Here is a 72,089-nt window from a genome sequence, read left to right as displayed (position 1 = left end):
TATTAACGTGTGGTAAATAGTGATAAATCTACCACACTAATGTAGGATGTTAATAATAGGGCAAAACTGGTTGTGGAGAAATGGGAACTTGACTCACTACACAATTTTTTCTGTAAATCTGAAACTATTCTAAAATTAAAATTTTCTTTAAAAGCAACAGCAACAAAAGGGAACTACAGAGAAGTGGCCTGTCTTATTACTTCTCTAACAGAACTCAGCAAGTAAAATAATAAGGTAGAGCCTTGACATTCACAAATTTAATATTTCATTACATGCCTTGATTAATAAATTAGTGCAGTATAGAATTTTGAATGAGAGATCATTTTCCATTATAGTTTTGAAGACATTTCTCTATTATCTTCTAGCTTCTAGCATTGCTGTTGTAATATTGATGTCATTCTAATTTTTAAAACTTTTTTATTTCTGTCTAAAAATTAGTAGAGTGCTCTTATTGTCTCTGAGGTTTCATAATGGCGTGCCATTTTGCTGGGAACTTTATGGGTCCTTCAAATGAAAAATTCATGCCCTTCCATTCTAGATAATCTTTGTATATTATTTTGTTGCTTTCCTTCCCCCCCCCCCCCCCATTTTCTTTGTTCTCTCTACTGAGAACTATTATTTTGGATTCTGAATTTTCTGATCTGTTACCCTAATTTTATTTTTTTTCTCTCATTTTTCATCCTGTTTTCTCCACTTTCTGAGAAATTTCTCCAGCTGATATTTTACCATTCTTTCGAGTTTTCCCAAAAACTCTTTTTGTTCTGTTTGATTTTGTTTTTATTGTTTCTTTATTTAAAAGTAATTATCTTATTCTTGCTTTTTGTGTGGTATCTTCTATTCTCTGACATTTTAACTGATATATTTTGTAAAGTTATCTTATCCTTGAATAGTCTGGTGTTATATGTCTATTTGTGTCTCTGTCTTTCATGCAAGAGGTTCTGCTCTAGTGCCTGGTAATTGCATATCATTACCTGCACATTTTTAAGAGTGGAGTGTTACAAGTTGATTAGAAGCTAAAATATTATTCCAACTTAAAAAAGGAAATCTTGTCACATGTTACAACATAGATGATAGTTGAAGACATTATGATTAAGTGAAATATACCAGTCACAAAGACAAATGCTGTATGATTCCACTTATATGAAGTATCTAAAGTAGTCAAACTCATAGAAACAGAAGACTGATGGTTATGGGGGGACGGATTGTTGTTCAATGGACATAGAGTTTCGGTTTTGCAAGATGAAAAGTTCTAGAGAACTATTGTACAACAATATAAATATACTTAATGCTACCAAGCTATACAGTTAAAAATGGTTAAGATGGTAAATTTTATGTTAAGTTTTCTTAAAAATAATTCTTTTAAATGTTGATTAAAAGCTCTGAGCACAAAGATGGTTCTGGTTTGACTTGGGCTTCAACTCCAAGTAATGAGGCAAGTTACTTCAATGAAGAATTTCTGGTGTAAATGTCATCTGATCTGTTCTCTTGGAGAACCATTGGCTGCTCAGATTCTCCAAGAATGACCGCCCATATCCTCTCCTACAGGTTATGGGCCAGGCTGCCAGCTTTCTTGGAGGTGCGTAGGGAAAGACAGCCAGTGATTTTGGCAGTGAGTATACAGCTTCAACTCTTTCCCTCCGCTTTCATTATGGTCCACTGTCCTTCACTGTGTTAGGGATCCTCCAGTGACTTCCTGCATTACCACCTCCAGAAAATATATCTTCAATCTTCCAGGATGTGAGAGGAGAGAGCCATCATATACCTCTGAGAAGCTGAATCTGGGGAACTTAACTGCTTCAAAATCAGACTGCTTTCCTTGCACTTACACAGGTATTAGCTCTAATTCTTGAGCCTTGGAGATTCAACAGTGTAAATCAACGTGTTACTCTACTTTCTCCATTGTTAACATAGGATTCAGTTACCTCTGGTCTGCTTAGTCAGTTAGCACTTTTCTTTTCTATATACTTATCAATTTACCAATTTTGTTGTTCATTTTCTCTCTTTTTCTCTTGTCCTCACATATTTTTGCCTTTAAAAAAAAGTTGCTGTTGTTTTAAAGAGGGGTTTGGGATTTGACAAGAGAGTGGTAGCTATTGTATATTTTCAATCCACCATTTTCACCCAGAAAAAAGTGGCTTGTTTTCTCTAGTTTTATATTTAATTTTCTATGTTGGAGATGATGTAGTGGAAAGAGGAGATATAGATTAACCTGAGCCAGATTTGGGATCTGACGCTTTCTTGTTGTGTCACTGTAAGTTAACTAACTTTTCTTATTTTGTTTTTCTGTTTGTAAAATGAAGGTACTAAAACATGGGCTTATTTTGAGAATGACGTGGGGGGGGGGAATGAAAAGCATATATACAATAATTTATGTAAAGCTTATGTAAAACATAAGACTTGTTTAATAAATATTAATTCCCCTTCCTCATCTAAGATTAGTTGTTCAGTTCATCTTCCACTAGCAACTGTGACATTCTGGTAATAACCTAATTCTGATTTTAGTTTCCATAGTGATGTCTCAAGTCACATACTAGCCATTCTCTCTTAGCTGTCCTTGCCTCCCCCTGATTATGACATCCAGTGTCAGTCAGCTGCTATGTCATTTAGTTGGAATAAGTGCAAATTTTAAATTTTTACATTTTTTAATAAAAATTAATACTATTTTTAAAGTTCTTTTTAAAAATCTGCTTTTACCTTATGACATTAGTATTTTCAAAATTTCCTTTACGGTGTAAAATGTACTTTGGGTAGATATCAAGATCTGGAAGACCATGTAGAACTTTAACCATCTGAGCCCATAGTTTTGTTCATTTCCTTGGAGGTGGAGAGCAGCTGGTTACTGCTTTCCACATAATTACAGTTTCTCCCAACCCACTCAGTGATAACATACCAAAACCATCTGCAGCAAAACCATGCCAGGGTTTTACAATGAACTGGGACTATGCATTGCTCCAATCAAGAGAGTCGAAAAACAGTGGCTTACAAATCTTATTAATTAAATTCACAAATATTTATTGAGCACCTGCTATATTTCAGAAATCATCCTAAATACTTGGAATATAGGGTGCAATGGAATAGATTTATATAAGGAATCCTTAAGGATATATAGAAAGGAAATCTTTGTACACTGTTGGTGAGACTGTAAAATGGTGCAGCCACTATGGAAAAAAATAAGGAGGTTCCTCAAAAAAATTAACAATAGGCTTCAGTCAAGATGGTGGTGTAGGGAAACTCAGTACTTGGAACCTAGAGGGTAAATAATCCCCCAAAGTAGAAAATTTCTAGAGAAAGGAAGAATCTTCAAAAGGCAATTAGCTACATACTGTATGATTTGAGCTGTATAACATCGTGGAAAAGGCAAAACTATGGGCACAGTGAAAGATCAAAGGGTTGCCAGAGATTGGTGGGAGGAGGGGAGAAGAGATGAGTAAGAGAAGCAAGTAGAATTTTTCTGGTAGTGAAACTACTCTGCATGATAAATAACCGTAGATACATGTCCTCATACATTTTCCCACACTCAGAGAGTGCACAACAAGAGTGAATCCTAATGTAAACTGCAGACTTTGGATGATTATGATGTGTCGGTGTAGGTTCATCAGTTATAGCAATGTACCACCCCCGGTGGAGAATGTTGATAATGCCAGAGGCTATGTGCGTGTTAATTCTGCTATGAACCTAAAACTGCTCTAAAAAAAAATAGTTTTGTTTTTTTTTTAATATGTCTTTGATTGATTTCAGAGAGAAGAAGGGAGAGGGAGAGAGAGGTAGAAGCATCAATGATGAGAGTCATTGATTGGCTGCCTCCTGCGCGCCCCCTGCTGGGGACCGAGCCCGAAACCTGGTCTGGGAATCGAACCTCGATCTCCTGGATCACAGGTCGATGCTCATCCACTGAGCCACGCAGGCCACGCAAAAAAAATAGTCTTAATTTTAAAAATAAAGGAAATGAATATATTTAAGCCAAAATAAGGGACATGGGTGATAGACAACGAAAACACAAAATATGTCGACTACCAGAATTTCTTCTACGTAGAAGGCATTTAGAGGTAGCAATCTGGCTGAAAGGAGGCAATAGGGTATTTTTCTTAATGCTGTGTTTTTATAGCAATTACAGTCTTTTGACTTGGATTGTGTCTTTATTTGTGCTGTTTTGAAAGGTTGCTGGAGATTATTGGCTATATTAAACCTCTCCAAGCCATCCCTTACCACTCTACTGACCACAGTCCCAAAGACACCCTGATTTCTATTGCAGTTTGCTTCCCCTTATTCTGAAACCCCCAACAGGATCAGCCTAGAGAGGCTGCCACATGGAGTCATTTCACTATAATGAACTTTAGAAATAAACCACAAAGTATATCCTAGACTGAAATAAACAATCATCAGCCATTTGCCTTACTCTTTATTTATTTTTGATTATACAGGGAGGAAAATTTCAGAACTTAATAAAAAGGGATTCTGAACTATGGAAGTAGCAACATAGATCTGAACCACACCACACCCCAGTCCCCACATGAAAACAGACAAAACAACTACATAACAATATTCAAAAAGTCACAGACAATATATATAGCAAAACTAAGTGTTTTCAGTGATCATACTGGCAGTGGTTGGATTATTATTATTCTGAGATGATTCTGTGTATAATAGAAGATAAAACAAGCCAGTAATGATAGGATATTATAATTTTTTTCATCTCTCCTGTACTTGACAACCATGTTCCCCAATGCCAAAGAAGATACAGATTTTACTTACGAGAACGTAAGTAAACACCTTGTATTCCCAAATTTGAATTGGAAGTATCAGTACAAACTCATGGAGGTTTTAGCTCCAAGTTTTCTTAGGAAAATAGCTGATATCAGATTAGAAGCAGGAAATGTACCAGGTGAGAATGAAAGAGTTGTCAGCCCAGAGAATAAGGAAGCTGTCAATGACTCCTAGGATCATGTCGAAAGAGGCTGGAAGGCAACTTGAAGGAGCCCCTGCTAGCAAAAAGGAGAACGCTATATAAGTATTGAATAACTAAATGCACCAAGTTTCCATATTTATATATATGTATTTCTGGGCTTTTAATTTTGTTCTAAAGGTCTGTCTCTTCCTGCACCAACAGTACTTTGTTTTAATTAGTATTCTTAATAGTATATTTAAAGCAACTAACTCTTAATATCTAGTAACAGGACTGCTGTCCTTGTTCTTCTTCAAAATGTTCTTAGTTCAGAATCCCAAGTTTCATGCCTCTATTGATATTTTCATTTCAATGCCGCTGTTTATAAATTAATTTAAGAATAGTTGCCATGTGGTATTGATGGTATTGAGTAACCTTATCCATGAACACAGAGTGCTTCTCATTTATTTAGATTTTCTTTCATATTTTCAATAAAGTTTAATAATTTTAGAAAAAATGTCTTGCATATTTTTGTTAAATTTATTCCTAGCCCAGCTGGCATGGCTCAGCGGTTGATCATTGACCTAGGATCCAGGAGACTGCGGTTCAGTTCTAGGTCAGGACACATGCCAGGGTTGCGGGCTCGATCTCCAGTTGGGGGGCCTGCAGGAGGCAGCCGATCGATGACTCTTTTATCATTGATGTTTCTATCTCTTTCTCCCCCTCTCCCTTCATCTCTCTGAAATCAATAAAGATATATTAAAATATATACATATTCCTAGATTCCTTATCACTTTTGCTGTCATTGTATATAGGATCTCTACTCTAATTACATTTTCTAATTGCTTTTTGTCTCTGAATAAAATGCCATTAACTGTCTTATAATTTTATTGCATCTAGAAACTTGTTATTGGTCGTAATTTTCTTGGATTGTCTATATAAACAATCATATGTGAACACCAACCACTTTGTTGCTTTCCAATCCTTATACCTGTTCTATTTCTATCTTATGGTGTGCAAGAGCATGAGTCTCGGTATAACGTTCATAGCAGTCATTGTTATCTTATTATATAAGTTAATGGCAATACCTCTTTCATGGATTTTTTCATGACTTTGTATTTTATTTACATATGGATAAGATCTTGTATGAAACGTATATATAATCAGATTTAAGGATGAGCTTAAGTTGGAATACTCTAAAATATAAGCAGCCTGTCTTTGTCTAAATGTCAAAACCAAACATCCAGCACTGATATCTGGAAGTGCTTGAATGAACTGTTTGACACCTAGTAATAAACTATTTGTACATCACAGTTCTTCTGACATGAACTGCAATTTATCACTTAGTATAAAAGTTTTTAAATATATAGCTCTTTGAGATACAAAAAAGAACATTCCCCAACCATCCTAAATAAACCCCAAATAAATACGTCTGCTAAGCAGAGTGCAGTCTGTTTTCTTTTCAAATATATCACCACTAAGCGTGATGCTTGCTGTGAGTTTGACATGTACATTTTTTCAGCTTTGAAAGAGCTCATTTGCAATTACATTTTATCCAGTGTTAACGTATTTTATTCCTGTAGTAAAATCAACTTAGACATGATACATTTGATCAGGATAAGCACTTACAAATTTTGTTTGCTGATATTTTATTTGCATATTTATATCTATGTTCATAATTTCCCTAGTACAGGTTTGGTATTGTGGCTACCTGAACTCAGTAAGGCCAGTCACGATTTTGCCAGTGCTTCAGAAGGACCAAATGGTCAAAACATTCAGTCACACAGTGAATTTTTTTAAGAGATTAGGCAGTAACTCATATATCCTCTCAACTCTCACAGAAGTCAAGAATAGAGAATATGCTTGGGTTATCCAGGATATATCTGCAGAGGGGATTCTTGTTTAGTGGAATAAATCTCTGTGACACACATAGGAGATCCACAAAGTTCTTGACAATATTAAAGCAACAGAAGCACTGCCAGCTTGGACTAAGGGGACAGAGAATGAAATGAAAGTTTTCAGATTCCTAAAATTCTACAGGTCAAGAAATAGGCTTATAAAAATTACTCACCTGCAAACACATATTATCCTTCATGAAAAAGAAAGAATGACTTCAAGGGCAGAGCCCAGAGAGTGGAGCTGCAAACCACAGAGCATTGCTCCCAGGGTTTGGAACCTAGTGTTTGCCCAGCTTGGATTTCAAAGCTGCTTGGGACTGGTGACTCCTTTAGTATTTCCATCTTCTCCCCCTTTAAACTGGAGTATCTACATCTGTTATCCTATGTCTATCCCACCAGTTGGGAAACAGGTAAATCATTTCTTGAGTTTCACAGGTTCACAGATAGAAATTAACTGTGCCTAAGGATTAGCCAAAGCTTCACCCATACCTGATGAGATTTGGGACTTTTGAGCTGATAAGCTTTTAGACTTTGAGTTGATGCTATAATAGGTTGACACTTTTAGAGATGTTGGGATGAGGGTGAATGTATTTTACATATGGGAGAGAAGTAAGTTTTGGGGAGACAAAATGTAGACTGTGGTAGGTAGAATAACAACCCCCAATAATGTCTACATCCTAATCCCCAAAACTTGTGAATATGTTATTTTATATAGCAAAAGTGACTTTGCAGATATGACTACATTAAGAACCTTGAGATGTAGGAATTATCTTGATGGACCTATTAAAAGGGTCACAGCAGCAATAAAAACAAATACAAGTAACCACCAAGAACACTTTTTTAAAAATACCCTGGTTCTCCCAGCCGGGCGTAGCTGAACAGTTGAGCATCAACCTAGGATCCAGGAGATCACGGTTTGATTCCCAGTCAGGGCACATGCCCTGGTTGCAGGCTCGATCCCCAGGAAGGGCCCTGAAAGAGGCAGCCGACCAATGACAACCTTTCATCACTGATGTTTTTCTCTCTCTCTCTCTCTCTCTCCCTCTTCCTCTCCCTTCCTCTCTCTGAAATCAATAAAGATATATTTTTAAAAAAAGAAGAAGAAGAACCTAAAGTCCTACTGAAAGAACTCAACTTAAAAAAAAAAAAAATACCCTGGTTCTGAGAATGTTGTGTTAAATAGTAGTGTGAGGTCAATTAATTTCTGAGTGAGTCACATTTTTTCATAGAACTAACGTTAAACAGTAAAGCATTAAAATTTAATGTAACACAAAGGAAACACAAGATTAATTAATAGATTTACCTGGATAGAAAGCCCATATATATATGTATGAGACTGCACTTTCTTGCTCCAAGCCAATTCTTGACGAAAGCTAAGTACAAAGCTAGACATCTGTACAAAGGGGTTGAAATTCAATGTCCAATGGCAAAGAGGAATCAGAAACCAGTTCCACATGGAATCACTGTCAAGGCCTCCCAGGAGAACAAAGCAGCAATTTATCTTTGCTCCCATCCAGAATACCAAAGCCATCAAATGAGGGGTGAACAGAGGGAGAGATAAAAAAAAAAAAAAAAGAGTAAAATAACTACTTTTTCTTACAGTGCAGGAAAGAAACATGGCATTTGTTTAGATTTTCTTTCACTCTGAGCAGAAGGTCTTGGCAATAAACATCTGGAAGCCTGTCCTCTATAAATTGTTTGGTTTCTTCCTTTTTGCTTCATGAGGCCATAGTGATATTATAATGTTGGAATTCCTCCTTTCATCTGCTTCCTTTTCACTGACAGTTCATGAAGGATGGGCCACACTGGGTATGTAAGCTAAGCAGTTATTTCTTAACATACCAGAAGAATTAGGTTCTGCATACCTAGCCGAAGATACTAGAGAGAGAATTTTTTTTCCTAGGTTGTAGTAGTCTGTTTCCTGGGGATACACCCAAGTTCACTTATGGTCCTATAAGACCTGATATAATAACTTGTAAAGTCCTAGAGAAAAGGTCCGGTAACCAGATGTAAAAATTGCATATAGGTCCTTTTTTGCTTTTGTTATTCTTTTTTTTTAAGATTTTTTATTGCATTTTAGAGAGAGGGAAAAGGAGAGGGAGAGAGAGAGAGAGAAATATCAATGGGAGAATGAAACATGAATCAGCTGCCTCCTGCACACACCCTACCAGGGATGGGATCGAGCCCAAAACCCAGGTGCATGTCCTGACCAAGGATGGAACCAGCGCCCAACCAAGCCACACCAACCAGGGTTCTTTTGTTACTCTTAATAAAAATAGTTGTCGCCTGGCCAGGCATGGCTCAGCGGTTGAGCATCAACCTGGGATCCAGGCGATCAGGGTTCGATTCCCGGTCAGGGCACATGCCTAGTTTGCGGGCTCGATCAATGACTCTCTCGTCATTGATGTTTCTATCTCTCTCTCCCTCTCCTTTCCTCTCTCTGAAATCAATAAAGATTAAAATAAAATAAATAAAAATAGTTGTCATTTATTAGCTTTATACAAAGGGCCGAATTCTGTTTATGCACTCTCTATATATATTCTTATAACCTCCCCCAAACATTTTAGCTATTAGTGCCTCTGCTTTATATTGAAGAAAATGGAAGTTTAAAAACTTCAATAAATTTGTACGTGATCCTTACTAAAAAGACACAGAGGCAGGGTTAGAACACTTGTCTGTCTGAGCCTAGAACCCAGACAAATGATTTCTCTAAAAAGATGAATGGGCCCTTAGAATAACAGATGGAAGATTTGATAGCCTGTGAAAAATTCTTCTGGGCATAGTGTTAACTTCTAGCCCCCTCTCTTGTGATGAGAGTCAATCTTCCCTTGTTGATGAAACATCTGGGAGGGGATTTATGACAATTGAGTTCCTTTTGGAGGATCTGTCTTTAGGCAGATAAAGGAACTTCACAGAAAGCTTGTCCCTGCATTTGCTGTTTTTCAAGTGCCTACAACTCAAAATAATCAATATACCAAAGCTGAATATTTTGGGGTGGAACGCCTTAAACTTCTACAGTCATATTTTGGAGTGGCATCTTCTGCTACTCTTCTGGGGGAAAGGTGATTCTTTCCTTGCACACCTGAGTTTGTAACCTAAGAAATATACATCAGCCATAAATAATAATAAACTAGATCATAAATATAAATTGTGAGAAAATAATGTCGTGCTTTTTTCTTTTTACTTTTAATGGAAATTTTCAAACACTCACCAAAGTAGAACAAATAGTATAATGAACCCTAGTTCCGGCAATAATCAAAATGTTGCCATTCTTGTCTCATCTATTATACACATACACACTTTATTGTGGGAATTTTTATAATGAATTATAGACATCAAATAATTTCACTCAAAAGTTATTTTGTATCTTTAATAAAATTTAAAAGAAAATTTTTAGCACTACCAAGATACCATTAGCATACCAAATAAAATTAACAAAAGCTCCCTAAATATAATATTTAGTGCTTGTTCAAATTTCCCTAATTGTCCCACAAACATCTTTTTAAGGCTGGTTTGTTTGACTCAGAATGCATACAAGGTCTATAATAGTATTTAGATAATAGGTCTCTTGAAACCTTTTTAAAATATAACAGTTTACTCTCTAAAATCTGTGATATTTAAATTTCAAATATACATACACATGTAATCACATCTGTGGACTGAGATGAGCACTGAATTCACAAATTTACAAAGCTGATCTACATGTGGGTTAGAGCTGTGCTCCAGCTCCAAGACAAAGAATACTTCAGAAAGGGGTCTGGCTCCCTCTAGTGCTTTTCCAAATTATAACTGTCTCTGATTCTCAATCCAAATAAGGAACAAAAATAATCCTGATATAAATAGTTCCATGCGTATGACCTTGTAGCTGCATATTTCTTACATCACACAACTCAACAATGAAAAAGGAATTATTTTCTTCTTTGTGATAATGAAAGGCAACATAATTTTTAAATGCTAAGCTCAAGAGTCAATTCCTCATGATATTATCTACCACGGAAGATGTCATAGTCATTCAAAGTAACACTACCATCATTTACATCAGACTGTCCTGCTGCTGTTTCCAAAATACCCCTATTGTTTTAATAGCTCCTTTATTTGAAACTGTATTTGGGGGCAGGAGGGGTAGACAGGAGTTTCTCAAAAAGTAATTTTATGTCTTAGAGTTGCTTTTGTCATTGCATAGGATGAAAGATAGAACAGGACAGGTTAGATGATCAAAGAAAAACTGTGCACACAGATTCTAACAATCTGTTTATACCAGGTGAACATCCCCAAAGTCCCTCATATAGAAATTCTCAGGGTAGCAATAACTTCGCTATTCAAGACTGGTCTCTTACGCACGTGAGAATCTTTTCAGCTCTGTCAAGACAATACCAAATTTAGGAGAACACCGCCACCTTTGAATCCTTCATTAAAAGCTAAGGTTCAACAACAAGACCCATTATGGTCGTGATTAAACATGAATGCAATCTCCAGCCTAGCTCCAAACTGACTTGACTGTGGGCAGTGTGAATTTACTCCTGGCTCTCCAACAAAGCGTCAGGTTTTATTCTAGGAATAATGAAAACAGAACCTACTGATAACTGTTCTTAGTATTTATATCACTGTCTATCTATCAGGGTGACCTTGGCTACAACCGGACAGCTCAGATCTTGAGAAACGTACTAGTGTCAGATTGTTTTATTTTTGCAGTTATGTGTTGGGGGGAGGAGGGCAGAAACAGTAGATACTTCCACTACAAATCATTCGGAGGCCAGAATGAGGAATTTTCTCCATATGTGGGCCCAAAGGAGAGAGAGACCACAGGAGGGGGGCTGGGGAAGGCTGCCTGAGACAGGCGAGGGTCAGTTGCACCGTCACTACTCTGGGTTACCACCCCACCCCAGCTAGAGGCAGTGACAGGGAAGACAGAGACCCCATGTCCCCACCAGCCCAGTAAACAACAGCAAGAGGGGCAGGCTGGTCCTTTGGAAATTAGGGGAGTCTGGTTCTCCCGCAAGGTCTTACAAAAGGATAATCTCTCATTCTCCCTGACCATGAGCATGTCCTAGAGAAATGACATATGTACAGTCCCTTCTCTTATTCACAATAGTTTTGTCCTATAAAGTGGCCACGAGCACTGAACTGGGAAATACCACTGAGCCATTGCTCCTAGGAGAAACACTGGGTTAGCTTCCCGCAAGCCTCTGGTCACAATACTCTCGTCAACCCATCAATACATAGCCTGGTTTTATGTGTGTTTCTGCTTGATGATGCCTATTTAATATCTATTGCTGATTCTTTAACACCGAACTCACGTCCAACAGCACTGCAGCTCGTGCCTGAATGAAGTTTGTCACCACATGTACTTTCTCTGTGTAACACATTACAGCCTTCTCACGCTTGGAAACACTGAACAGTTCTTCAGCACTATACTTTGCTATTTGAAAAGGCAAAATCACCCCCAAAGAAGCACAGAAATGTGAAGAACATGGCACTAAATACCAGGGAAAGGATACTTGTTTACAGTGAGAGCTGAAATAAGAAGGCAGAGCATCTCCTCATTACACCTTGGCTGGGAACGTTCTTGTCAGGTGACTCTTGTCAGGTGACTCTATTTTTTTTTATTTTTTTTTACCCTTTGTGCATTTCTGGGCATGGGGATTACAAAGAAATTTTATCAACTAGGTGAACCCACAAACCCAGAATCCACGAATAATGACTCCCAACTGTATACGTAAGAGGAGCGAGCTCTGTCCCTAAAGATGGATATCACTGGGCAGAGTCCTCTTTCTTCACCTGTAGAAACTACCACCAGACCAGTGATGTCACAGGCCTTGATCACCTTGAGGACAAGGAAGCACTTGTGGAAGGATTTCAATCTGAGATGGAACCGATGGGCCAGAGGACAGGAGCTGGTGAATCTCACTCATGTCCCCTCAGAAGAACGGAATGTAAGAACTGCAAGGCTGGTCTCCGGTAAATGCCTGATTTACAGACGACCCCGGGGGTAACCCCCGACCAATAACATCCATGGAGCATCCCTCCACATCCTCAAGCCAGCGAACTTCCTACTTGGACTCTGGCAGGACTCCCCGGTCTTTGCAGTCCTTGTCACAAGTATAGCCTGCCCCAAACCCACAACGGACTTGCCTGGAGCTTGCTGCACCATGAGTTTTCAAATTGCAATTCCTCTGCTATTTCCAAATAAACTCAATCTCTGGACATTTGAGCTTGCCTCTGTTGACCTCTTTATTTAGATTGACACACTGAAATGACAGAGCACTAGAAACAATTTGTCAACCAGGATGGGTTCCCTTGGCAAACTGGGCAGGCGTACCAGCCAGTTTGTCCCTCCCTTCTGCTGAGTAAGTATCCCTGGGATGTGTGTGTGTGTGTGTGTGTGTGTGTGTGTGTGTGTGTGTGTGTGTGTGATGTGAGAGAGAGAGAGAACACTAGAAAAAGAAAGGCCTCCTCAAAACAGGAAAAAAAATATGGAGTCACTGGTTTAAATATTAAAAAGGAGTGGAATATATACCCCAATGTGATGAAACAGAATAGAATAGTTTAAAGGGTTCAGAGCAATTTCCTGTTCAGCATGGTTTATGACATACCCCTAACTGGAGAAGTACACCACACTATCCCCTTGCCTCTGCAAAAAAAAAAAAAAAAATCAAGGGGAAATTTGAAAACTATGAGAATCTAATGTAAACTGGTCCAAGATGTCCTAGAAGCAGAAAACTACATGGAGTCAAGTGTTACTCAACATAATAAGGCCAGTGCTCAGTCCTCTTAGGGGATCAAGAGGTGGAGTCGCCTATTGTCTTCAACCAGGACAGAAACCACTCCCTCTTCCCCCAGGCACGAAATATATCAAGACAAAGCCCTGGCCTGTGTGGCTCTGTTAGTTGAGTGTCAACCGGTGCACCGAGAGGTCACCAGTTTGATTCCCACTCAGGGCACATAGCCAGGTTGCAAGTTTGATCCTGTCTGGGTGCTTATGGGATGCAATTGCTGTTTCTCTCTCCCTCTCCCTTCCTCTCTCTCTAAAAGCAATAGAAACATATCTTAAAAAAGAAAAGAAAAATATCAAGACATAATTCTGATATCCCGTCCAAAAATAATGCTGTGAACCAATGAGCCCTGCTTCAGTTATACCTCTGTACATATGGGGAGACCACTTTGGAGGACAATCTCTTTGACAAGAGACATTTTGTAACATCAGGCAGTGTCTTCCTTACTGTGTTCCTCCTATTATACATAAAGACCTGAAGCAAAGCAAATATAAGGAATATTTTTCAAATTGTTACCATGTTTGCTCTAAACTGTGTGGCACATTCTCTCCGATTGACAGGAATGGTAAGAATGGCTTCCATTTGCTACAAGGAGCCAAGCCCCAGGCTCAGGGCTTCACCTTATTATCACAAAATCTTATGAGACCATAGCTATTATTCCCATTTTATAGATGTGGAAACTGAAAAAACCAAAGCCACAAGCTACTAAGCAGTGTTGCCAAAATTCAATCTTAGATCTATCAAGCTACAAAACCTATCCTGTAAGACTGACATACGCAGTGTTCTGACATAGAGCTGCCTATAAGTAAATGATGCTTACTAGCTTCAGGGGGAAAGAAAAGAAACTTATTAACAGATAAAAATTAGACACTTAAAAAACAAACTATTAGTTAATATATGACAAAATACTACTCTTTTATGAGATTAAGTAATCTGTACCTATCCGATATTATATGCTGTAAACAGATTAAAAAGGAGATAAGATTAAATGTTGCAATAAAATGTCAGGGTAGGACAATTAACACCAGCCAGGTAGTATAAGCCTTCCAAATACCAATAATCATTTTAGACACATTAATCTGGTAGTGGTGTAAAGGGTGAATGGAGAGCATGGGGGTAGATAGAGGTGAACCAGGAAGGCCAGTTAGGATATCACAAAAACTCGGGTATGAGCTCCTTACAGTAGAATAAGTGAATGTGGGGGGGCCACTAGTCAACCCACTAAATCACGTAAGAAATGACATAGGCCTGATCTAAGGTTGTGGCCATGCAAATAGAGAGAAAAGGGGGGAGAAGTCCAGAGAGATTCCTTGTTTTCCAGCTTGAGTACCATGTTGGTACCAGCTCAGATTAGACATTCCAAGCAGAGGGAGCCTTCTTGTGGTCCTGGTATTACCAAGTTCTTCAAATAATAACTACTATTTTTGAGCATCTGTTCCTTAACATGTCTCTAAAACTCGCAATAACCCTGTGAAAGAGATTACAGCTGAGAACACTGAGCCCACAGGGGTAAGGAGCTTTCCCAGAATCGCTCAGTTTGGAACAGGTGAAAGGCGAGGGAGACGGGGTGAGTGGAGAATATGGGACAGAGCCCTCTTGAGTGAAAGGGATTTGATCTTCCTTGGCCAGTATTTATAGCAGGAAATGGTTTAAGAGTAATAAAATCAAGGCAGGATAGTAAAGTTCCTTAAATTACTATTTTTTGGAAACTATACATTGTCACTAACATGGTTTACAAGGAGATATTCACAAAGCAAATTAGACATTTTCTTTCCTCTAAACCTTTGTATGTGTGAGTCTCCTATTGACAAACCAAAGAATCCTGTCCATCAAATAAAAGTTGTAAAAACTAAGCTGTCAAAATTCAGCCATCCCTAAACTTGGCATCCATCTACCGAACCAACTGCTGGATGGCCCCCCCTCCTCACCTTTTCACTGAGCAAACACCGTCCATCAGCTCTTGGCGTCTGGGAAGCTTCTTCTGATCCTTGTTAAAGAAAATTACAGCCCAGCCGGCATGGCTCAGAGGTTGAGCATCGACCTAGGATCCAGGAGATAGAGATTCGATTCCCAGTCAGGGCACATGCCCGGGTAGTGCCTCGATCCCTAGTAGGGGGTGTGTAGGAGGCAGCTGATCAGTGACTCTCTCATCATTGATGTTTCCCTCTCTCTCTCCCTCTCCCTTCCTCTCACTGAAATCAATAAAAACACATTTTTATTAAAAAAGAAAGAAAATTATCCAAGACACAAAAATAAGGCAAAAAATAACTATGTAGACCTTTTAATGCCATGCTAGACATGCTCTGCTAGACATGCTCTAATAAGCCCAGTTGGGGGTCATCTCTTTTGGGAAATGTAACTTGGTTTCACTTAATATCACGATTAGGGCAATGACATTTTACAACTCTGTAAAGTCAGAAATTTAACTCCTAAAAAAGACCGATAAAGTGTAATTATTTTTCTTTTCTGTTTAGCAGCAAAAATAATCCCCCAAATCACAACTTATAGCATTATAGGACATTGATTAGTTTTGTTCCTAGGTTAACAATCTTTACTAACATGTTATTCCCTAGTGACTTTTTAATTCCATTTTTTGTGTTCTTGTTCCTAGGTTAACAATCTTTACTAACATGTTATTCCCTAGTGACTTTTTAATTCCATTTTTTGTGTTCTTTTTGAATCAGTTTTCTCATTCTGCTAGTTTATTCCTCAATAATAAGGTAAAGAAAACTTGAACGCATGCTCACTTTTTCTATGAGAATTAAGCCAATAATTTGGAAATGACTAGGTAAGAATTGGGCCTCCAACCCTATGCCAAGTACTTCTATAGCAATCACTGCTGTAATGGCTTGTTTGCCTGCCTCTCTGCCAGACTTCTACGGGGTCAGTGAATATTTGTCTTATGCCCCACTGCTGTCTCCAGAACACAGCAAAAGAGTTATTCCAGAGGATGAACTCAACAAAAATTCCTGAATGAGTTTTTTACCCAAATGCCTCAGAGGCCTTTCTCCCATTCTACTCCTTTGTCTGTCACAATCTCAAACTACTGCATCTTTTCAAACTTGACAATGGTTCTCTTCACTACCTGCAGCCTCTTTCAAAAGTATCAACTTATTATCTAATGAAATGATAGGTTTTTCTCTCAATGGCAGACATACAGCAGAGTTTAGTCCTGACAAGATAAAATTCACATCTGCCTGAGCATCAGTAACCTTCAAAAATAAATTTTAATAAAAATCAGTACTACCACTTTGAAGGGGAAAAAATGTCGGTTTTTATTAAGGATAGAAATTGGTTACACAACTAGCATATTATAAGAAGAGTGCTGTTAAGCAAACTCTGAAATGGACAGCCATATGTAAAAACACCTGAAATGCATCCTCTTCTCAAGCAGATACTGTACCTGTCCCTTAAATCAATTAGCACTCAATTTCTATCTGATCAGGGAAGGAGACTCACTATTCTGATCCAGTTCTTTATTGAAAAACTGTTCTATTGGTATTAAATATCTGGTAACAATGAAAGCCTTAGTAAGTATCAAATATAACTCTGCCAGTTATTAATGTATTGATTCAGCTTTAAACGCATCTTATGTGCATACTCTGTAAAAACAGATTTGGTCCTTTAGAAGATATTTCTTTTGTAGCTGACAGAATGCTCAGCTTTGTCAGTAGAGGGCTCCAGAGAAACGTTGCAGGAGAAGAGTCTTGTTCTTGCTTCAGCGTGTTCAATTCGCAGGCCACCCAGAATCCAGCCCCCCCAGTGCCCAGCTGCAGCAGCAGGGGCGACTTCTCCAGCCTCAGGCCCATGCTCATGGGCAGCCTCCCCCGTGTTCAGCCCGACACGCAAGTCCTCACCAGCACTCGGTGCCTGCGGTGCCACAGCGGCCAGCAGCACCCAGTCACTAGCTGCTCCCCGCAGCAAACCCTTCAGCCATTTTTTAATGGAGCGCCCTCAGCACCCTAGACGATGGATTTCTGGCAAGATCCCCTGGTATTAGCCCTCCCAGCGAGCATCCAAGGGGCAGAGGTGGGCTGAAGAGTTCTTCCTTGGATGCTCTATCTAAACTGCTCCTTACCTCTTTTATTCCTGTATTTTTTAGAGTTCTCTCTATTTCTTGCTAGTCAATCCCTCATTATTCCAACCCCGTTATAGTTAACAATTCCTTGTATTACACTTTCCCTGTTCAAATAACCGTGTGCCTTCTCTCTCCTGAGTGGGCGTGGACTGAGACAAACTCCTAGAAGCAAAATAAGAATGAAGCCCCCTTTTAACTCAAAGATACTTTATTGGGTGCTTGATATAAACAGCAGTTTCCCGTGATAAGTGTTTACCCATACAGAAACGAAATGTCGTATTTAAAGAAATAGAAATTACTTACATATTTGGGATTTAGATGGCTGAGAAAAATGAAAGCACGCAAAGGGTTTTCTTAATCTTTTCTACTGATATAAACCCAATAATCATCAATGTGATCGTTTACTTATACAAGACATATACATTTTATTATCTTAGGAGGGTCTCTGCAGTGGTCCAACTACTTAAAACGAGCTTAATCCCAAGTTAAATTCAGGGTAGTCAGACAACTCAGTGACGTACAGGCCCTGCCTTGCCTTCTTCACTGAAGAATTTTCAGTCTTTCTTTCATCTTTAAGGGAAGTCTTCTCAATTGTTTAAGGCAGACTGTAGACTAGTTCCATAAAAGAGAGAAGCCCAGGACAGTGATGAAGAGCAAGGGCAAGTAACATTACAGCGGGCACTTCAGGTTCCTCGTCTGTGAAAAGGACATCAAGACCGCACCTGCCTCAGAGTCGCTGTCAGAACCGAATGAATGAAGGGATGTAAAGCCCTTAAAATGATGCCTGGCAAACAGTGTTTGTTATCCTTTTTGTATTAATAAACATTTCATTTGATTTATTTTTCTCTTAGTTCCATATGTGAAAATTGACTTTTAAAATATTTTTCAATTACAGTTTGCTTTCAATATTATTTTGTATTAATTCTAGTGTACAGCAGAGTGGTTAGACAATCATATACTTTACAAAGTGATTTGCCCCAATATTTCCAGTACCCATATTATTATTCTTATCATCCATGATTTAGCTACTCCAATGTTGTTGCTTTATCGATACAGTTATAAAGTAAAAGGGGAGATAAAGGGGAAAAAGACACTACACTATCTTTAACAGGAGAACCAACATTTTACGTAAGCACTTGGTTAGGCTAAATAAAAACTTCCCATATGTCTGGTAGCCTTGTACCAATGGGATTTAACCAAGTAATGATTTAACCTGCATCAAAAATACTTCCCAAGTAGCTTCTCAAGTGACTTTTTCCGGCATTCTTTTATTATTATGATTAATTATTGATTTTTAGAAGGGGGGAGAGAGGCATAGATTTGTCGCTCCACCCATTCATGCATTCATTGGTTGATTCCCATATGTGCCCTGACGGGGGACCGAATCCGAAACCTTGGCGTATGGGGACGATGCCCTAACCAAATGAGCTACCCAGCCAGGGCTTGCCAGCATTCTTATTCTATTTAGAGTAAATGCAAACTTTGTAAATGCTAAGAAATTGCCAATGGCATAATCATCATCTAAACTTCTCATATATTAGAATTAAGACTACTTCTTTTTCTAAGAATTTGTTGTTGCAGAGAAAGTGAGATTTCTTCAAAGTTTAGTGAGTTTTTTTCAAAGTTTTATACCTTAGATATTACCTTTGTGGTCGCATAGACTGGGTTTAACCCTAGCCCCATTTCTTGCCAGCTAGATAAGCTTGGATAAGTTTTTGAACCTCTCCAGATCCTAGTTTCTTCCCCTATAACATGAGGATAGCAATGCCTACAATGAAGGATGGTCGCAAGGATTAAATGAGGGAAAGTGCATAAAGCTAGCGTCATGCATGGCATCGTCACTGCTTGGTAAGGAAAAGCAGCAGCCGTTATCATCACTATTGCTGAGATTCTATCACCTAACTGTCTGCCTTAATAATTTCTTGACCTCTTTTTGAAACAAGTAAACATCAGAAGAAGATCCTATAATGTCAATGTGTGTCTCAGAAAAATTAATCAGAACCTGATGGTACCTCCATCTTAGTTGTTCACATGCCAACTTAATATTTCTTTTCTCTCTCTTTTCCTTTCCTTCCAAATCAAATGTCTCTTTTCTAAGCTCAAAGTGAAGGGCATGTGAATGTTTCTCAATATACTCTTTTACAAGTTTTTCATTGTTTGGCTGCAAACCATCTTGAGCATTTTTTATGCAAATTGTGGTAATTTCACCATCCACTCTCTCCTGACATAGCACATGAAATCTTTTCGATGTGGATTCATAAAAGCCTTTCTTTTTCTGGTAAAGGAAAACATCTGTATCAAGAACAAGTGTCTCTCCACGTCTAGTAGTCTCAGGCACTGAGGACCTGGGTGACTCCAAAGAGTTACTACTTCTCTGTAGACTCCTTCTGGGACTCTGTCTATTCCACTTTTTCTCCTCATTGATAAAACTCCCATTTTTTTCTAACAAAGAACTTGCTTTTAATAGCAAAAACTCATGGAGCTTCTTGATGGCCAGAAATGATCCTTGAACGGAGATTCTTCCATTGTGTTCCAAAGGACGGAAGCATAAACTTGGAAGTTTCCTTTTCAGGTCCTTCACCAGACTTTCCAGAGGGACTTGGCACCGAAAAATGGAGAGATCCAGATTAGCACATACAGAGCTGAAAACCTACAATTAAAGAGAAATTAAAAGAGCACTGCGTAGTGGAGCAGACGACATAAACACATTCTTTTTCTGCCACTGTCTCTGCAGCAGTTGCCCTAAACCAGCCCCCAATTCCCTAACAGACTGACTTCTTGTGCCACAGCAGCCCATCAAAGGGATCCCACAGCCCCATAGAGCCCACAATGTTCACCTTGGGACTCATGGTCCCTCGCTGCATTCCCCAAAACAGCTGGTCGAACTGGTCGAATATTTTTTAGAGGTAGAATGCTTTTTCAAAACAAAATCTTAAGCAGAATCCATAGGTATACACTTTTCTGGTTCTGCTCTGAGGATAGGAGTCTCCCTAAAGAAGCCTCAAGTTTGAAATGCATCAGATGGCTGCAGAGAACCCTGGGTTTCTTACCAAATAAAGGTTTAAACCAATGCTTTGAATTTTAACTTTTCTTCTGATTTTTTCCTTTCCTGCACCTTCAAAGTTTCTTTTTAATGTTCATGCTAATTGGGTTTTTGCTTTTTTCCCCAAAATAAGCCTTTAGGTAGATACCTGACATCATCCATGAGAGTATAAAAAGCTCACTATCACTTTAAAAGCATCAAGTGAAATATATAGAAACATAAAAGCAAATCAGGCAGGAACCAAAAATGTTAAGATATGGGTTTGGCCTTTAACACTGACTCAGGTTAGGGAGCCTGCGTTTTCTTTCCTAGAAGCCATGAGGTAACAGTGCTTTGTTCTCCTATGTATGGAACACTATGCAGAAGAAATGGGGTCCAGGACTACCCGCAGGCCTTCAGCATCACACCTTACCTTCTCACTAAAATGAGAGACTGTGAGTTGAATGGGTCCAACCTTCTCTGCCAGGTTGTGTTTCTTTTTTCTGATGACATTCTCTGCAACTAAGTGTAAACAATGCGGTCAGAAGTGTTGGTGGCCTGATACACTAATAATTATTTTAATTAATAATAATAGAAATGTTCAACTCTGTTATTTAGAATGCCTAAGTTTTTTTCTACATTTTTCCTCTAAATTCAACTTTTAAATAGTTTTCTTTCTACTTTATTACATTAAAATTCATTTATGTGTAAATATGATCCTAATCATACTTTAAAAAATACACATAGGCATATATATATGAATAGAAAACACACACCTAAATTAATCTCCCACTCTGTTCGTTATAGCAGGAAGAGGCCTCATCTTCTTAAATCCGGGGTGCCACACTGTCCTGCTTTTCCTCTAATTCAGCCTCCTTTGCTAATTCTCCCCCTCTTCCCATCTTCTAGATCTTGTGCATGCCTACACCTCAGGCCTCATACCTCATGCTAACCTACACCCACCCCCTGGGTGATCCACGGATTGAGGTACTATTTCTACATATATCACCTGATTTTTTTTAATCCTCACCCAAAGACATGCTTAGAGAAAGGAACAGGGAGGGTCAGGGAAAGGGAGAAACATCGATGTGAGAGCAAAACATCAATAGGCTGCCTCCTGCATGCCCAGTACCAGGGATCGAGCCTGCAACCCGGGCATGAGCCCCGACTGGGAATTGAACTGCAACCTTTTGGTGCCAGGGACAACATCCAACCAAATGAGCCACACCGGCCAGGGCTATTTTCACATATATTCTTACTAGTGCAATATTATGCCACTTTTATATTCAGAACAGAATGCTTTTTAAAGCGACTTTAAACTTTACCAATCCCATGATTCATTTTAATGAAATTCTATTTTCAATTTTATTACAGATGTATTTCTAAGATTACAGAAATTTGACTTGGAAATACCTTCTTTTTCTTTGAATGTTACATATGCAACTCCCTTGGTTCCTGTTGGATACATCACATCTTCAACAACTCCGCCCTCATTCTTAATATCTTGGAAGTGAGTCTTCAGTAATAAGGTCAGTGATAGATCATTATAAAGGCCAACCGGCAGACCAGCAACTACAACCGTTCTTTCAGAAGCTTTGGATTCCTTGACATTCAAAACTGATGCCTGTAAGAGAAACAGTAGGATGCTCTTTAAAATATGTAAGATTCTACTTAATATAAGCAACATAACACCGCAGTGGGAGAGGTTATTTTATTCAACAAACGTACCAGTGCAGGTAATTAGATACTTTACATGATAGATGATAGATAGGTAGGTAGGTAGGTAGATGATGATAGATGATTGATGATGATAGATAGATGATAGATAGATGATGATAGATAGATAGATGATAGATAGATAGATAGATAGATAGATAGATAGATAGATAGATAGATAGATGATTGATGATAGATAGATAGATAGATGATGATAGATAGATAGATAGATAGATAGATAGATAGATAGATAGATAGATAGATAGATAGATAGATGATAGACAGATGATAGATGATAGACAGATGATAGATAGATAGATGATAGATAGATAGATAGATAGATAGATAGATAGATGATAGATAGATAGATAGATAGATAGATGATAGATAGATAGATAGATAGATAGATAGATAGATAGATAGATAGATAGATAGATAGATGATAGATGGATAGATGATGGATAGATGATAGATAAATGATAGATAGATGATAGATAGATATAGATAGATAGATAGATAGATAGATAGATAGATAGATAGATAGATGATAGATAGATAGATGATAGATAGATGATAGATAGATAGATGATAGATGATAGATAGATAGATGATAGATAGATAGATAGATAGATAGATGATAGATGATGATAGATAGATGATGATAGATAGATAGATGATAGATAGATAGATAGATATAGATAGATAGATAGATAGATGATAGATAGATAATAGATAGATTAGATAGATAAATGATAGATGATAGAGATAGATAGATGATAGATAGATAGACAGATAGACAGACAGACAGACAGACAGATAGATATAGATAGATGATAGATGATAGATGATAGATAGATAGATAGATAGATAGATGATAGATAGATAGATAGATGATAGATAGATGATAGATGATAGATAGATAGATGATAGATGATAGATAGATAGATGATAGATAGATAGATAGATAGATAGATAGATAGATAGATAGATAGATAGATAGAGATAGATGATAGATAGACAGATAGATAGATAGATAGATAGATAGATAGATAGATAGATAGATAGATAGATAGATAGATAGATGATAGATAGATAGATGATAGATGGATAGATGATGGATAGATGATAGATAGATGATAGATAGATAGATATAGATAGATAGATAGATAGATAGATAGATAGATAGATAGATAGATGATAGATAGATAGATGATAGATAGATGATAGATAGATAGATGATAGATGATAGATAGATAGATGATAGATAGATAGATAGATAGATAGATAGATAGATAGATAGATAGATGATAGATGATGATAGATAGATGATGATAGATAGATAGATGATAGATAGATAGATATAGATAGATAGATAGATGATAGATAGATAATAGATAGATTAGATAGATAAATGATAGATGATAGAGATAGATAGATGATAGATAGATAGACAGATAGACAGACAGACAGACAGACAGATAGATATAGATAGATGATAGATGATAGATGATAGATAGATAGATAGATGATAGATAGATAGATAGATAGATAGATAGATAGATAGATAGATAGATAGATGATAGATGATAGATGATAGATAGATAGATGATAGATGATAGATAGATAGATAGATGATAGATAGATAGATAGATAGATAGATAGATAGATAGATAGATGATAGATAGATGATAGATAGATAGATGATAGATGATAGATGATAGATAGATAGATAGATAGATAGATAGATAGATAGATAGATAGATAGAGATAGATGATAGATAGACAGATAGATAATAGATAAAAGATAGAGGGATAGATCCTTGCCTCACACCATATACCAACATAAACTGTGAATTTGAAAGTTAAATGAAAAAAGTGAACCCTTTAATTTTTTATACATTGAAAACATTGGTTAATATTTGTCTGATTTTAGGAAGGCCTAAAAATAATGGAAATCACAAAGGGAAAGATCAAGAGAAACACATTTGAATTAAAATTTTAATTAAAAATGTAAATTATACAGAAAAAGCCAAGCTAACCACAAAATATGGTAGTTTTGGGATGGCTATATGTTTTGAGAGTAGAGTTCAAAGAACAAAGCCAATAAGAAACACATCCCCTACATTTTTTTGGTCAGAATCAGAAAAAAGTCACCATAAAAAAATAAAACCTTGGCAATAATACTGGGGCTGCAATGGAGTAAATCCTGCCTTCAAGCACATATCTGAGATGGAATTGAACCATTAGGAGTATGCCATGGCAGACCCTGCCACCACTCTGGGCACAAAGTACCAGCTACACCTAGATCCTTCCCTGGGCTTCTGTTAAATATCTTAATTTGTTCCTCCGTCTATTTAGGGAAGTGGACCCACAAGCTTCCTCCAATGCTTATAGGCAGTCTAGCCTGATTGTACCAGAGCTCAGACATAATCTATGCTAACTTAACCCAGGAACGACAGCATGTCTCAAGAGCCTGAGTAATGGTTAACAGATCACAAAGATGTTTGGGGCTCTCAGTTGAAAGAACTCTGTACTCAGAGTAAGACTCCACTGGGGATAGGCAAACTACTTCTGACCTCCCAGGTCAAGAAGATAGCCTAAGTACACACACAGTGTCCTGTCCATCCCAGAGACACCTTAAAATTAAAGTAAAAAATAAATAAGTAAATAAACCCAGTTAAGGGGAGCAATACACACAGGACAGATTTCAACAATCTGGAAGACTGAAAATACAGAGAAATATATGGGAAGATAAGGCAGAGGGAAGGATCTAACCCAGAATAAGGAAAAGGGGTTGCAGTGAAAAGGAGACGAACTTCATGGCAGAAACTCAGAAATGAAAAAGGGACAAAAATGGAAAGAGCAGTCGAAAGACTTTGGCAAAACAACTGCTTCAGTTGTCTCCTCACATTCCCAGATGTGTACACACACACACACACACACACACACACACACACACACTACAATGCAGGCAGCTGAGCGACAACCTGGGGGGGTGGAAACTCGAGGATTATTTTGCTTTAAAACAACAACTGAATGAACACTCTACAGAGAATCTGACCTGCAGGTGTGGGTGCTGGCACCCCAGGGCAAGTCCCCCCCCCCCACTTTCTGGCGTTGAAAGGGGACTCAGCCTAAAGATCATAAGTAAACTAGCATTCTGTGATTTGGAGTACATTATGGAACAGCGGAGAGGGAGAGGAGGGAGAGGGAGAGGGAGAGGGAGGGGGAGGGGGAGGGGGAGGGGGAGGGGGAGGGGGAGGGGGAGGGGGAGGGGGGGGAGGGGGAGGGGGGAGGGGGGGAGGGGGGGAGGGGGAGGGGAGGGGAGGGGAGGGGAGGGGAGGGGAGGGGGAGGGGAGGGGAGGGGAGGGGAGGGGGAGGGGAGGGGAGGGGGAGGGAGAGGGAGGAGAGAATCCATTTGACACAACTACTAGGAACATTTTCCTGTAAGTAGAAAAAGGAAAAATACACGGCATTGGACCAAAAGGAGACAAAGGAATCACAGCACAATATTACACCCTGCTATACACTGTATTTACTGTTTGCATAATAATCACTCTTATTAGTTTTAACTTTTAGACTAATTCTGTTAAGTCTTCAAAATACCAAAGGCTTAAATATGATTACAGAATAAAATAGCAACACTCTACCCTGTCAATGTAGAATAAAGGCAGACTAACAGAAGTTAAGGAAAAGACAGGAAGGAGAATAATCTACTCTAACAGCACAGGGAACCCTGTAATACCACCTAAGTTCTAAGTATATTATGGAAATCTACAAAAATAATCCAGAGCAGAGTTTAAAATAATAGTAAAACTCTCGAACTTGGAAAGTGAGAAAAATCAGAGGTTACTTGAGTGAAATTTTCATTTATCATAGTAGAAATTCAATAGCAAATGAGTCAGTGATGACTATCCCCAGGATATGCACTCTCTCAGCACCTCTTTGGAGTTTCAGCTGGTAACTGTTAAAATGAGGTGGTAAAAACATACCTGTCAGTGAGTGTGCAATTGAATTTCTTAGAATATGTAGTATCTGGTCAACCAGTTAACCAACTAACAAATATTTAAGCATGTGTTCTATGCTTAGATATATGCTGGGTACCATATATCTGGGCATGGCTCAGAGGTTGAGCATCGACCTAGGATCCAGGCGATCAGGGTTCAATTCCCAGTCAGGGCACATGCCCGGGTTGCGGGCTCGATCCCCAGTCGGGGGCGTGCAGGAGGCAGCCGATCAATGACTCTCTCATCATTCATGTTTCTATCTCTCTCTCCCTCTCCTTTCCTCTCTCTGAAATCAATAAAGATACATTAAAAAAAAAAAGAGAGAGAGACCTCTACCTTATTGATGAGAGGGAGACACTTGCATAAGTCATTTCAACAGAGCTTGGTAGGCACAAAACAGAGGGAGATCTATTTCTCTACAAGAGGAAACAGACCAATGCCCAATAATTTGAGGACACAGCATCATTCACAATAAAAATGCTAAAATACACAATAAATGACATACAGGATTAGGAAGCAAGATTAATTCTGGCTAACACAGTCAGAAACCCTTCATGAGAGAGAGGCCTTGAAAGCTGATGTCGAATTTTAATTAATGATTCAATTTAATTAAAAATACAAAAGGAAAGTTCACAGCAAAAGCAAAAGGACAAGAGAGAGGAGTGGGGAATGAAAATGGTTCATGTTGAGACACATTAAACAAAGGGAGTGTCTCCTGAAAAGAAAACCCATAATTTATTGACTGATTACTGTGGGAGAAACTTTTTTTTTAATCCTTAGCTGAGGATATGTTTTAATTCATTTCTGAGAGAGAGACATTGACGAGAGAAACAGTGATTGGCTGTCTACACGCCCTGACCGGAAATCGAACCCTCAACCTAGGTAAGTGCCCTGACCAGAATCGAATCCAAAACCTTTTCTTGTACGAGAGGATGCTCCAACCAACTGAACCACCCAGCCAGGGCTAGGAGGTACTTTTAATGGAGGAAAACAGTTTCTTAAATTACTCAGGGACAAGTAGATTGCATAGGAAACAGTAAAAATATATATAAAAGTCTTCCTCCATCCTAGCTGCAAGTGGTAAGATGTAATTATCCCAAAATAGGTCTTCCTAGCAGAGGAAAAAATGACAAAAGAGATTTGTCCGATTTTCAAGGAATTTTACTTCATAGGAGATTGTCTTTGTTACTATACTTCTGGCTCTGAGAGTTCACACCGACTTCAATGGGTAAATGACTAGTGAATTAGCTTCCTTTTTGCTCTTCCTCAATGCCAAAGAAAAACCTTCAATCAATTTAAGTTCAGAAAATCTCACTTCACCTCTGCCCTCATCAATACTAATACCATACAGTATTTCTTTATTCAAGTGTCTACATTTAATTTATCTTGGAAACCAAAGGGACTTCTCCCTAATAGCTATTAATCTCTCCTATCCCCAATAAGGAAGAGAGATGTCTCTGGAGGCAGGATTTTGAAACAAGAGCAGCATTTTAGCCAAGACGTATTAAGGTGATGGCATTTTCCCTGCATCAGCGATATATTTTAAGAGATTTCTGACCATCCTATATGAAACCAAATGATATAAAGAACAACCGTCAGTTTATTTTTGTAAGTGAATCATTGCGGGGAAAGAATTATTTCCGTTCGTGGCATCTGTTTCTATTTCTTGCCTTAAAGCCAGTTTCTTTTCCCTGACGTTGCCTTTGCTGTAGCCCAGTCAACAAAACCGGTACTTGCACCTCCCACTGCTTTGGCATTTCGGGACCCTGACATTTCTAACCAAGAATTAAGGGCCCTGCCACAGCTTTGAAGCGCTGGATGGAGGGCACAGGAAAGGCTGCCTCTTTGCCACTGCTCTCGGTGGCTAGCGCCGAGGGTGGAAACACAGAGCCCTGTCTAAAGAGCTAAGGCCCCACGAGAGAACTCCCGCTTGCCCACTAATGCGGACGAGACTGCGATCTGCTGCTTCCCCAACTTGGGTCCTTGGGGAGTCCCTGCTGCAGTCAGCCTTTCCTGTGCAAAACGAAGCAGAGGCCTCCAGTCCTGGGGCCTCTGGCCGCTCTCGTTCACCAAAGCGGGGGATGGTGGAGCCCTAACACTGCCTTCGAAGCGACTCCTCGACGGGACGGCTGCGTCCCCGGCGACAGTGCGCTGGGGGCCGGAGGTGGCCCGTGGGAGCCGAGCCTCTCGCAGAGCCCGCCGCGAACTGCAGGACGCGCAGCGCTCCCGCGCGGGCACACGCGGGGGCAGGCGGGGCGCGCTCTGCGGCCGGGGCGGCCCCGGGGCGGGTCTGCTCGCCTCCTCCCCGACCCCCTCCAGGTCAGCCCCGCACCCCCGCTCGCCCCCACCAGGCTGCGCGACCTTCCGGGGGACCGAGACGACCCTGCCCTGCGAAATGCAAAGCAAAAGCAACTTGCCATGGCGGAGGAGAGGCGCCCACGGCGGCGGCGGGGCCGGAATCCAGCGGGGCGCGGGCTGCGGGGCGCGCGCAGGTTTGGGTTTCGGTTTCGGTTTTATTTTCTCGCTCGCTCGGAGACAAAGAGAAACTAGGGCTGCCCCTCCGCCCCACGCGTTGGTCAGCGGCCTCACAGCCTCGGGGTGGGAGCTCGGACCCGGACGGGCTGCTGCAGCGCCGGCCAGGATGCGCTCGGCAGTTTCACAGCTTTTGAAACCCTGCGGGAGTAAAGCCAGAAACTCCCCCTGGGGAATTTGGGGATTCCCGGGGTCTGTCCTGTGCTCAGTGAAAACTGGTCGTCCTTCCAAAGCCCTCATTAACCCCCTTCTCACCACAGCACACCAGTGGCTCCTCTTTGTCACCTGCCCAGCCCAGGGCCAGTCGCCGACCACAGCCGCGTGTGCAGGGCACAGAATGAAAAGCGCCCCGGCCCTGCCCGCAGGGAGCTCACCGTCCTGACCGCGCCAAGCTTGGACGCCTGAGTCGGGCACCTGCGGGGACCCAGAGCATCGACGTGCACAGCTTCCAAGTCAGAAGGGCAAATGATTGGCAAATAGGAAGCAGCTCAGTTTCACTCCTAAGTAAAGAAATGCACATTGAAATCATGAGGTCCCTTTTTTCTACAGTTAAGATTGGCAAAAACTAAGGTGTGCTAATACCCGGTGTTAGCCAGAGTGTGAGGCAGTGCCAGCGCTGCTGCAAGCCTAGATAGGTGCAAACATTTCTAAGGATTTTGGCCCCTTTCAGAATGTAAAATGAAAAAAAGAAAAAATGCACATTTATTTCCTTAGTTAGCAATTTCACTAAACTTCTTATAGTGCACAAGGGGGACTAAGATATTGTGTAGACACTTTAGTTGTGTGTTACTTGTAATACACATAGTTGTTTTAAAAACTGGGATCCACCCAGTTAAACCGTGAATAAAACTATTTACTATATGGCCAATGTTACATCTAAGGCTATAAAGATTGTAAAACAAAATGAGATTTATATGTAATTCCCCAATTTATATTTTATCTTCAGATTCCTATACCTAAATGCTCATTTAAATGTCTCATAAGCATGTGAAATTTAACAAGGCCAAGCAGAACTCTCCTTCCTCCCTTTCTTCCCCCTCAGTAAATAGTTGCACTACCCACCTAGGAGCTCAAGTGCATGACTCACTGGTGTTCCTCAATTTCTCTTTTCCTTAGCTCTATTAGTACATTCCGTGAGCCCACAGCACAGCCTCTCCAACTCCACCTCTACCCTCCAGATCAAGTCCCACATCCTGCCTTGTTCCCCTTCGGTTCATTCTAGATACCACACCCAGGATGATTTTATATATATATGTATATGTATATTTTAAGATTTTTAAAAAATTGATTCTTAGAAAGGAAGGGGGAGAGAGAGAGAAACATTGATGTGAGAGCAGAACATTGATTGGCTGCCTCCTGCACGCCCCCTACCGGGGATCCAGCTGGCAACCCAGGCATGTGCACTGAACAGGAATGAAACCAGCAACCTTTTGGTGCACAGCATGATGCCCAACCAACAGCCACACTGGCCAGGGCAGGATGATGATTTTTAAATACAAATCAGCTTTGGGTCCTGTTTAAACACTTCATTGTTTTCCCATTGCACTTTAAATAAAATGTACCTTCCTTACCTGGAAAACAAAACCACCTGATCTGTTTTCTCTGGCCAGCTCTCCCAACACTGTCCTCCCTGCCTCTGTTCCAACTGCACAAACATCTCACCTGGGCGCTCTTCCTGGCCTTGGTTCTATTTCTTGGCCTGGAGACCTCCTGCCTGATCCCCACTCAACTCACTGCTTTCTGTCATTGGAGTCTTAGCTCATATGACCCCTCTTCAGAAAGACTATCTGATCACCCAGTTTAAATTTGTTCCCCCAGTTAATTGTCATTCCATCATCCTGTCATTACATCTTAATAGCACTCACCTCTTTCTAAAAATATCTTCATATATTTGTTTTTTCTTGCTTGTCCCCCCCCCCATGATAGTTGTTAGTACTGTTCACCAATATGCCTTGTTCTCCAGTCAGTCCCATCGGAGGGATAACCCTTCCTCACTCACTGTTTGAGGTCAGGCATGGTCATATGATTCAGGCAGTCAATGAAATGTGAAAAAAATTGACCTGTCTCATACATTTGGGTGGAAGGATATCATTGCAAGCACTTGAGTCTCCCAGGCTGTCTTCTTTGCCTGGGTGCTCACGTATTGAAGAGAACATGCGTCACTGAGCCAACACATAGAACACAATTGCACTAGGGAGTTACCTGGCTGCATCACAAAAGTTACATGAATAAAAAATAAAACTTTGAAGTTTTAAGCCACCGACTTTTTTCAACAATATTACCTAGCATACCCTGACTAATAAATCCCACTGCAGAGATAGAATGCCATGAAAATATTTGCAAATCACATATCTGATAAGGTATTTGTATCCAGAATATACAAATAACTCTTACAATTCGAAAACAAGACAATACAATGGGCAAAAATTTAATAGAAATTTTTAAAAATATATTTTTGTTGATTTTAGAGAGACGAAGGGAGAGGGAAAGAGAGATAGAAACATCAGTGATGAGAGTCATTGCTCTGTTGCCTCCTGCATGCCCCCTGCTGGGGATCAAGCCTGAAACCCAGGCATGTGCCCTGACCAGGAATCGAACCTCTATCTCCTGGATCCTAGGTCAATGCTCAACCACTGAGCCATGTCAGCCAAGCTGAATAAATATTTTATCCAAGAAGATACATTAATGGATAATATGCACATGACAATGTGCTCAACATCATTAAAAAAAAATGTAAATTAAAGCCACAATGAGAAACCACTCCCTGACACACATTGTCAAGAATATGGAGAAGTGAGAACTCTCATACGTGATAGGAAAGTAAAATGTGACAGCCACCTTTTTAAACAGTTTAGCAGTTTCTTAAAACCTTAAGGATAAGTTTACCATATAACCAAGAAATTCACACTTAGATAACCGAGTGAAATGAAGACACGTCCAAACAAAGACTGACATGCAAATGCTAATAACATTATACATAACAGTCGTGAAGTGGAAGTAACCCAAATGGCCATCAATTACTTAAAGGATGAGCCAAGTGCAGTTATATGTATATAGTATATACAACGTGACACTATTCAGCAATAAAAAGGAGTGAAAGACTGATACATGCTACAACAAAGATGAAGTTCAAAACATCATGCGAAGTGAAAGAAACCAGACCCAAAGGCCACATGTTGTACAATTCCATTTAACCAGAAAAGACAAGTACATGAAGAGAGAAAGTAGAAAAGTGGTGGCTTGCTGGAGGCGGGAACAAAGATGAACTGCAAATGAACATGAGCACTGTAACACAAGTGGGGATCCTTTCGGCGCATAATGAGGGATCTAGAGTTAGTGGGAAGCAGATCTACCCATCTGTGCCATTGAACCGAACGTAGAGCAACTCTCAACCTTGTACGTGCCAACTATTCCACCCCACATGTGCTGGCGAGGATGTGCCGCCCGGAAACGTGGTACCTTGGCACACTGCATGTTTCCAAAGGAAGGAATATGAGAGATGGCACAAGCAAGAAGGCTTTCTGACCGTCCCCCAAAACAAGTCATTAAACCCTCCTGTGAGAAATGCCCTCCCTTTCCCCAGAGGGAAGGAGGAGCCTTATCTCCAAACACCAAGGGGCCCAGAGGCCAAACTGAAGGAACAGGCCTTGCTGTTTCCCCTAGTTTACTACACTGAGATACCCCTCCTATCGTTTTTCACTTTCTGTGACTCGACACGCTTCATCAACCCTAGCATAAAAACACTCGGGTTTAACTCTTCCTTGGGGATTTCATTTCCTTATGAAGGCTCCAGTGTCACATAAAATTTGTCTTAAATAAATTTGTATGCTTTTCCCGTTAATCCTAGTCATTTTAATTCCCAGATCCAGCCATGGACTCTAAAAGGGTTGAGGAAAACTTTTCCCTCTCCTATAGTGCCCAGCTTTCCTTGAGGGAGCATGACTCCGAATGTGGCCATAATAATTCTAGCAGCTTATTACTGAAACTGCATAAAAAAATTTTTTTTAAAAAACATTTTAATCTCTCATAGCCCCTGTTACAGGGCCTCTTATCTCACTGTACTTGTCTTTGTCTCACAGATTAAGTAAAATCAAATTGGTTGATATTTTCCTAAATGTTTTAAATTTGTGATACCAAAAAACAAAACAAAACCCATTACTTATATCTTGATAGTTATTTACTTTCATAAGATGTGGCATATATTGCGAAGATTTCTAAAACTAGGTTAAAAAGGAAATCATTTTAAAGGAATAATACTCCATGCTGAAAGGGAGCAATGACATAGCCTTTTATTGGACTATTAATAAAAGTACAGACCAATGCTTACCTTTCTAGAAAGCAACTGCAGCCATAAGTATTAATTTCCTTAAAAGAATTGATATCCTTTAACCTGTCAACCTAGCTGAAATAGCGTCAGAACTGCAGAAAAAGATTTGTACACCAAGATAACCCAGGAGTTTATGAATCTCATAGCATTTATAAGCTTGAAAAAACTGGAAATGACCTTAATGGCCAACAATAGGGAAGTAATAACATAGGGAATATTCACGAGATTGTGAAACAGTTGGGGGAAAAAGATGAGAAAGGAAGTCATAAAATGTTTACCACTATCTCTGAGGGGAGATTTTTGGTGATTTTTTTTAACCTCACCTGAGGATATGTTTTTATTGAATTTTAGAGAGAAAAAGGGAGAGAGAGAGAAAAATAGATCGGTTGCCTCTGTACACACCTCGACTGGGGATTGAACTCACAACCTAGGTATGTGCCCTGATCAGAAATCGAACTCACAACCTTTCTAGTGTACAAGATGATGCTCCAATTAACTGAGCCACCCGGCCAGGGCAGGTTTTTGGTGTTTTTTAAAATTATCTTCACTATCCTTTGTGTATTTTCAAGAATGAGCATCTTTTCTTTTTGAATATGGACTGGATGTCATGAATGCTATTCACTATACAGTTGTGGCTTTCTGCCTTCCAAGCATATTGTGGGATTGAACATCCTAGCTCCTTTATGGTTGGGTAGAGCCATATACTTAGTTCTGGTTGAGTTGTGACTAGAAGGGACATTTCTGGACCAAGAATTTAATTGCCAGTTCAAAACCCTTCAAAGTTCTTTCCCTCCAGCATGGCATCCAGCAATAAAGATAGTGGCTGCTGTTGGCCTGGGTCCCCGAGTGTCTATCATGAGCATTCCTTTTGTTGACTTATCATGGACATGTAGCATGAGCAAGGAGTAAACTTTTGTTGTTTTAGATCTCTGAAATTTAGAGATAATTTGCCACATTAGCATCACATAATCTATCCTTATTAATACAGAAATTGATATTCTGAATGTTATAGCTATTGTTATAGCCCAACGGGGGTGGGGGCAGGATGGAGACAATCCACAACACAATCTAAAATACTAGATGGCTTTGGCTTAAGAACCAAGAGGCAGGTAATTAAAAAATAATTACCAGAGATTACAAGGATAGTGATCCATATTATGGAGTAGAAAAACATTTGATAAAATTCACCCACGATAGCTCAGAAGGCAGTTAATGTACCTAGTTAGCTCGTAGGTAGGTGGTGTGTTTTTTAGAAAAGGGTGTGAACAACAAAATTAGTAGTGTTACTAAACTAAGGGGGTTTGTTTGCCTACATGCATCAAAGCCCACTAAAATGCCAACAGGAGTTTGCAGCAAAGAATGTACGTAAAAGTTTACTTAAGGAAATGGTGCCAAGCCCAGAGACACAGGTGAGCTTGCCTAAGACCTGGCTCCTCGATGGCCTCTAGGGGATTGATTATAAAAGGGAAAAATAGTCATGTCACTAAGGGAGTGGGGATTGTGGGCTATACCGATGGGTTGGGGCCAGGAGAGGGAGTAGCTGGTCATTACATCAGGTCCAGATGTCGTCCTCAGCAGAGCTCTGCCTGGTTTCGTGAGGGTGTGGTCGGTTGGGACCTTCTCTTTCAGGGGGCTGGGGCTGAAACACAGCTGAGGTCAAGATGTTATCTTTAGTTTGATGAAAACTCTGTTCCCCTGATCAGCAGATCTGAGGCTTTATTCTTCAGACTGTCTGACGCTGACGAGAACCTGATGTCCGAAGGGTTTAATGATGAAGGCAGTGAACTTGCAGTACGTGCGAAAGTGGAAGGCTGGAGGCCAGGGAGGCGACAGTGCTGTTAGGCGGCACAAAGCTGGCTTGAATTAAGGAAAAAGTCATATTAAAGAAACGAAGTTCCTGTGGGGTTACACTAGCATATGTCTGCTATTATTAGGAGCATTTGACAAAGTAATATAAGAAAGCAATGAGTTTATAATCGGCCATTTTGAAAGCAGGAGTGGAAGGAAACAAAGTCCAGAAATATGGGAACTTTTAGAGTTGGAAGTAACAACATTTCTCATTCTCAAATGATAAAACTGAGACGACCTTTGAGTAACCAAGGCTGCCTTCTGGCAAGGATCAAATCAATGCTTAAATCAAGGTTTAAATCTCTGAACAGATTAAGGTGTCTCAAAGCAAAAACACCGAGTAAGCTGTGGAATTCAATAAACCCTTTCAACTGGACAAACTGGCTCAGGGAAAAGAAACTAAAAGTGGCTTGACAGATTCAAAGTACCCCCCCACACACACAATTTGGTGAAGGGAGGGAGACAATAATGGGGCTAAGGGAGAATTATTGTAACTCTAAAAAGTAAGTCCAGAAGATAAACTGTTAGTGTAGCTATTAGCACATGTAAGCTGACCTTAATAAAATAGCTAAGAAGCCTATTTTTTAAATTGTACCAACTAACTAGCCACCAGGCGGAGTAAAAAGACTGTGACTGTGCAAAACTTTAAAAACTTTGGTCTCAAACATTGATCATAGGAAGCATACTGAGTGAGAAAGCCTTTCAGCCTCCAAGAAGGACATATTTTGAATGTCCATCCTAGATATGGCCAAGAAGAGTAATGGGAAAAGAAGAATGTCCAGGCCCGGGCGTGGCTCAGCAGTTGAGCGTCGACCTAGGATCCAGGTGATCGGGGTTCAATTCCCAGTCAGGGCACATGCCCGGGTTGCAGGCTCGATCAATGACCCTCTCATCATTGATGTTTCTATCTCTCTTTCTCCCTCTCCTGTCCTCTCTGAAATCAATAAAGATATATTTTTTAAAAAAAGAATGTCCAGGAGTGCCACGTCCTCTCCCAACCATGTCGTCTGACAAGGTCCGGACATGGAGAGGAAGCGTCAAGGAAGGCGTCTTCTGGGAGAGGACGTGGCATGTGGGTGGGAGTAATTGGCTTAATGGGAATATCTCTTCTCCTTGGAGGGGGATTTTGGGTCGTAAAATCAATAACTAACCTGGGAATGGCAAATAATGATGTGTCCCTAAAAATCACTTCTGAAGAAATCCCGATTTCCCCAAGTCCAGTCACTACCACATGTGCTGGATGCTTTAACAAATTGTTACTAGAAGTAGCTAGGAAAACTCCCCCTGACGCCCCCAGTAAGGAATTTATGGAAGAACTAGGGAAAGCTGAGCTCACGCACCCGCCTATCCTCAAGTGCCCCCGCCCATGATTGCAGGATTAGTCGAGGACAAGAAAAGGTCCATCACCCCTCGCCTACTGCACAAGGACCACCCTGGGCAGCATATAGAGTAAATGGCAGATTGTGGCATCCCCCTGAAGGGGCTAACAGTATGGAAAGGCCACCAGACCCTCCTCAGCCTTACACAGGTGCTTCCAATGAGACTGGTATCAGAATAGTTACTGTAAACCGAAGGCATGTTCAGTGTGAGAACCTGCCCTTCATGAAACGCTTGGTAAGGCAACGGCCACGCCGGTGCTCGCTCCCAAAGAAACAAAAGCAAAGCATTCTTAAGCAGTTAATCAATAGCTATGGCAAAAGGCACTCTTTTCGTAGAGGAAAATGGCAAGACGACTATAACAGCTTATGAATAGGTCCATAGTTAAAATATAACCACAAGAAGTAGTAACCACAGGCAAATATTATATAAAATTTCTGTCTCACAAGCCAATATATTACTGCTGCAAACAAAGCCGCATCTATCACTCTATAGGTCACTGATTTTTCCTTTCTCCTCTATTCTAAAAAGTAAAAGTCAAAATCGTTCCGTTCTGATGAAATCGAAACTTGTATTGTTTAACCTGTGAATAATATTTCTTGCTTGCTAACTGAAAAAATGTAATCATAGCCAAAAAGAAAGTATAGAAGATTATGTTGATTCTCAATAAAGTGGAACAGTGTCACATCACCTCCGAGTCGTGGTCTGCTGTCTCCCAGGGCCGACACCTGGCCCACCTTCGGCACCCGACTCCTGCTGCGGCACAGGAGCTATGAGAACAATTAGCAAGAGAAGAGCTTCCAGGGAGTGGAATTGCGGCCCAGTCAGAATTCCACATCCAGGGGGTATGGAGACCCCCTCTACTCAATGGAATTTCAGAATGACTTTGGCTCAGTGACAGCTATGTGTCTCCCATACTGTCCCTTTCCAGCTGCAAGAGAGTTTATTGCAGCTATTTTGTAACAGTTCCACCACTGTATATTGGAGGATCTCTAGATAAAGAAGAGTGACATTCAAACCTGATGGAGAAACCATCACATATCATCTAGAGTTCATGCATTTTTAATTTGCTGCCATAGTTGGGGGAATACTTTGTTTTTCTCCTTCGGGGATGGGGTGTGAGTATATTTTGTATGTGAAGAAGAGTGGTCCAAATATTGATGACCAGTAAGGCAGACAGACTTGTGTTCCTTATTATTCTGGCTCAACTCTCTCCAGTTCTCATTTTTACAAGGCAGAATTTTCTAGTCCCCTTATGTTTCAATGAGGCCACGTGATTATTTCTGGCCAATGAGATGTGAGAGGAAATGACACAGGTCACTTCTGAGTCACAGCAGTTAACTGCTGATGCAAGATTCTCCAGATGTCACTTTCCCCCACCTCCATGATTCTGCAAGAATGTCTTGAGATGGAGCTTTAAGTGATTAGGACAGAGTCCTCTACCAACCTGTGTTGGACGTTCAACATGAATGAGAATTAAACTTTTCTTTTGGTAGGCTACTGAGATTTCAGAGGTGGTTTGGTATCACAGCATAACCTAGCCTGCTTTGACTGATAAACCTATAAACAGCAAGAGGGACTTGTAATTCCACAGATCTATCTTTCCTAACTTATATATGACCATGTCTTTTCACACATTTAGTAAGAGTTATTTCATCCTGGACCCACAATTGAAGTCTTCCAAACTTAAAATACAATATGTTAAATAGTCAGTACAGTATCTTTTGGTTAATTTTCAAAGACAACTTTCCTCTTGTAAAATCTTTAAAATTCTAGAAATAAGCAGGAGAGCCAATGCTTGATTTCTGAGATCCAGCCAGCTCACACATGGGTGGTGTGGTGAAAAGAAGAAAAGTATGTTTTTTTATATAAGTAACATTTATCAAAAACCAGTGTAAAAATCTAGAATTGAATAAAATTATCGATTTTACTGCCTGAAGAAGGTCCCCAAAAGAAACAAAAGTGACTGTTTCAAGCCTTGTCGTAAATATTAGGAATAAATTCTTTCTGATTGGCAGTTGGCTTACACTAAAAAGAACAGTTTTGGGCTAGTGAGGTAGAACCAATCGAAATTAAATAAGGTTCTTTAAATTTTTCTTCTTAAATTTTGGGAAAATGAAATAACCTTACTATTTCCAAAGAACAAATGACACAATGAGAGATACTTTTTCTAAAACAGTGAATAAGAAGATATATTATAAATGCCCAGTTTTTAGGCACCATCTCTCATTCCAAAGAGAAATGTGAGACTGATGACTACTTCTGATATGGTACAACAACTTTAAAACCTAAAAATAAGATATGGAAGAAAAACAAAGCACCTTTTCTTTTTTAGCTTTCCTTCGTTTATTGTAGATGGCAAGCAACATAGGATAGATTCAGGTTTAGAATCTTTCCTAAAAGCATTTCATTTCTACCAGTGTTTTAATATGAATTTAATTTTGCTGTTTTCTCATCATGAAACATACTCTATTAAGATAAAAAACTGTACAAACATTCTTTACCAAAGAGAATTTTACCTTCTCTAAATAGGCACCTTGAATTTTACCATTTACAGTCTCTGCAAGTTAAAACAGTGGGATGCTAATGAACTGGGTCTCTCTACAATTAAATTTTTAGCTCATAAGGACTAGGAACTGTGTTTTCACCTTCAGGCATTCCCCAGCATCAAGCATGAGTGATGAGCCAGTACCTTTGCATTTACCTCTCTCTGTACTCCAAGGGTATCAATCCTTTAAACCTATTTTTTTCCACTCTGAGTATAAAAGAAATAAAATTCTGGTCTTTACAAAGTTCTATTAGGAGAGGGAATGTCTTAGAAGAAATAAAGGGCACTCAGGGTGAAGGCAAGTTCAAGGAAAAAAACTACACTTAGCTCTGAGAAATACCTTTGGAGCTGTGGAAATACTACGGAAAATGGGAAACATTTCCTCTTAAAAACGAAGTCCCTTGAAAATTCAGTAAATTCTCCAGAAATCACAAACTGCTGAATGTAACAATTCCTTAGGAAATGTTAAGAGTCAAGTCTGCATATTAGTGGAGCTGGGGGTCAAAACAGAATCGGCTCATATGACCCTGACAGAAGGAGCCAACGTGGCAGGGAGACAATTGTATCACTTACGTTTGATTTCCACAGACATGGCACCAATCCACATAATTTATGAACAAAACTGTTTTTAATACAGTGAGCTTACTGCCTTTGTAAATATGCAGCCCAGCTGAAAACAAAGAACTCAGAACCATAGAAATATATTTGTCTCTACGAAAATATGGACACTAAGAATTAAAGTTTTCATATTTTTAAGAAGAAAGATAGTCATTTTTGTCAAGCACGAACAGTGCTTCGGGCTCAGCTCTGTCACGCGATTCCACAAGCCTATTCCTGAAAGTACGCTATGCACGGGCGACTGAGGGAACACTTGACAACATCCACCTCTCCGCCTCCGTTCTTCTCCCGCTGGAAGTGGATGCTGACCAAGTCCTCCACAGTCTCCTCATCCATCATGTGAAGGTCTTCCATTCCAGTCAGAAGCACTGTCCTCTTAGATGTTCCCGAAAAGATCTAAAAAGGAAAGTAAAAAAGCTAAGTAGAAAATTTTCTAAGAGCTCTGAACTGCAAAACTTTACACGGATAAGCGCTGCTTAATATTTTGGAGTTATCTTAGGAAAGACAGGGAGCCGCAGGGAGATTTTTCAAGCAAGAGCGTATCAGAGTCAGATCTGAGTTTCAGAAAGACAACGCTGGTGGCACCAGACAAATGGAGGAAAGAAGGGCAACTCCACTGACAGAAAGGCCAGTTGGAGAGGTAGTCAGAGGCAGAAGTGACAAGATTAAATGACCAAGCAAATGTTTGAGCTGAAGCAAAACAAAGAGTTAAGCATGAATCCCAGCTTTCAGGTTGGTGGGCTAGGTAGATGGTGGTGCCATTTAAGGCCTGAGTAGGAACAGAAAAAGGGAGCGGGTTTGGGGGTAAAGATAATGAGTTCAGAGAAAATGAGCAGGAAAATTTATTTTTAATGCCCAATGATAGGAGACACATGAGAGAAATGTAGCTACGTCTCCACATACAAAAATAAAGATTGTACCATTATCACCTGAGTAATTTTAATTTTTAGAAGTGTATAATAAATTAAGGTACAGTTTTGCATTGAAATACTTTCCTTTAAAATATTTTTTAATTTTTTATTGATTTCAGAGAGAGGAAGGGAGAGGAAGAGAGAGATAGAAACATCAATGATGAGTCATTGATCAGCTGCCTCCTGCACGCCCCCTGCTGAGAACTGAGCCTGCAACCTGGGCCTGGGCCCTGACAGGGAATCAAACCTTGATCTCCTGGGTCATAGGTCAATGCTCAACCACTGAGCCACGCCAGCTGGGCTAAAATATTCTTTTAAAAAACAAACTCATTCTGCACCAAGCAGATATAAAGAAACTACTTTGATATCCCTCACTAATAAGATTCAAACAGTAATAGACTCACAACTTTATCTTTATTTTTTGTGGGGTGGGATCAAGCAGTATGTCCCCAAAATGAAAGAAAACAGATGACCTTACCTGAAACTTTTTCAAGTGTGTTTCTATGTATGGAGAAACAACAACTCTATGGCAGTCTTGATTTATATAAAGAGGGTAGTCTTTCTTTTTCAAAATCTTGTCAGCAACTAGGAGTAAATTTTTTAAAAAACATTTTATTTATAACATAAACATTTTAAGCTAAGTTAAAACTTCCAACAGAACAATATAACAATAAACAGTAAATTGAGTGATTAATTTTTAAGAAATTGTAGTCTACTTTAAAGACTTCACAGTACATAACTTTGAAAACTATAAGGACAAACAATACTAAGGTCTAGATAGACCCTTTTCTCTTGAACTATCTATCACAGTCAGTCAAAGCAGAGAGGGTTTCAATGTCCTTACCTAGACTTACCTTGAGCTAGCTACATAAAATGCAATTACCATCTGCAAAAACCAGCCCACCCATCCTAACAAGACTGTTTCCCAGTTTTTAAAGAAGTATAAAGAAAAACGATTATTAGACTACTATATATATTTTATAATATATATTTTACTATATATGTATATAGATATATAGTAAATTACTATATTACTATAGTGTGTGTATTTATGTATGTATTAGTTATCCTGTAACTAATACATGATACTAGGTAAACTGATATAATGATATTAATTAAAGGGGTTGGGGGGAGTGTTGAATGTCATCTAGAAAAAGTGAAGACAAATAATAAAAATTCATCAGTCTTCTCCAAAACAAAGACTAATCAGATTTATGTTTTGCAGCATTTTCCTCCTAGAGAGTAAAAAGGTAATGTGTCAAGATAGCACAAAATTTAGTAGAACTAGTTTTGAAGAATATCCAATCACTTTTTCTCTCCTCTCCCCAGTCCACCTTGGATTGGCAGCATGTACAGTGGTTATGAGTACAGGCCCTTGCTGGCAAGGATGTGGACATTGCTGGTAGGAATGTAAAGTGGTGCAGCCACAGTGGATAACAGTACGGCAGTTCCTCAAAATAGTAAACATAGAATTACCATATGATACAGCAATTCCAGAAAGATCTAACCATAACGAACTACAGAATAGGAGAAAGGGAAGGAAATATCTCAATTTTTACTAAACAAGTGCTCTTCTCTATTATTTCAATTTTCTTTAGAAAGCATGGATTAATTTTGCTATGAAAAAACCTAATCAGTCAATGTTTTTAACTGTATACTTGGATTTGTATTATATGTGCAAACCTAGGAGAAGCCCTAAGAACTAGAGCAAGAGATTTTTACACTGAGAATCACTTGAAGAAATTAACAGAAGCAGTTATAGAACCTTCTGTTTTTAATCATAAAAATGGAACCCTCCCTAAGATGATTTGGTAAAAGTCCATTTCTACCAAAAAAGGGAACAGATGTCTAGCTGTTCTTCTGAAAGAAGATCCCTTGCTTCCCTGTTATCGACTTTCTCCACCTAAGAGACCCTTGTCAGTCCTAACAGGTGGGATGAAACAGACTGTTTAATACATATATTTATTTAGTAATAAATATATATATGTAAATGTCTCTGCCACACACGCACTGTGTGATCTTGGGTTAGTTACTTACCCTCCCTAGGCCTCAGTTTCCTCATCAGTAAAATGAGCATCACACCCACCTCCAGAGCTGTGCTGCAGGTCAGAGGAGATAAGGGTATGCAATACCTGGCTCCCAGCCTGGCACGTGATCAGGATGCACTAAGATGCACGTACCCGTTATTTGTAAGATTACCATTCTCAGTAGCATTCATGGAAATCATTTTCAGGACTCCACCATTTTATAAGGTTTAAAAACAATCCCCTATTATTATGCTGTCTAATAAGTTCCCAATAAAAGAAGTAGAAAAAGAATACTTTTAGAAAGGGCAGAACATAACTTAAATGGTGGAGTATTTTTGTTAACTTTCTAAATGCACGAATACCTCCAGTTTCCACAAACGTGATGACAGCACTTCCGGTCTGTTTATTATACTCCACGCATTCCACTTCTCCGCCTCCGTTGCGGGACTTACAAAAGCTCAGTTCTAGCTTGTCTCTCATCTGATTTTCAGGCAATTCATCAGGAATTTCAGTGACATTGATCTTCACTTTAGACAGTTCTGCAAGAACCTGGGAAACCGTTTCATATTCAGAGACATGGGTGAGGACAGTGTCCACGTTTAACAGAATTCTGCAAAGCTTCAATCAGTGTTACCTGGAATCTGACTCCTGATTTTAATGGAACTGGCTTGGCCGTAACCTCCACATCTATATTCACTATCTGCACGCGATGTTTCCCCATTCTGATCACATTCTGGGCAACTGAAAAATAATTTGGAAAGTATTAATTTCCAATATTTCAAAATATTTTTACCCTTTCAGTTTAAGAACAAATTATCCTAGATGGAGACTTGACTTGGGGTGGTGAACACACAATACAGTGTACAGGTGATGTGTTGTAGAATTGTGCATCTGAAACCTATATAATTTTATTAACCAGTGTCACCCTAATACATTCAATAAAAAAAGAAAAAATCATCCTAATATTTTTAATTTACTTTCATTTTAAAAGATTTCATTTTTAAACTTTTCTTAGGACTTCCAGCTGATAATGGTCTTGCCACCAAAGTAGGATATATTAATGTCAAAATATATCAGCAAAAATGACAATGCAGATAGTCTCATCAAGTTCTAGATTCATTTCTTAAGATATAAGCCTGATAATCCTTCAGAAATTCATGTACCATATCAGTAGTCACACACCCCTCTTTTCCACTGTTGACAATTACCAGAGAATTCCCTTAGGACATGAAAGCACAGCCAGAAATTTCTTCCATGTTGAGTAAGTGGGGAAAATCTTTCTGGGTAAGTGTCATTCTGACAAGTAACTTTACTTATCATTTGTCACTCCTTTTTAATATGTTACTAGCACCATAGAAATAAATATTTATTTTCATCTCTGTTGTTCCCAAGGATTACATATTAAAGACCACATAGACTTGAATATCAAAAAGTAAATCTCTAGTTTTTTGCCATATTTAATTAGGAATTCTACTTTCACTAAAATGTTTTTGAGATCATGCACTGAAAAGCTGATAGCCTTGCCATATCGATCACAAAACTGCCACGTCAAATTTATCCATGCAAATAGGTGAGGCTCAGTAATATAATTATGCCAAAAATCATTAGAATTGTAAACTGCAACTGTGTGTCCATTTAAAATGCATGTGGGTGTGTTTATTTTTAATTGCGTGACATGAGAGGTTATAACTCTTCAGTTGTTAATATTTGGAGCTGCTTGCTCTAATTTGTCACAAAGATAAGAGATGTCTACTCCTGGTCTTATAAACCTCACTTGTGTTTATGACAACCAGATAGCACACCACAGCTGGAGGAAGGGAGAAACTGGGCTCGAAGACAGGGCCTTGTCATGTGGGAATTCACATTCATTGTACCATGATATGACACTATAACTTGAATTATGACTTTTTTGTTAATAACAGGAAGCAATAACAGAAAATATCAATGAAGTAATACTTAAATGATGCTCTTTCCCTCTTGCTCCCCACACCCAAATCTCCAACATCTGGTGATCTGACACAGCTGAGAGGAACCACTTGTGCTTCAACTTCTGTGTGACACTGACCAACAAAAGCCAACTCCTGCTAATTATATAAATCCAAAGTTGTCCCAGGAGAGCAGGACTTCAGAGCCACGCCTGTGGTGGGAGCAGTGGTGCAGCTCTTTGTGAAGAGAATCCCATTCTCAGCATTCTCAGGTAATTCCTGTGCAGAATCCCTGCCTCCCAAATCCTCACTTCTGTCCTTCAGGTTAATCCCAATTACCACTGTCAACATGCTCTTGGTCTCCCTCTCTAACCCTCAGCTGCAGGGTGGACCCTGGGTGAATGAACAGTATGAGCACACACTGACCTGCTAGAAGGCCGTTGTTTTGTTTTTAATTAAGGTAAAATCGACATAGAACATTATATTAGTTTCAGGTGTACAACATTATAATTCCATATGTGTATATACTGCAAATTGATTGCCATATCTAGTCACCATCACCACGATACAAAGTTACAAAAACATTTTTGTGTGTGTGATGAGAACTTTTAAGATTTACTCTCTCGGTAACTTTCAAATATGCAATACAATTATTACTGACTATAGTCACCATGCTGTACATTACACCCTCATGTCTTATTTATTTTATATCTGGAAAGTTGTACCTCTTGACCCTAACACTTATTTTCAGGCTACCGTGATGGAGCAGGCATCAGGAGACGCGAGTTACAATAGTAGATTCTCAACATCTGAGCACTTGAAGGGCTTGTGAAGACCATCTGGTCCCACCCCATAACTTGACATATGGTGGCCTGCTCGGAGGAATGCTGGCTCAGTAGAAAGTAAAGGGATACTCAGGGTTTGGCCCCAGCTCTGCAATTTGTTAACTGTATCGACCCTGAGCAAGTTCCTTATCTTCTTTAATCTTCGTTTCCTTATCTGGAAAATTACTAACATGTAGCAATAATGACAGCTAACATTTAATAAGTGTTTATTATGTGTCAGGCACTGCTAAATATGCTATCACCATTTCTCATTTAATACTCAAAGCAACCCCATGGGGTAGATAGGATCACAAAGCCTGTCATAAAAATCTGAGATTTATAAAGAACCCAACCCAAATCACACACTTCTAGAAAAGGGCAAAGATGGCACTCAAAGCCGGATTCTCCTCATTAAGGTGTCTCCAGCTCTGATCAGGGTTCTACACCATGGCAGATTTAGCAAATATCAGGTCCCATCCCACACCTCTGACTCCTAGGCTCTGTCCATTCATTGGTCATGTGCCCTTTGGTAAATCACTTAAACACCTGAGAATCTGTTTTCTTGGTTATAAAATGCAAATAGTAACTCTCCTTTATTATAGAGTCATGAGAATATGAAATGAGATAATGTCTATGAGAACTCTCTGAGAACTATGTAGAGGTCTATGTCCTGAAACATTATTGCTAGTGTTATCATTTGGAGGTAGCAGGTAGAGTAGAAAGACACTGGTATTGGACATCACAACACTTGGACTTGAGGCTCAGAGCCATTGCATTCTGAGTGAGTGATCATATTCAAGTCACTTAACGTCTCAGAGTCAGTTTTCTCATCTGTGAAATGGGGATAACCATACCTGCCTCAGAGTTTCACTATGAGAATGGGATAAAATAATTTGTGTAAAATGGTAAAGCAATAGCCAAATATCTATGAAAGCTCTTTGAAAGTGCAAGTGCTTTCCAAAGGTAACTTGGTCACATTGTTGAACATTCGTCATACCTTCCTCTTCTTCAAAGGTGATGAGTGCTTCTCCTTTTTGTAGCACATAGGGAACTTGTGAGCTCACGTGAAATGAACAGGAGATATTTAAATACTGGCTGTCATTCTCAGGATTCTTTGAAGATGTGAATTTCATCTTTGTTTCGGGAATATCCTCTTTAATCTAATTCAAACAGAAATGTTGGATTAAAATCAAGACAAGAAATAGCTTAAGTCCTTCCAGTGATAATGTGATCGACCATCCAATAATTCATTCTCCACTGATTTCAGAACCCCACAGAATACTGAGTGTTGTCTTATTTAATAACTTTAATAATAGCTTCTGCCTAGGTAAGTACTCAGTAATGTGATCAGGTACTGGTCTTCCATCTTATTTCACAGATCAAATTATAAGTATATAATCTCTCACTTTTTCTGATCAGTATATAAACTGGTCAATATTGTATGGTAATTGATTCTAAAGACTACATCTTTCCTCTAGCTGAATGCCTTTTAAACAACTATGCCAATAATAGGCTAGCTTGTAAGAGACTCATTAGATAGGTTTACTCTTATTGAAAAGAAATATGAAATGGAGTTAGGAGTACACTATAGTTAATTTGATAGCAAACCCAGAAAATTTCATCCAAAAAGTCTCCTGAACCATATAATTTAAAATTTTTAAAAATAAAACATTAAAAAAAATTTATCAAATTTCCCCAACACCTGCCCATCAGCTTTTTACCCATCACCACAACTTAGGTTTATAAAAATGTGAAGGAGCGCTGCCAATGAGATTTGTATCTGGAAGATGAAGTGAAGTGGCTATGCCTGGCTGCCTAAAATCACTGGACTCAACAGACCTACACGCAAATGTGCAGATGAGTCTGGTGTTGGCATTTCTATTGCCCAGGGTTATATGCATGCTGACACAAAAGGTGTTATCACAAAGAGATTAGAAATATTCATTGAGCCATTTGATTGAAACTTATATTCATTGTATATCTACATGTGACTTCAGTGGAATTTCTGATTACCATAATTTCAATTTCAAAACAATCTGTAATGTCTGTGAAAAGGCAGTGTTTCTCAACAGTGCGGGGACAGCCAGTGTACAGGCATACCTCGTTTTCTTGCGCTTCGCTTTACTGCATTTGCAGATATTGTTTACTTTACAAACTGAAGGCAAGACCCTCCAGCAAGAAGATTACGATTCGATGATGACTCAAATGATGATTAGCACTTTTTAATTAAGGTATTACATTGTTTTTTAGATATAAGGCTATTGCACACTTAATAGATGATAGTATAGTGTAAACACAACTTTTATATGCACTGGGAAACCAAAAGAGTCACGTGACTCACTTATATTGCAATATTTGCTTTATTGCGGTGGTCTGGAACCAAACCCACAATACCTCTGAGGGGTGCCTGTATCTAGAGAAGTCGCAAGCTTCTAGAGTGAGAGTGAGAGTGCCTGATTCCTTTCCTGAGCACACTGTGGCAGGAAGCAATCACTATGTCCTCTGGACCATAGCTTCAGCCCTCAGCAAAGTGGATCAACTGAGCTGGCTGGTTTTTTAAGGCCCTTTGAGTTCTAAGACTGAATGATTCTGGCTCCAGTCTGAAGCAGCCAGAATCTTAACAGAGTCTTCTCTAAGTCCCATAAACACAGGAAACTGCCCTTCCTGATATTGCATATCCTATCCCCATGCCAGAAAGAAAAAGTGACAATGCTTTAAGCATTTAAATCATGTAAAGAAACAATTATGAGTTGTTATGAAGGAAAAAAGGGGTGAAAGTTATGTCTAATTCAAATATAGGAAAATTTAGACGAGACTAAAGGTGAAGATAAACATCCTTTTTTTTTAACTGTGCAACTCACATAAATTACTGTAGCACCTTGGATGGGAAGAACAAAACAAGAATTTAGTGAGAAGACCAAGAGTTTGGTCCAGAAGTGATTGATGATGACCAATGGGCTTTTTGTGTGTCAATTTTATTAATGTATACATAAATATCAAAAGTGCATTATCATAAATATACAGCAAGATGAAATTTTACAAAGTGATCACACGTGTGCCCAGCACCCAGCTCAAAAACAAAACATGACCAACATCCCAGAGGCCTTCTAGTTCCTACCTGGTAGTCCCTACCATGCCAACTTCTAACATCCTGCTTTTGTGCTATATTTAAAGGGAAGCAGATGGTATGCCCTCTTTTATCTTTTTTGGCTCTACACTGTGCTCATTAAATTTATCCATGTTGTTAGATAAATCTGTTCATTCTCATCGCTGTGTAGTATTTCATTGTGCAAATACACCTCCAAATTATTAATTCACTCTACTGTAGAAGGACACTGGGTTGTTTTCACTTTGGTACTATTACAAACAGCAGTGCCATGGATGACCATATGTTTTAAAAGCGAGTCTTATGTAATGAAATCACTTTTTCTGAAAAATGGTGTCATTAAAAAATGTGATACGTAAAATAAGTAAAGGGTACCTGAGAGTTTCTGGTGGCCTCTTGTAATTCAGCTTCAAGCTTTTGGATCTCCATCTTTAAGTAAATATTTTCCTTTAACATTTCATCAATTAATTTCTTTAAAAAAGAAAAAACATATTATCAAATAGCACCAAAAATTTAAACAACCCCTGACCTCATTTTTCTAAAGGAATTAAAGAAGATAAATTTCTCTCACCCTGAACAAGGCAAAAAAAGACATTAAACAGTCTCAGGAAAAATATAATCATGTGAATAATAAATTTGTTGTATGTTTTACATCATCTCCTACCCCTCCCGAATGTTATTATCTCCATTTCACAAACAAGGAAACTGCCTTTCACAGAGATCTAGGTCACAGAAATTTTTATAGTAGAGCAAAGATTGAGACTCGGGTCTTCTGAATCTAAGTTCAATGCTCTATCAACTCCTCTCCCAGCTATTTGTGACCGTGCTATAACTTCAAATTGCACATTATGTTACTCTGGGGCAAATTTTTAAAAAATTGATGTTTTTTTTTGCTGCCTTCACATTCCAGACATATGGTCTTGGGTAAATGGTGGTTTAAGCTACCTGAGCTTCCCTTCCCTCTTCAGTCCAATCAGATAATTGGAACTATATGCTCTTAACTTCTAGGTGCAAAGAAATGAGGGAGGGAGTGAAAAAGCAATAATATTGTAAGCCTTGTAAGAGACAAAATAGAAATATGATTCTTCTTGTAAGGCTTGAATAATGGTAGTAAAAATATTTTCGAAAACCCTAATATCCTCCCTAATTCAAGGTAATGTTGGATAAAGACATATAAAACATGCTTCACTGCAAAAGGAATATATATAAATTAATTTTTAATAATACCCAGTAATTTTCCCTTTTTACCTGACTTTGTTCATCTTTCAAAAATTCATCTGTTGAAGCCTCCTTAAGAAGTTGATTTTTATCTTCACCAGCTGCCATGATTCCTTAATATCAGAAATTTTTAATATTTTAAAAACAGTATATACATACAAACTCAATAAGAAGGAAATAACAACTTTGACCCCTTTACGGAAGAAACATCTCTTCTTTGCTCTCTCTTTCCCTCCTATTATCAAAATCTTTATTATCATGTGGCTTATATTCAGAGTCTATATTTCAAATAACTCTACACCTATAAATATATGAAAGCGTTCCAAAAATCCTTTGCTTTTCAACACAGTAATAGAAAATGATAGGGATTAACATTCCTTTGTAAGTTAACATCTCAATCATAATATCATGCTCCCTTCTAAAAGATTGCTATTTCAGTCTTCTAGCCTTTTCTAGGACTGAGACAGAAAAAGTACAAGCGAACACCTCATGGTGCCAAAAGCAAGGAAGTGCCCAACAACTGATGAGGACATGTAGAAGGTCAAAGGATGCAGCTTGAAGAGGTTCTCACTGGCTAAATTATTTACTGGTATGCTTAATTTATTAATTTATTAAGCATACCAGTAAATAATGACAGTAATAATTAAATCCAGAGTATATGAGTCTATACTGACATAAATACATTAAAATTTTGATGAGGAAAGGGCCATTTAGGGAATTTCAAAATACTTCTCCACAAACTACTTATTCATTTCAAAGGGGAAAAGAATAACTTTACAGTGGAAAAGCCAGGCAGACGCCACCATAATGAAATAATCAAAGTCAATAATGAGATAAATCAAAATTCAGTGCCATCTGATAGGGTGCGCTGAGAACACAGCATGACTTCTATGATATTCCTGCCAAAGATGCATGATCTGAATCTAAGCATGAAGAAACATTACACAAACTTCAAAAGTGTCGCGTTCATAAAAGCCAAGGAAAGACTGAGAAACTGTGCCAGCCAGAAGAAGACTAAAGAGACATCACAACTAAATGCAACGTATGATTCTGAACTGGGTCTTACTGTTTGTTATACAGGATATTATTGGGACAATTGGCAACATCTGAATTGGATCCAAGAGTTAGATGGTAGCAATGTTCAATGTTAATTCCCTGATTTTGATCACTGTATTGCAGCTATGTAGAGAACACCTTTTTTGTAGGAAATACATATTCAAGAATTCTGGGGTTTGAAGTTGAAAACATTCTCAAAGAATTCAGAGAAAAAAAAATTTGTTTGTATTGTACTTGCCACTTTTCTGTTAAGTTTGAGGTGAGTTCAAACTGTTCTTCAAGGTCTATCCCAAATTTCCCCACAAATTCTTGAGGCCTTTTCTGATTCCCCCAAAGGACAGTACTTCTCTCTCTTTTACCTTTTTTGGAGGGAGCTTTAATTGTTTGTGTACCTGTGTAATTTTTCCATGACTAGATAGAGGGTCACCACCTTGAGGCCAGGGACCACGTCCACTCCTCCTTGCACCCACTCAGAGCACAATACAAGTTTAAACACCAAAAACACTCAAAATTCATAGAATTCTGCAGTATCTTGATTCAGTTATTTGTTCTGCTCAGGACACTCCAGGCATATTAAAGTTCTCTTATTACATTTCCAGAAAACAGAGACTGCAACATTATTTAATTGATTTTTAAGGCAATATTCTTAGAAACTTGTAATAAACGCTCTCAATATATTTAACTCATTTAAACGGTCCACTACATAATACCCACAGAACTTCTTATGACATATTTAGTATCTGGATACTCTCCCTCTTTGCGTGAGTGGGATGTACAGTAACAGGCTTCCTTTTATGCAATCGGATGGCCCCCTTAACGATGTCCATATCCTAATCCCCACAATCTGTGAATGTTAGGTTACCGCTAAGGAGAATTAAGGTTGTAGCCTGAATTAAGGTTGCTAATCAACTGACTTTAAAACACGTAGATCGTCCAGCCAGGCGTGGCTCAGAGGTTGAGCGTCCATCTAGGACCCAGGAAATCATGGTTTGATTCCGGGTCAGGGCACATGCCTGGGTTGTGGGTTCAATCCCCAGCTGGGGGAGTGCAGGGCACAGCAGATCAATGACAACTCTCATCATTGATGTTTCTATCTCTCTCCCTCTCCCTTCCCTTCCTCTCTCTGAAATCAATGAATATATATAATAAAATTAATAAAATAATAAAATATGGAGGGCATCCTGGATTATCAGTGAGGCCCAATGTAATCACCACAGTCCTTAAAAGTGAGAGAGGAAGGCAGCAGAGCAGAGTCAGGGTGAGAGGTGACAACGCAAGAATGGTCAGAGAGATGGGTCACTGCTGGCTTTGAAGGTGGACAGAGGGCAGCAGGGAGCCGAGGAAGGCGGGCAGCCTAAAGCAGCGGCAAAGGGCGAGAAAAGATTCCCTTCAGTAGCCTGCAGGAAGGAAGGCAGCCCTGCACACACACTGCAGGGAGACCCAGGTTGGACTTCTAACCTGCAGAATTTTAAGATAATAAATGCGTGGTTTTTAAGCTACTAAATCCGTTGTAATCTGTTACGCCAGCAAATGACAAAGCCAACACGAACGGCCTCCACGCACCTTCTGCCCGCTTTCTAAGACGCGCCTGTGCCGGCGATGCCAGGCCTGAGACCATCGAACCTGCCCGTTTGCGCGCCTGGTAGCCAAAGGAAAGAGTGAGGCAGAAAAGGAGGAAGGTGGTAATTAGTAAAATGGCGATTGACATCGTTTTTTTGAAACTTACGCTTGTTATGTAGCCAGGCAAACACCCTACTCTCCTTTGGCTGTCTCTTTCGAGAATATCCCTGCTATTCGGAAAAGTGAGGCGCGACTGCCAAACCCTACGCCCGCCAGAAGAGGAACCCTCCTTACCCAGCCAGTTTCTCCAAGAGCTGCCTGGAGAGACACTACGGGAGCGGCGGGGCCACGCAAACCACTTTAAGTTTCAGTTTCCGAAAGAAGCAAACTAAGGAGCGGGTCAGAGGCCTGGGGCCGCCGAGAGAAGGCGCAGGGGCCGCGGGCACGCGCGCCCCGTCGGCGGCGAGTCGCCGCTGCGACCTGGGGAGCGCGCAGCTCAGGGGCGCGGGGGGCGCGGCGCAGCCACCTGGGCGCGCTCGGCCCCGCGCTCCCCCCGCGCCCCCCCCGCGCCGCGCGGCCCCCGCGGAACCCTCCTCCCTCCGCGCTCAAGGCCTCTCCAGCCCGGGACTCCTGGGCGCAGGGATGGCCGTCGGGAAACGGGGCGCCCCACTCACCCGCCTTGGCCTGCGAGCGCCGCGCCCCGAGCGCAAAGTGCCCGACCTTCCCGGAAACGCGGTGCGGCGGCGCGCGGGACGGGGGGCGGGGTGGGGGGGAGCCGTGCGGACTCTGCGGAACCCCGGAGCTGGGCGGGGCGGCCGGCTCGCCCCCGACGTGGGCGCCGCCTTCTCCCCAGGGAGTGTCGCTCAGGTGCACGGTTTGGTGCCTTAAAAAAGAAAAAGAAAGCTCTGTTCAAATGGTGATTTTTCTCTAAAACTAACCGAAATACCAGACCTGGTGTCTCTAATGATTAATCACAAGTTATAACAATTTTCACTTTCGGTTTTAAAGACATGGTTGGTGCCAGGCCGGTGTGGCTCAGTTGGTTGCAGGGGACATGGAAAGGTCCTGGGTGGATGCTCGGTCGGGACACCTGCTTGGGTTGTGGGTTTGACCCCCGGTGGGGTGGGTTTGGGAGGCAGCCCTCCTGCTTCTCTCTCATCCGTGTTTCTCTCCCCTCTGAAAGCGGCGAGCACGTCCTTGGGTGAGCATTAGAAACAAACACGTGGTGGTTTTGGTTTGGTTTTGCGGAAATCTTTCACAAAAGTATTCCTGAAGTTTCCGTTAATACTAATTTTAGGACGTTTTTAAAAATCACTTTTTAAAAAATATATGTCGTTTTTATTGATTTCAGAGGAAGGAAGGGAGAGGGAGAGAAACATCCATGACGAGAGAGTCATGGACCGGCTGCCTCCTGCAGGCCCCCTCCCGGGATCCAGCCCGCAACCCGGGCGTGTGTCCTGACCCGCAATCCAACCCATCTGCGGGCTACACAGCACCCTTTTTTGTGTGTATTTTACTGGACGTATTGTTCCAATAGTGGGTTGACACACCAAGTCAAGTCAAAGTAGGAGTCTCTCTTCAGATTGCAACTTTCATTGTAATTTATTAGTCATTATAACCTTAATCTACAAATTCTTACAACCAGCACAAGATCAACTTTTCTGTGTCTTTTGTAATGTCCCCTGGGCCCTGGAGTTGGGAAAGCTGTGGCGTTAGGATGGTTTCTATGACCTGTGTCCCTGGAAAGTTTTCTTTTAATCTTTTGTTTTGTTGTGAATCCTGTAAACAAATCACTAGGTGTGATCTTTTGCTTTCAAATAAAAACATCTGGCCTATTTCAGGAACTTCAGTGTTTCTTAATCCTACACACAGAACCACTCCACAGCTGCCCTGCTCATAGAGGACAGGGGGGAAATGTATCAAAATGATCGCTAGGCATAAATTCTAGTTTATAATTTTACATAGTCATGTAATAACCAATACAGTGGTCTAAAAGAATAGATTAACCAAAGTCAAATTCCTTCATATCAACAATATTGGTGGTAATCAGTTTAAAGTGGTTTTTCGAAGTGAAAAAAAATTAAGTGGTGTGTGATTAGGACTTTTGTGCTCATCAGCCCAGTTAGGAAATACAAAAACTTCATCTGTTGCAATTTGAGAATTACTTCCACTCTACCTTAGAATTAGAGAGCATGAACTCTAGAAGTTATCTAGTTCAACCTAATTTCTCTTTCTCTCTCCCTTCCCTTCTTTCCAAAACTCAACAAAAACATATTTTTAAAAAATAAGAGTCTGAGCAGCAGGACTGTGGCCATAACAGAACTGACCTAATCTTGACTCAGATCCTGTTAAAAGGCAAAGGGTACAGGTAGGGAAGCCATTTGGCCACCTACGTGCTTAAGCTGAGCCATGCGTAACAGCCTGAGTTCAACTCAGCTGCAGATCCAGTATTGCTACTATATGAGATATAAGTATTATGCACATTTTTCAGAAGAGGACACTGAGGCTTAAATAGATGACCCACTATCAGGCAATTAACATAGATATCAGACTTTGCTCTCAACCATGAGATCAGTGTCTCCACACTGTGTGGGGTGGTGCACAGAGGAATTGTATGATCAGGAAATGCTGCACACTGGATTCACTTCTGGAGATTAACAAAGGCACATCAGCACATTAAAAGTTTTGAGAAGTATTGCAGGAAGAAATTAAAACATTATAAAGTTTAACTTTATTCAAACTAATTTCACCATTAAATTCTTTTTTCGTGGAGCAGCTATTAAAATCTTGAAAAGTTTCTAATGGGGCAATTTGAGTAATGCTTTACTAATAATGGGTTTCAGGACATACTACTCCAAAATATGGCACTTTAGCATCTTGAATATTTTAAGCTGAAGGAGTTTGAGAAAACAGTAGAAGAATGTCATTCTGACCTTTCCGCTCACCGCTACCCTTCTCCTCTGAAACAGGTCGTAAAACCCTCCTGTAAGAGGTGCCTTCCAAAGACAAATTGACACTGAGGAGGATTCAAACAGACTTGCTAAGTTTCCCCAGTACACTACACTCACCTCATACGCCTTAACCTAACATATTTCTCCACAGCTGTCCACTGTTCATCATCCTAGCATAAATATTCAGGTCTGTTTCTTTGGGTCTTTGTTTCCTTATGAAGGCTCATGTGTCACATAAAACTTAAGTATATTTGTATGCCCTGCCAGCGGTGGCTCAGCAGTTGAGCATCAACCTATGATCCAGGAGATTGGGGTTCAGTTCCCTGTCAGGGCACATGCCCGGGTTGCAGGCTTGACCCCCAGTAGGGGACGTGCAGAAGGCAGCCGATCAATGACTCTCATCCCTGATGTTTCTCTCTCTCTCTCCCTCTCCCTTCCTCTCTCTGAAATAAATACAGACATATTTTAAAAATATAAAATAAAATAAAAACTCCAAAAAAAAATTTGTGTTCCGTTCCCCTGTTAATCTGTCATTGTCAGTTTAACTTTCAGTTTAATTTTCAGCCCCAGCCAGGGCCCTAAGAAGATAGAAGAAGTTTTTCCTAACCTGCACTGTATTATACCATCTCCTAACAGAAAAGTCATTATGTAGGGGATGTCTGTCACACACTCAATAAATATTATTTTGCACATGAAATGCCTTGGATATCTCATGTAAATCTGCACTGCCCTGATATGAAATGTACATATGCTACATGTTTATCTCCTCCACCAGAGGGCAATGAGCTCCTTCCAGACTTCCCTATAAATTCACACACACACACCAGTGTTACATGCAATACAATGTATGCTAAGAAGAGTGGGGATACCAGTAGTAGCAAAACTCAAAGGCAAGAGTAGTCCCCTCTCAGGAGGTCAGGGAAAGTTTCCTCCACAGAAGAGGTGGAGATTGAGTTGACTCTTGAAGTTAGAGGAGGTGAACTGAAACAAAAGTGAACTGAATACTGCTTCTGACAGAGCTCTCTTAGATAAAGCGATGACAGGATAAACCCAATAGTTTGGATTATACTTAAAATTGCAGGAGAGAGAAAGGTCAAAGCACCTTGAGATTTTTTTCTTGGAATGCTTAAAGAGAATGTGGCCTTGGGATGTTGGAAAAAATCAAAGTATTAACCTCTAATTGTGTTATCACCCAAAGTCCCAAATAAGAAAGAATCAGGCAAAGTATCCAAATAAATCAGTGTAACTGCCAGGGACCTCAGCTGTTATGAGAACATGCACAAAGATACTGAAAACGGCTAAAGAAATGTTAGGAGAAATTTATTTTGCTTGACTATTTTTGTTTTCTGATTTGAAAATTTGTGATTCATCTTCACCTGAGGGGCTGTATGAAGAGTTCTGGGGATTGCCGAGAAGAAAGATTTGGGTTGAATAAGTTGTTTCTGATTATTTCCCTGATTTGAATAGTTCTCTCCAAGAGGCGTCAAATCATTGCAACAAGGAAGTTCCCTGATCTCAGAGTATTAAAAACATATCAGGCAAGAAAGCTCAACTTTTTGTTCAAAGTTAAGTTTGTTTCCTAGTTGGTCATAGGGAATCTAGTTCTTTGTAGGGACATATTTTCTACAAAGATATATCTCAGTATGGCACATGATTCTGTAGATTTCCCTCACACTGTGTGCCACAATTACAAGAAAGAGCAAATGTGTTTGTGGAGAAAGGACCTTCTGGAGACAGTTATTTCCCAGACTTTAATAGCCACAGGAATCAGCTGGGGATCTTGTTAACATGCAGATCCTGATTCCACAGATATAGGGTGGAGGTTCTGCATTTCAGACCTAGCTGAGTGATGCTGATGGTCCTGCTCATTCACTAAACTTTAAGCAGCAAGGCTGTCGACTGACCAGTTCACTAAAAGAGCAGAGTGACCACAAATGGTCGTTCCAGTGGATGGGTACTGTGTACTCCATAGATCTCTCTGTCCTAGATCAGTCAGGGAGCCCCGGGCCCTCTTCCTGTTTGCCGGCCTGGTGGGTGGGTCTCTGGATGGAAGACAAGACATTTCTAGGTGTCCGAAGCAGAAAGAGCGACAGCTGTTCCTTTCTTCCATGCCATCTCCAACAGAGATCAATGGTCCCTTGTCTGCAGCTAGGCTACCATTACGGCAACTCTGAAATGGAAAGGAAGGAATAAACCATGAGGGTAAATGGGTCAAAATGATGTAAAAAAGTAGAAAGAAGAAATAAGAAGAAAAAAAAGAACAGAACTACTATATCTGGGAACCTTGAAAGGAATATTGTTCTCTCATTAATTATTCATTGCAGTTTATTTTAAATAGTTTGCCCAGGGCACAATGTAACAAGATAGAATGATCTCACAAGCAGTGCTCATTTTAATAACATAATATCTGCATGGGGCAGTTTGATGATATTGGATACATCAATCCAAGGGTAATTTATCCCTCTTAGTGCTTAAACTCTTCCAGAGAAATTATAAATAAAAACAGGCTTCATCCCCAATAAAAATAAAACAAAAAAGTCTCCTTCAGATCTTATTACTTGGTGACTTTACAAATTGGACTGGAAACATTATTGGCTTTGGGGAGGATGACCTCAGCTGTTTTTCAACCATTTGAAGAATAAAAACTCTAATTTTGGTACCAACACTCAAAGCAAAGTTGTCTAGGGTGGGTGAACAGCGGCTGGTAGGTTGGCTTGTCTTGGAAACTGCAACACCTTAAAATGACCAGGACAGCTGGGTTAAGTCTGCTCTGACCCTTGCTAGCAATGTGAACTTGGGCACATGTAATGGGGTCTGGCACATAATAGGTGCACAAAAAATGTGAGTACCGATCATACTCCCCTTTAACTCACTGAAGCTCAGTTTTTCAGTTTCCTCAAATGTAAAATGAAGATGATAATGTTTACTTAATAATGATAAGATGCCCCTAACTGCTTTAGCTCAGTGGTTAGAGCTTCGGCCTGCCGACTGAAGGATCCCTGGTTCCGTTCCAGCCTAGGGCACATAGCTTGGTTTCAACTCAATCCCCAGCCCCGGTTGGGACGAGTACAGGAGGCAACCAATCAATGTGTCTTTCTCACATCGATGTTTCTCTCTCTCTCTCTCTCTCCCTTCCCCTCTCTCTGAAAAGCAATGGAAATAATGTCCTCAAGTGCTGATTAAAAAATAATAATGATGATGATAAGGCATTTTGTGAAGATGAAATGAGCTAATGTACATAAAAAATGCTTTTTGAATAGTAAATGCAAAGTAAAATAATATTACTAATGTGAATATTGTCTTCTGGTTTTAAGCCCCAATTAGAATAGTTGAGCGTTGGGAGTGATTTGAGATAGGAGAAAATAACTAGATAATTTAAATAAGAGTTAAAATCTCATGGAGTCACCAAAACAATTCTATATCACTATTACCATTGTAACTAGCTAATTAATATTAATAATAGGAAGAGAGCAAAGGGGAGGCAAGACATTATAAGCATGGTCCTCTGGGCAGCTTCACCAGGAAGCTGCAACTTCACACTCCCCAGAGGGTCTATTTCCTGCAAATCACTGGGGAAACTGATCAAACAAAAAGGGAAAGTTCGGATACCATAGGGAAGCTGCTTGCCTGTCAGTCTAACCTGGGAACAAAGATCAGTGGCTGGGGGCAGAGCCACTGCCAGCCCGAGAAATCCTGAAGGCTTACTTGGTTAAGCTCCTAGTTATAACCCCAAGACAAAGAGTTCTCGCTTTCCTGTGCATCTTGCTTTGCTCCTGTTTCCCTGCACTCGCTTGCTCTGTGACCCCTGCTAGCCTGCCATGTGACACACAATGCACTGCCACTGGGAGCAGAAGCTAAGCTAGCCAGATGCTGGACTGGACTGTGCTTTAATATGGAGTGAAGATTCTGGGCAGTGGCTTTGATCTTGGCCCTGCTGAAAGCACAGCTGGACTTTTTCCATGGTGAGACGGAGAGAGATGGGACCTTGGAGGGAAACTCCCTTCATGTTACATCATTAAAACTTTCCACGAAACTTCATCCTCCCTTGGGGACCTCAGGAAATTCTTGTTCCCAAGAGGCCCCAAGAGCTCCACTGCCACCAGTAACAGGTGGGGACACAGAGGGCACCCCACCAGTAATGTAACCGCATTGGATGGGTTCTGTATGATGCCCCCTGGTGCTCCCTGGGATTGTGCAGTGCATGCTAGGGAGGGTTTTTAGACTGCCAACACTTGCTGCACTGCTAGTCTGGAACTGGATACAAGTAAGGATACGTCAGTCAAATAATAAGTCCACAATTCACTCATATCCTCTCTCTTCCTCTCTCACTACTTCTGTAATATTATTTCATGAGCTTTACATAAAAGGGACAGGTAATGGTTTAGTGGCATTTTTGTGAGCCAGTCTCCAACATACTACCCTAAAGTTACCCCAAGAGGTAATGCAATTTTCCCTGTTCTTCATAGAGCTCCCTTCTGTGGCCTTAACATGTTCTGCTCTCCTCCTATGGACAGCGTGACCACATGGCCCAGGTTTCTTAAGACTCCATTTCAAATATTCTACCCAGTTTTATTCATGTGTCACAGCCAGGGTCTCTTTTCCTCCACACCCTCTTGCACACCCATCGTAGTTGATGGTTTCATTTCCACAGGACTTTTCATGATGGCTAATGTACATCTGGAATTGACCCTGCTGATGGGGTAACCTGTCCTTTTCTCCTACACAGCCCTGCCAGGTTATTCACACTCTCACAGGTTATCCACACCCCAAGCACTAGCAGATCACATCTAAAATTACCTACAGCCCAAACTCCAGACTGCAAGACCTACCCTTCCCATGCTTCCAGTCCCAAACTGTTTCCACAACAGGCTGCCTACAGCTTCCTTTCTTTTTGTAATCCTCACCCTAGGGTAATTTTTCCATTGCTTTTCAGAGAGAATGGAAGGGGAAGAGAGATACAGAAACATCGATGTGCGAGAGACACATCGATTGGTCAACTCCCATTGACGCTGCTGACAGGGGCCGGGGATTGAGCCTACAACTAAAGTATGTGCCCTTGGCCAGAATCGAACCCAGGACCCTTCAAGCCACAGGCTGATGCTCCAACCACTGAGCCAAACTGGCTAGGGCTACAGGTTGTCTTTTTAATTTTATTTTCCATTATGACCCTTGTTTGTATCCAACTGAATTAGTCAGCAATCCCACTCCCGAACAGTCTGATCAACAAACTGGGTTCCTTCTCACTCTCGTCATTTCTCCTGAAATGGTTTCCCTCTACCTTCTATTATTTCCATTATACAGTTGTACCAGTGAACTTCTAACAAACACATATCACACTTTAAATGCAGTGGTGATATTCAAAATATGAGCTGATTTGTACCAACTGAATCGTAAGAAAGGCTCTAGCCAGAGTGCTGGAGTGGTGTCCTAGAGAACTCTTCCTGGGCCAGGCATTAATCCTACAGTGACTGGATCCTAGGAAGGTGTGTGTGGGGAGGGGTTGGGAATTCCTGGTGGAGGAGCAGGTATGGCCAGGGCTGGAGGCACTGGAATAGGTGTAGGGAAAAACTGCAACCAATTGGCACAAAAGTATTTCATTATTTAACATTTAGTATGAACACCCAGGCATACAGGTGAACACCAATGACGTCAGGCTTTGCTGGCACAGCTCCAGGCTCAACTTCAGCTCTTGTCCAACAATCGCAGAAGCAATGATCCTTCCCTACTCTGAGTTATTTTAACATGTTGCCCATACCACTTACTAGGCACATTAACAGCCTTGCATTGCTTTTTTTTGGAGTACTATTGAGGAATTTATCCCAAGAAGATGATAATCTTTGTACTGTTTCTTTGTCTCTCCCTAAATGTCAAATATAGTACCTTTATTAGGCGGTCACTTATATTTATTCATGAATAAATTAATGAAAATTGATTGATTGAATAATTGGGAACTATATACATCATAATGTAGGCAATTCAAATCATTTAGAGAGTAAGGAAGTAGCACACATCTTTGAAACTCTGTTAAGAGCTAGGTATGCTCTTCCCAGAAATATCCATAGCTATACAAAATTGTGCATAAAATTTCAGGTGTCTCATTTATCCCCTAAGCCATTCATGGATCCCTGGGGGTCCATAGAACCTTGATTAGGGACTATGATTTAAATGGAATTTTATAGAACTAGAACACTAACCTAAGGAATTAACTTTTAAATTTTTGCATCTTACAGGTACATTTATTAATGACACAAAGGAAGCAGCACTTATACAGTGAAAGTCCATGTTGCTTAAATTTACAGCCAGACTGACATTTCATCTGACCTGTCCTCCAAGTTAAAGCTGGTTAATGATGATCTTGAGCAGGCCTAGAACTTGAAGCTTTCAAAGCTTTACTTCTTTTATTAGTCCTCTTGATTTTATAAATAACAAAGCCTATCAACCCCATTCTCCCATTCTTATCCAAATCTCCAGGTAAGCTTGAAGTGTAGTAGGACTTCATGCGGGATCTAAACATTATTTACGTTTGTTTGTTTATTTAGATATTTTTTAAACTTTTTCTTTTTTCAATATTTTTTTATTAACTTCAGAGAGAGGAAGGGAGAGAGAAAGAGAGAGACATCAATGTGAGAGAGAAACATCAATCAGTAGCCTTCCACATGCACCCTGACCAGGGATCAAACCTGCAACCTAGGTATGTGCCCCGACCAGGAATGGAACCGTGACCCTTCAGTGTACAGGGGCGACGTTCCAACCAACTGAGCCACACTGGTCAGGTCATCATGGGGGATCCAAACATTTTTAATAAGGCTTTGTGGCATCTCCATGAAGGACGAACAGTTTAGGCCACACCGAAGCCCCACAGTGAACTACTAAAGATGAATTTGATGTTACCTAGGTTACTCCAGTGAGAGCACTACTTTAGGAGAACTCATCGTTTTTTATCCCTTGGATCACAGTAGAAGAGCAGCAGGACCCATATGCTTGAGGTAGTGGTCCAGTTCCCTCCTGGGATGTTGTACTGCTGACTGAGGGTTTCAGTTAAAGTGCACTCACTACTGGTTTATATCATAGATGTCAAATAACAAGTGCCAGTGACAGTCTGGATTGGGAGCATCATCGACTGGTTGAGCTATTTAACAAGTACCACATGCCTAAATGTGAAGGGTGTGATTCATGTCTAACTGGGAGGGGCGGCATATAAAATGCAAGATCAACTTTGTCTCAGACAGGACTTTGTTCATCAGGGAAAGCAACCTTCATACGTAAATGAAAGTGCAGACATGAGGTATAAAATAGTGAGATCATCGGCACTGCAACTCTGTGTGTGGAACTGACTCTCACTGAGTTACGCGCCAATGACTCAAAGAGATGGGATTTCCATCAACTCCCTGAGGCAGTTAACTAGCCTCCTTGTAATACATTTCTTTCTGGAAGAAGGGAACTTAATTACAAGGGAAGCTCCTTGCTACGGTGGAGACATAAAAGTTGAGAAAGACGACACTTTCTCATGTTTCGTACTGATTTGCTTCACTTCTTGGGAAAAGTAAAAATCTTTTCCATACTATTAATCTTTGGATTGATTTCTGTTGTTGGAACTTCTTCTTGGAGCACACTACTATAACAAAGACATTAGAAATAGACATGAAAAGAAGCCCAGAAGAAAATAATAAGAAAAAATAGTTCAAGAAATGCTATTTTAAATTAGAGCCAACTTGTGCTTTTCTGGCCTTAGACCAAAGTAATGTTAGTGGGAGATACAAAAGAGTCACAAAAGAGAAATCTAAAGATTTCTTGGAATCATCAATTATCTGAAACATGTAGAAAAGAGGGTGTGCAATTGAGGATTCTGTGACTCAGTGGTAGCTTCATTTTTCATCTGCTTTGACAACTGTATAAAAAGAAAAAATTCATTCTGTCTATGTCATTCTGTGATAAGGATAAGCAGTTAGACCATGAGCAGAGCAAGGATGATGGGCCTGGTACAGAAGGTCATCAGGGTGGAAAGCCCTGCATGCCTCGCAAAGGACAATTGTAGGGTGGGACCACACACCCAGAGTGGCCTTTCCTCCCCTGGCATATTGCTGGTCACGTGGTTTGGTCGCCCTGACCTTTCCTCCCTAGAGATAATATCTAGGCCTCTGTTGTGTTTCAGTTCCAGGCCCACAGAAGCAACAAAACCAGCCACAGCTTGACCTCAGAACCAGCTGCATTGAATGCTGGCTACCCTGGCACCAACCAATCAGTGGAGACCACAACCCTGAAAGGACACACCTGGAAAGCTGCTTAATATTACGGTGGCACCTCAGTTTTTGAACGTCTCTGTTGACGAACATTTGGGTTTCTGAACGCTGTAAACCCGGGAAGGAAATGCTTCGGTTTTCGAACACGCCTCGGAAGTCAAACATGCCCCACGGCTTCCACTGAGGGTGAGACCCTGAGGCCCAGCTGTCGGCTGAAGATCCCTCGGCTTTTGAATATTTCGGAACCCGAAGGGACTTCCGGAACAGATGACATTCGGAACCCGAGGTGCCACTGTATAATGAAATCTTTCCCGCCCGGCGGGGCGGGGCTCAGCAGTTGAGCATCCACCTGGGATCCAGGCGATTGGGGTTTGATTCCCGGTCGGGGCACATGCCCGGGTTGCGGGCTCGATCGGTGACTCTCTCATCATTGATGTTTCTCTCTCTCTCCCTCTCCTTTCCTCTCTCTGAAATTAATAAAGATATATTTAAAAAAAAAAAAAAAAAGAAAGAAATCTTTCCCTAGGACCTCCACGCTTAAAACCAGCAGGATGGAGGGCCCAGCGCTCTCTCTCCTGGGAGCACGCCCGTGCCTTTCCCTCTCCCTTTCCTTCCCCTCTTCCCCCCCCCCACTCCCAAGCTCCAGATGCAGAATTTATATACAATGGAATAATATTTAACTTGAAAGCAGAAATAAATCCTGACATAAGCTACTGTGGGGATGAGTCCCGCTTGCATGTGGATCTTTGTATCACATCGTAAAATGATGTGGATAAAACTAGTCACTTCTTCCAAAGATTTACTATTTTCAGATTCATTGGAAGAGAGAAGAGAGATTCGTGTGTCTGGCGTTGAACTTCCTCTTATTATTTGGGAAGTGAACCCAAGTTATTTTAAATGGGAATGCAAGAAAGAAGAGGCCCGGAGAGTGGAAAGAACTTACTCATTCCATGTAGAAGCAAAGAAAAGGGGAAGAGGAAAAGCGAGAAGAGGAAGGGCAAGCAGAGGAAGAAAAGGCCTGGCCTTGGCACGCTCCTGACGCAAAGCTGCTCCCTCAAGTTTCCCCTGACACCAGCTTACGGACCTACAGCTTTGGACCCAAGATAGAAACACAAGGTGGAAACTTGACTTTCCAATCTAGTGTCCCCAAACCCCTTTAGATTAGTCACTTCGGTGTCGGAAAATTCAGAGTTCCTCTAGTCTAGCTGTCGGCCAGATGCCGAGTCCCCTCTACACGGCTGTTCCTCACGTTGGGCTGACACCTTCCTTAGTTGATCTTTCACTCATTTTTTTCCTATTGGGCCCATAGAATAATTGTACATAAAAAATACTCTCAGGAAAAAGAGGAAAGGACAATCAAAAGGGAACACATTCTAATTTAAGTGTGACGCTCTTCTCAATTATTAATTATATTTTAAAACGATATTTAAATCCAATTGCAAGATGTTTTCTCCCCTCCTAAATAGACAGGGTGAGGCAAAAATGGGATTATAGTTGTTTGTATGAAAAAAATAACACATTAACTAATAAATAATACAAGGATAAACTCCGAGTTTCCTGTACTCACAGCTGTAAACCTACTTTTGCCCCTCCCCGTATGTGTGTGTTTGTGTGTATGTGCATATACATTCATTGCAGGGGCTGAGGAGAGGTGGGGAGATAGAAAGGGGGATTGAGGTATTTAAGATATCCTGGTCAGGGATAAGGTAAGGTGCCTTGGGGGCTTCCAAGGGTCAATGTGGGAAGAAGGGCTTAGTAAATGCAGAAAAGGGCTCAGTAAATAAGTTTGCCCTGCCCTGTAGATAGATGGAAGAAAGAAGAAAAAAAAAGAAAAAACGGTTATCTCTGATAATAGCTCTAATTCAAATTCTTCTAAGTAGTTGAGGGTTGGGGGCAGGCAGAAGTTCCTCCTGAGCCTGGGGCTAAACTACTTTTGCTGAAAGTAATGTACATACCACTGAGGCACATCTTAGGGTGAGTCTTTCATTCTGTTAACTAAAAGGGGACTTGGCCCTGAGAGGGTCTGGAAGTGTGTGGGTTCTTGACTTCCTGCAGGAAAAACTTCAGGTGAATTTTAGAGGACATTTATTAAAGCTGAGGACAGTGAAACAAGGAAGGGCCTAAGGATAACAGGAGAGGGACTAGTTGGAGAAATGAGCTTAGGCTGGACTGCTTGCCTCACCGAGTCAGAAAAGGGGGCCTTGGGGACAGATTCAGGGGGTTTGTCTGGGACGAACTGTTGCAGCCCATTGATGCCCTGGTTGCCAACTTCATGGGGTCCCTTAGAGTTTGGAAGGTGGATGGCTATGGAGGAAGGAGAGGGAGAGGGGAAAGAGCATGAGCTGGGGCCTTCGTTTTGAGGGGTTTAAAGGCTGGGCTTTTAAGGGAGGGTCTCAATAGAATATCCATCAGCTTTATGCTGACCTGCCAAAATGAGATTTATTCTCTTAACTTCATCTATCCTGGGGTGAGGTTGGCAAATGGCACTAATTGGGTTTCTGCTATCTGCCTCCCCGAATAGGGTGATTTAAGTTATTTACCCTCTGGTTGGGGAGGAGAAGTGTAAACCATTTACTCTCAAGAGTCCTTGATTTAGGGAAGATAGGATTTACTAGAGGCTGCAAACTGCTTGGCATCTAGATTTTTCTAGATGACTGCAAATTGCTGTTTGTCTGTCTCAGTTCCCTAATCCACTTGTCCTGGCTTACTGGACTATCTCAGTTCTGGACCCAAACAATATACATGGGAAAAAAGTCCCTATATAAATATATAAAGTTTCCCTGAAAGTAAAGTCATGGGTGTAGTTTTTTTTCTGCCATTGTTTATTTGTATTTTCTAATTTTTATTCAATTAAAGTTTACTATTTCTTCAATAAATTAATCAATTAAATAATGTTTATATGCTCATGTTATATCTAAGAGTTATGACTGTATTCTTTATAAAAATTATATTTTTAACACCAGTCACCTTTCTCTAGTATATTATTAGTCTGGAATCTTGTGCTCTCTCAGCTGCTCCAAGTTGCTCATGGACCACCACTCACTTTGCTGCTAGTTTCTGAGCTTCTAAGGCGCAGGCTTTCAATAGTATGTCATTCCCTCTATTTGAGCATCCACTTATTTCTCCTTTCCTTTATTCTCCACAACAACACCACTAACCGTTACAAAAGGATTTTAGACTTCACCAAAGGATTTGTTAGGTAGCAGGTATCTGTCATTTGTAACTAATCACAACCTTTTGAATGCTTTCTTCATATTTTGATAGTTGCCCATAGTAGAAATCTTTTCGTCTCAATGAAGAGCCCAAACACTTAATTCCCAGCTTCATCGCTGCTGGGTGCAGATATGCAAAATAAATTATGTTAGTCAGATGCATCACATGAGACTGACACAGAAATTAGTTACTTGGTAAAAGCGGCCAGACACAGAGCATCTGTTTTCCTGGCACAAAACTAAGCAGGGGCAGTGTTGTTTGGGGTCTGACTGCTGTGACCAGTTTCTCAATCATAACGAGATGAAGCAATGGCCTATTTTAATTAATTATGTTGAACAAAAGAAAGTAGCTGCAGAAGAATATGCACTATATCATTCTATTTATATGAAGTCCAAAACAGGAGAAACACATCAGTGATGACAGAAATCCAAATATTGCTTAATATGGATGTTTGAAGCATATTGAATAGAAAGGAGCATGAGGAAAGTCCTTAGGTGCTGGAAGTGTGCCATGCCTTGTTTTGTCAAAACTCATTGAGTGAAACATGTAAAATTTGTGCATTTTATGTAAACAAAAGTTGTAATATCAACATTCTGAACTCCTTTAGTCAACGCTAAACAAAACATCTTAGTTTTACATCATCTTCTTCCAACCCAGGAACCTAAACATAGGAGCAATAAGTGAGAAAGGTGCTGAATCACCACAGAACTATTTTTTAAAATATAATCAGTTTGCATGATATTGTTGTAGGCAGCGGGAACAGCACCAGGTGTCTGACCAGTGGGGTCAGACCAAACCTGGGTTCAGCAACCTTGGTACTTGAGCTCTCGCTGGGAAAGAATTTAGAGCCAAGACTCAAACTATAAGAGAACATTTATTTATAAAATCAGAGGTAGAAGAAGTAATTTGTAGAAGAAATGGGCTGAGGAAACAAGTTATAGAGGCAAAGGAAGGGTCCTAGAGCTTGGGAGTGAGGAAGGTCATGGTAACCCGCTTTGGGGGGGGCAGGGAGAGGGGAAGGGAAAGGGAAAGGCATGGGCATGCTCCCAGGAGGGAGAGGGCACTGGGTCCTCCATCTTAAGTGTTTTAAGGGTGGAGATTTTAGGGGAGGTCCCAGGGGGAGATCTCAATAGAATATTCAGCAGGTGTGTCCTTTCAAGGTCGGGGTCTCCACTGATTGATTAGGGGGGTGCCAGGGCAGGGGGTCATTATTCAATGTAGCTGGTTCTGAGGTCAGCCCTTGGTTAGCTTGTCTGGTTTTGTGCTTTTCTGGGCCTAGAGCTGAAATATGACTGAGGCCTAGATGTTATCTCTAGAGAGAAAAGGTCAAGAGCTCCAAGTCACATGACCAGTGATATGCTAGGGGAGGAAAGGTCACCCTGGGGGCAAGGTCCCATCCTATAATTATCCTTTGCTGGGCACCCAGGGCTTTCTGCCTTGGTGACCTTCTATCCCCAGCCCATCATCCTTGCTCTGCTCATGTCTGTCTAACTGCCCACCATATCGTCATGTCTGACTAAAATGTAGAAATGGAAGGAAGAGTTCCATTTTTCACCAATAACAAAAATAAACATAAGATTAGTCAACTACCAAGTAAAACAGAATGCTATTTTTCTGCAGTTTTCATATTTTAAAATAATCAAAGTTACATGGTACACAGAAGACCTTTTTAGAAAGGGTACCAAAAGAGTAATGAAACCTTTTTTTAGTCTAAATCTTAAAGGAATGGTGTTTTGTTTTAATAAAATATAAAAGCACTCGTAGGAAAAATTTGTTCTTCTCTATCTTTTTTTGTTTTTCACTCTTCGTGTTTATAACTTTTCTCATATCCTTCACTTCCTTAACAAAAAATATTGTTATTATGTAATAGACTGGTTTATTGGCAGTAAATCAGCCAACTAAGTAAATAAAAAAGCAATAAGAGAAGTTTGCACAAATAGAAGTTCAAGTCAATTTCTCTCCCACATAACTTTCCACGCATAAGGATGTGAAAGCTCCACAGTGTTCAAGGATCCAGATTTTTTATCTTGTTGCTCTGTCATCTCTAGGGTGCATCCTTCATCTACCTTTTCCGTGTCTATGTTCCAGATAGTGGAATTAATATGTATCATTCTTTATATCCCGTTGGTCAGAAATTAAGGCAGAACAATTAGAAGACAGTAGCACAGTTAGCTCCTCATGTCCTAAGACTATAGCTTGATCATTTGGAAGCAATCACCATTTGTATTTATATTAGAATGCACAAAGTTCAGGCTGCCATTCAAATATGGCAAAGTAACACACTTATTTACCCTCATCATCATTCCCGAAAATCTCACTGAAGCTATGGTAAAGAACTTTTTAAAAGAAAGCCAAAGCACAGAGAGAATGGGAGAGCAGATAATAACTGCCAAGAGATGTCAACCAAACAGACTTATAATAACTAATTGAGCAGCCTAGAGGAAGTTAAAATGTTTGCAGTAGGGGTGAGGGTGGAGGATGACAAGAAGCATGCTGATTAGGCTGCCAAACCACTGAAAGCCCAGAAATTAGGACCACAAGCTGTCTCTGAATGTGGGGCGCAGATGAAGCTGAAAACATGAGGACTGGTTGATGGCTTGCATAAGCAGTTCAACCACTAAGTTTCCTCACCACCCCTGCACGCCCAAGTAACTGGCTCTCCCTCCTGTTCGAGGGCTTTGGGAAGGATGTCTCCTAGCACATTTAAAAAGATAGTTTAGTTCATTTGTTTTCCCATATTGAAAACAGTTTTATAGTTCAATGGAAAGTTTAGAGCTGAAATAGAAATATATACAGAGAAAACTTAAGCAAATGGACAAAAGAGGCTATTGATCTTCGGAGAAAAACAAAGACTTGTATAAGAATAGATGTTTAACTATAGTATACTACCTGGCTCAGCTAAGAAAAATATTTACTGTAATCATAATAATGTAAGCACCTAAATATTTGTTTATATTTCTGATATAATTATATTGGGGGGATAGGGACAGGGAAGTAAGGAAATGGTAGGAAAGAGATAAGAGAGCTAAATCCATATCTTTCATAGTAGAAAATCACTGGATAATAACTAAAATTGAAAACTTAAGAAATATCAATAGCCCGGCTGGCCATGGCTCAGCGGTTGAGCATCGACCTAGGATCTAAGCGATCAGGGTTCGATTCCCGGTCAGAGCACATGCCCGGGTTGCAGGCTCGATCCCCAGCAGGGGGTGTGCAAGAGGCAGCCGATCAATGACTCTCTCATCATTGCTCTTTCTATCTCTCTATCTCCCTCTCCTTTCCTCTCTCTGAAATCAATAAAGACATATTAAAAAAAAAAAAAAGAAATATCAATATAAGCATATTACAGTAGAAACACAGAGGTAACTTTACTACCTGAATAAACTACTAAAACAATATAAAATGACTGACTCTGGGAGTAGGCAATGGGGACAGATTAGAGACAGGTCAGACATGAAGTTGCTATATTTTAAGTCTTATAGAATAGTCTGACTTTTAACACTCTGATAAAAATTAAAAATTAAATTAATAAAAACAAAGGGTGTTAAAATGAATATTTTCTGTCCTAGAAGAAACTTTTCTGAATATAAAGTTGACTTGAAGCTATCTACCACAATTGTTTTATTAACTGATTTTTCTGTTAAATATTGAACAAAATTTCTGCCCTCCATGTGCCCAGATTTTTTCTTTAATTAAACTTTAATTTTGATAAAATTATAAATTCACATGTAGTTGTAAGAAATAATACACAAAGATCCCAGGTGGCCATTTCCCAGTTTCCCTTAGTGGTAACATCTTGCAAAACTGTAGTTCCATATCACAACCAGGGTATCGGCATTGACACAGTTCCTTCACCACAGAGGCCCCTCATGTTGCCCTTTATAGTCTACCCATCTCCCACTGCCTCCCCCAACTCAATCCCGGAGCCCTGGAAACCACTAATCTGTTCTCCATGTCTATAATCTTGTCATTATAAAATATTTTATAAATGAAATTGTTAGGTTTGCCGAGGAGGAACACACAAGGCCAGATGAGAAGGTAAAGGCAATTTTAACAGGACTGGCAGAGGGAAGGTCAAGGGCGGAGAGTAAAGAAGGCCTCGATGTAGGGAGTTTCCATTACGGTGACAGTGTTAAAAAGGAAAGTGCCATTTTCTGGACATTGGACCCATTATCTAATTTGTATTGGGGCCAAGCAGTGTTGCAATAAAATATAAGGCGCTTGGGCCTAATATTCCCTGCGAGGCCAAGCTGCTCCAGATTTTTAAGGAGGCAGCCCAGAGGGTGATCTTTGGGGAGCAGAAAAGTATTGCCCATGGTGAGAATAATGAGTGTGGTGAGAGGGCATTGAGAGTGTGAGTGACTAATCCTCCACAAGGGGTGACCCTTTAGGGCAAGCATCCCTGCCTGCAAACCAGTCACCCGAGAGAAGAGAGGGTTCCTCTAGACTGGGCATCCCCAATCCTTGAAGACCCTGGCGGGGAGGCCAAGGAGTCTTCTGGCCTAGCGCTAGGTCTTTCGAGAGTGAGGAGAAGAGAGAGTCAGAAGCCCTGAGAGGCGGAGGAGGGTCACTCACCCGAAAATGACCTGCCAGTGTGGAGTGTGGAAGTCAGTAATGGAAAGAGAAATCCAGGATCCAGTGTCTTCCTTGGCTGGCTCAGGAGTGTCGGCAAAAGGGGTTTGCACTTCCCGGGCTGGGGTCCCAGACAGGATTCGGAGATAAGCCCAGGACAAGCTTCCACTGCTTATAGCTCTCCGAGCTGTAAGTTTGAGGAACTTTTAGACTATTTTCCAAAGAGGCTTGACATTCCTACCAGCAGTGCATAAAGGTTCCAACATCTCCACATGCTCGTCAACAATTGTTATTATTTGATTTTTTATTTTAGTTATCCTAGTGGGTATGAAGCGGTGTCTCACTGTGGTTTTGATTTGCATTTCTGTGAGGACTCATGATACTCAGCAGCTTTTCATGTGCTTTTTGGCCATTTATGTATCTCCTTTTGAGAAATGTCTATTCAGATCCTTTTCTTGTTTTTTTAAATTGAGTTGTTTTTTATTGATTTAGTTGTAAGAGTTCTTCATATATTTTGGATACTAGACCCTTATCAGGTATGATTATAGATTATAGATATGATTATAGATTATAGATTATAGATATGATTTGCAAATATTTTCTCTCATTTTGAGGGTTGTATTTTGCATACTTAATTTTATAAGAACCTACACTACCAATATGTTTTTCAGAATGGCCTTACCATTTTATATTCCTACCAGCAATGTATGAGTGCTCCAGTTTATCTGCATTCTCACCAGCATTTGGTGTTGTCATTATTTTTAATTTAGGCACTCGGATAATTGTGTAGTAGTATCTCATTTTGGTGTTAATTTTGCAATCCCTAATAGCTAATAATGTTGACTATCTTTTCATGTGCT

The 72,089-nt window shown here is 40.2% G+C and overlaps 2 protein-coding genes across 4 annotated transcripts; both read right to left on the bottom strand.

Moving 5' to 3' along the window:
- Nucleotides 1-17,821: 17,821 nt before the first annotated feature.
- RBM43 (RNA binding motif protein 43) lies at nt 17,822-28,133 on the bottom strand. Its single transcript, XM_087819398.1, has 4 exons — nt 28,110-28,133; nt 22,067-22,277; nt 21,087-21,175; nt 17,822-20,281 (listed from the first exon to the last, which is right to left on the bottom strand). The coding sequence occupies exons 1-4, from the start codon at nt 28,131-28,133 to the stop codon at nt 19,526-19,528; spliced, it is 1,080 nt and encodes a 359-aa protein (XP_087675524.1). The 3' UTR covers nt 17,822-19,525.
- An 11,484-nt stretch (nt 28,134-39,617) lies between these two features.
- Nucleotides 39,618-52,946, bottom strand: NMI (N-myc and STAT interactor). Of its 3 annotated transcripts, none has more exons than XM_087819860.1 (8): nt 52,928-52,946; nt 49,668-49,750; nt 48,795-48,890; nt 46,311-46,473; nt 43,199-43,305; nt 42,927-43,113; nt 41,016-41,122; nt 39,618-40,022 (listed from the first exon to the last, which is right to left on the bottom strand). In XM_087819860.1, the coding sequence occupies exons 2-8, from the start codon at nt 49,743-49,745 to the stop codon at nt 39,837-39,839; spliced, it is 924 nt and encodes a 307-aa protein (XP_087675986.1). In that variant the 5' UTR covers nt 49,746-49,750; nt 52,928-52,946; the 3' UTR covers nt 39,618-39,836. The 3 variants fall into 3 exon arrangements, with proteins under 3 accessions (XP_087675986.1, XP_016061170.1, XP_016061180.1); XM_016205684.2 differs by lacking the exon at nt 52,928-52,946 and adding an exon at nt 52,548-52,733; XM_016205694.2 differs by lacking the exon at nt 52,928-52,946 and adding an exon at nt 52,420-52,432.
- Between the last annotated feature and the right edge of the window lie 19,143 nt (nt 52,947-72,089).

This window comes from Miniopterus natalensis, chromosome 8 (genome assembly GCF_054644295.1).
Source record: "Miniopterus natalensis isolate mMinNat1 chromosome 8, mMinNat1.hap1, whole genome shotgun sequence".
Classification (NCBI taxonomy): domain Eukaryota; kingdom Metazoa; phylum Chordata; class Mammalia; order Chiroptera; family Miniopteridae; genus Miniopterus; species Miniopterus natalensis.
The sequence above is the reverse complement of the archived record's forward strand: the minus strand, read 5'-3'. Positions and strand labels throughout refer to the sequence as shown.

Coding starts and splice junctions, on each gene's coding strand:
- RBM43 (XM_087819398.1), bottom strand. CDS start 28,133: ATGCCAAAGCAGTGGGAGGTGCAA. Junction 21,176..22,066: donor AACATTCAAAGAAAAAGAAG/GTATTTCCAAGT, acceptor GTTTACACTTAG/TTGCAGAGAATGTCATCAGA. Junction 20,282..21,086: donor TCTCTCATTTTAGTGAGAAG/GTAAGGTGTGAT, acceptor CTTTAATTGTAG/GTTTTCAGCTCTGTATGTGC.
- NMI (XM_087819860.1), bottom strand. CDS start 49,745: ATGGCAGCTGGTGAAGATAAAAATCAACTTCTTAAGGAGGCTTCAACA. Junction 43,306..46,310: donor CACCTTTGAAGAAGAGGAAG/GTATGACGAATG, acceptor ATTATTTTTCAG/TTGCCCAGAATGTGATCAGA. Junction 43,114..43,198: donor AATCAGGAGTCAGATTCCAG/GTAACACTGATT, acceptor ACGGTTTCCCAG/GTTCTTGCAGAACTGTCTAA.